Genomic DNA, 72,089 nt, shown 5'->3' on the forward strand with positions numbered 1-72,089 from the left:
CAACACCTTCAACTGAACATCCTGGCTGAAATTCATGGCCCTCAGCCAGCCTCACCAACAAAGGCAAACACTGTTGCCCATTTGACGGAATCCCGTGTCGGCAATGTCCGTGGCCACTGTAATGGCGTGGTCCGAAGCCACCTCGCCTTCCTGTAGAATCTCCAACTCCTCCGCCCGCTTGTCAGGAAGGAGTCCAGGAGGGGGGGCATCTTGAACCAAAGTTCCCTGTCATTAACGCATCACAATGGAGGGCGTTGGCGGCCTGGATGGTCGTTGCTGCCGACATCACTCTTTGCTACATGGCATCCAACTTCTTCCCCTCACCTTCCGGGGGGGAGGGCTGGGGAGGCCGCTAACTAGGATGAGCCCGAAGACTATTTCTTGGCCGCTGCCGAAACCACAGAGTCTGGAGACAGGTGGGACCGTAAACACTTGGCCGCAGAGTCCGACACTCTGTACATCTCGTAGCGATCCCTCTTCGCCGGAGCTGAAGGGTTCTTCATGAGGGACAAACCCTCGTCCCAAATGTCCTCCAATAACGGGATCGAAAGTACGGTCTTGCACTTAGCCTCCCGGCGCTGGTAAAGGAAACCATCTTAAACTCCGGGAGAAGCTGGAACAGCTCTGAGGCCCTGGAGATCACGGCGTGGAACGAGCCAATCTCGTTGGGTGGTGAAAATCTGGCCGGCAGAGACCGGAGATTTCCACCACCCCAACCCCAGGCTGCCATCATCTGTGCCAGTGCCTGTATTTCCCGTGTCCGGTTCCGTGTCATCCCTCGGTGGGGGAGAGGGAGGCGAGGGGTGGAAAGGCGGGGGGGGGGGAATGAACTTTCCTCCTCTTGGGTGGTGGTTCCTCCAGTGGCCTCGGGGCCACCGGCGCAAGAGGCATCCTCGTCTGGATTTCCAAGCACAGGGTATTCAGAGCTGCAAGAATGTCCACTGAGATATCCCCAGGTGGCTGCTGGGGTGGAGGCGACAGGGACCAGGCGTTTGTGGCTTATGCTGATCCACTCCATCGTCACCGCCCTGTTGCTTGTAGGTCTCATCGTTGTCGCCTTTGTCGGGATCTCCCCTGTAGGGCCTGCTCTTGACGCTTCTCCCCTCCTGGAAGACCAGGAAGCTGGTGAGCTCTTCATCTGAGGAACTCTCCGTGCCCTGGAGGACTACCCCTCCCTTCTTGGGACCAGGGGAGACTGTTTCAGTGAATGGGCATCACCTTCTCCGGGGTCTTCGATGGGCTGGAAAGAGGACTCCCTCCCAGCAGGCAGGGATACCCTCACGTTAGGGGCCGTACCCTGCGTATCCACCCCTGCAGCCTTCGCGAGGGAAGCCGCCACTACCTCAATAAAGTGTGGGTCTTTGTCTGATGCACCTGGGCCTTCGTGGTCTTGACTGCGCCGTGGCCTTCACCTTGGGGGTAGGGGGTCATGACCCTGCGACCCCTTGTCCTCAGTCGGTCCGGCTTGGGTCTGCTTCAAAAGCTTGCCCGACTTCCTCTTCTTTGAAGAACCTGAGCACTGGCTCGTGGTCAAAAGGTGCTGGAGATGCTGAACTCGCCCTGGCTGCCGCGGAGCCCGTCGCAACAGCACTCCCCGGAGGCAGTGGACTTGCAGTGATTAGCCTTATATTGGGCCCCCGCGGGAGGGGCACCCTCAAAGGTCTTAGAAGACCGCTCTGCTGCCTTCTTCTGGGAAGGGGAGGCATGCTGCTGGGACTCACCCAGAGCAGGGGACTTGGCCTGCACTGGTTGAGGTGCTTCCATCTCGAGACAAGCCATCCAGGCGTCCTCCACATGCGTCTGGTCCGAATGCAGGCAGTAGAGGCACAGGGAATGTCCATTGTCCAGACGTTCCATAGGTTGCAGCCGGGGCAAACCTTGGAGGCACCGAGTCCTTCTCCTCCGCTATATCGTCATGATGTAGGCCTCGAAGCTTCTGGAATCCTCTAAGAAAAAAAAACGACAAAAATCCGCCCTTGAGGGGCGCTAAAGAATCCGAAAACGGGTCCCCGTTAATCAGTGGAGCTTGAGGCTCGACTGACCGAAAAAGAATTGAGTAAAACTCTTAGAAAATTGCAAAACACGGTAAAAGCTTGAGAGCTATAGCACGAGGACTCCCAACACTTGAACGTGCAGTAAAAATCTGAAGATGGCTGCCAGAGGAGGGGCTTAGATAGAGGGCAGTCATTGGCTGGTGGCAGTATGACCCAGAGACCAGTGTTTGGTCATTAGGAGAAAGACAGTTCAGAAGTTAAACCGATTTTTTTTCTTAACCAAGGATTCCCAGCCTGACAACAGGGAATATTCATAATAAGCACGTGAATCCATGACAGACCCCATGCTGGAGAATGAGGAACATCTCTTGGCCGACAGCCCAGTGCCGCAAGTGCTGCACCTCACTGGAGAGCACCAGGGGTCTGGTACCCCCTTGCTTCCTGATGTAGAACATTGTGGTGGTATTGTCCGTGACAACCCTCACCACCTTGCCCTTGGAGGGACGAAGGAACAACTTGAGGGCCCAGAACACTGCCCGCAGTTCCAGGACATTGATGTAAAGATCCCTCTCCTCCGGTTGCCACAAGCCTCTGGCATGGAGATGTTCGGTGTGGGCTACCCAGCCCTCCCAGGAAGCGACTGTGGTGACCGTCTCCTGGTATGGGGCTCTGGAAATCCATGCCCCTGGCAATGTTGGGGCGCACGCCTCACCACCTTATTGCTCAACGGAACTCCTTGAGAACAATCTTGTCTGCAAAGCGTCCCGACACCTGGATCCACCGAGCGTCCAGAATTCCTGAAGGGGTCGCATCCTGCTGAGTCAGATCAGGTAAATGCACAACATGCAGAGCAGCACTGTGGTGGTCTTCAGTGCCAACAGCCATTGCATCTTGCGCAGCATGGCCACTATCCTCTCTTCCGAGGGGGCCGACAGATAAGAGACAGCATTGAGCTTGGCCCACAGGAATAGCGTGTTCTGTGACTGTATCCAGCGGGATTTTAGATAGTTGAAGGAGCACCTCAGATCCATCAGCAGCCAGACAGTCCTCTCTGTGACAGCTACTTCCCTGGACTTGGCGGAGATGAGCCAGTCGAGGTATGGTTACACATGTATTCCCTTGTAGACGAAGATGGGCCGCCACTGGCACCAGGCCCTTCGTGAACACCCTGGGCACCGACTTCAGTACAAAGGGAAGGGCCTTGAATTTGTACTGCCTTCCCTGTACCACGAAGCCCAGGAACTTCTGATGCTTCTCGTGAATGGGATGTGGAAGTATGCGTCCTCCAGATGCAGTGACAAGAAGTCTCCTTCCTCCAGTTAGCCTAGCACATGCTGCAATGTGACCATCTTGAAATTTTGGGGCTTGAGGTATTTGTTTAGGTGCTGAAGGCTGTATCTGGAGTAGACTTCAGCTCCATCGCCCCCTTTTTTTAGCATGGGATGTGCTGCTCCTGCCTAGCCACCGGTGGTATCCGTAGTGGGCGAGAGGGTCCAGCACCCATCGGTCGGTGGAGATCTTTCCCCACTCGGTGATGAAGCCTGCCAGCCGGCCTCCCACCGGGGTGCATGACGTCCTGGCCAGTTCAATCTTGCTTTGCGGCCTGCTTACTGCTTGGAAGCATTGACGTCGGCCACCAAAAGTTTTGAGGCGGCCCCTGTAGGCATTTTGGGTCGTGGACCGGAAGGGTAGACTGTACGAAGAGGACCCTGCGCTGAACCCCTTCGATTTGTCTGATTTTCCACCAGAGGCACGAAAGAATGGGCGATGCTTTAGAGTGCCCAGGGAACAGGCCGTCAGTCTGGCTTAATGGCCCACAAAGATTCGACCACTTTCCCAAAGAGGTTGTCTCACTGAAGGGCATATCCAGCACCCTCGTCTGGACCGCTTGACGGAAGTTGATGGCCTTAAACAAGCGACAACAGAGGCAGACACCATTCCCCATCGGTCACAACCCCATGTCCAGGGCCACAGTGATGGCATGGTCTGATGCCACCTCGCCTTCCTGGATGATCTCAAGCACCTCAACCCGCTGGTCAGGTAGAAATTCCAGCAGCTGGGCCATCCCATACCACAGCTCCATAGCCAGGCCGCCAAGCATATCACTTTCCTACCCGTGGCGTCCAACTTCATAGCTCGCAGTCCAAGGAACGGAGGCTGAAGATGAAGGATTAGAAGACTTTTTCCTCGCTGATGCCGAGATCACAGAGTCTAGGGAGGCTTGCGACCACTTGATGAGTCTCCGGCACCCAGTACTTCCCCCAGTCAATCCCTCTTCGGCAGGGCTTCTCATCAGCGCCAGGTCCTCATCCCAAACATCATCCAAGAGAGGCACTGCCAAAATTGTCTTCCTTTTGGCCTCAAGTCATTGGTAAAGGAACCTTCCTTCTTGGTCTCTTCTGGCGTCAGCTGGAAAACCTCGACGCTTGTGCGACCATGGAGTGAAGTGATCCCACTTCGTCCAGTAGAAAAGCTCTCCGCGGTGGGGAAACGCTGCGGTCAGTAGTCACTGTGCCTGTCCCCAAATCCCTGGGGATGTGGGGAGTATGTGAGGTGGCATGGGATGCAGTTTCTTCTTTGCCAGCAAGGCACCCAGCAGCACCAGACCCAGCGACGGGGGTGACGTCGGCATCCTCTGGATCTCAGACACCAGCATGTGGAGAGTGTACTGGATGTCCAGCAACACTTCTCTGGGAGGTGGCAGGGGTAGGCTTGCTGGGCCCCGCTCTAGTCATCTCCCCCACGATTCGCAAGTAGTCCTCTGCATTTCCACTGTAGTCGTTCAATACGTCCTCCTAGACGTGTGAACAGACACCATGTCCTCTTCGTCTGAAGAAATATCCGTGCCCTGGAGCACGGTATGGCTCCACTGCCCCCCTGCCCCACAACAAAAATGGACTGTCAGCGCTTGGCCTGGTCTTCGACCCCACGGAATGAGCGCCCACAAAGGACTTAGAATCTCATTCCTCGGACCTGCCAGTCCTGAGTGAGATATGCCCCCTGCTGGCCACACAGGGTAGAGGCCTTGGCGTTGAGCCACACCGCCACTCTACTGTGCTGATCCTTGACGGTGCACTTGGTGAAACAGGCAAATTTTGCAATCTGCTTCCTTGTGGTGCGGATGGAGAAAGTAGAGGCACTGTGAGTGTTTGTCCTCCACAAACATTTCGCAATCCGCAGCTGGAGCAGAGCTTGAAGAGAACCTCTGTTCTCTTCCGACATGGCCCAGCGTAGGCCCGGTGGCCTGGAATCTCTGATGAAACTTGAGGGGCGACGAAAGACACCAACGGATCCCCGTTTGCCGGTCAAAGGAACGAAAGGGCACAAAAACGTAGAAAAGCGCAGAGCAAAACACGAGGACTCACTTGGATGTGGGTGCTATCCATCACCCGCAGAGGGGCACAGACCTTTTCCCCAGCAGCCAGTCCAGTGGTTGCCAGACCAACACAGGTTATGCTGCCATCACCTGCGAGAATGATGAAGTGGGATCGCGAGGGAAGTGGAAGGGTAACTCTGCAATGGTTAGAGCTGCAGAGATGTGAGCTGCAGAGATGTAGCGAACGGAGTGGAAAGGGAACTCCCCCCCCACCCGCCTACTGTTAGCAGATTAAGGGTGGAGGACCAAGTGGGTAAGGCCAGCAGCTAGAAGCGTGGGTGAAGGATCGAGAACAAGTGAGGTGAGGCCATTTCCTGCTAGGATAGAGGATAGGTTGCAGGAAGTGGTAGACACAAGAAGGAAAAAAAATAAGCCCCAAGGCTAGCGGAAGAAGAGGTAGTGCTGCTACTGCAGCAAAGAGATGAAGAGTGGGAGGAAGCAAGAAGATGAGTAAGAGGTGTAGAAGGACTGGAGACATGGGCAGTTCTGGTTCGGTTAGACAAAATCACGGGTACAAGAGCGTTTGAGGTGGATATGAGAACAGGGATTCTGGCACAGGTACAGTGTTTGAGCTGGGATGACAGGAGACAGAGCCCTTTGGCAGTGCCGAATATGCTTCTGTGACTAGACGGGTCAGGGGTTTGTGCTAACTGGAACAGGAGATGAGGGATTTAAATCTCAAGCAGGGAGTGTCTTCCTACCTTCCGCTCCCATAGCAGCATAGAAAGTATGGCATGCAATTTTAAGATACGCCGGGCACTTGCACAGCTGTGGCGAGGAGAGCTGGGGGAACACCCAGTAAACTAGTGCAACTCAGTTTCCATTGCACCAGAAGAATCTGGAAAAGGCGTATTATGTCTTGTGGTCCCACATGGACCGGAATAACTTGAAGACACTCCCTTCGAATCACTGCAGGGGCGGGGAAGTGGTTTTATGCATTCATGAAGCACACCAACAGAGTCATGTTGGACATAGCTTATTCACAGCCCTAATGTGGGAGCGGTCAGAGGAGCTTTGGAGATATGGGAAGCCGGGAGTTTAGTTGGATTCAAATGCTCACGATGGAGCCGCTTTTAATAATTGCAGGGCACAGGTATGGGAGGCCTTGCGTATAATGTGTCCCGATACAGCCAATATAAAAGCCATTGATTCTGATACTCCCCATATAAAATCGATTTTAATGAAAACAATTAAATTAAAGGTTGATCCAGCCGCACACATCCAGCAATTCAGGAGATGTTGAGTGCAGGGACAGATGATGGGACCAAAGCATGACAATTCATGCTAAGGAAAGGACTTGAGGCCAAGAGGTGGCTGGAAATCGAAGCACATTGTGCATTTTTGTAGAAGGAGTGGGAGAGTATAGAGCAGGCACAAAAATGAGAGGCAGATTTGTTTGAATGGGGCAGTAATTACAAATTCTATTGAGGGACATCAGGGATAATCGGTACAACAGGTACATTTAGGATCATGTATGACAGGGGTTGATGGACTGTTCTGTTCCCAGTACAGACATACAAGAGGATTCTCAAGTGGCAGTGGAGGAGTTCCACAAGGAAGTGGGTCTTTTGGCAGGTTCGCAGTAACAGGTCCCGTTTAATGGGCCGGTGGAAAATAACTAAGGAGAATTCTATGGGGTCCAGTGTTGAGCATGTGGAAGGTTGGGATACGTGTTACGAGACTGTCATGAAACGCCACAGTATTTTACCATGGGAGCGCCGCAGATGCAATCCCCGGCCCTGCTATATGCCCTAGGCTGTGTGTAATCGCATCAACTGAGGCTGCAGACCTTTCGGATCCCTGCGGCCATGCCAGCACAAGCATCAGTGCAGACATGGGCGAAGAATCTTTACCCCAAGAACAGTTGCTCACTACACTGGAGCAAGTGTTTAAGGGAGTCTTTCGCTACCCTGTGCTAATATGTACCCACAGGGGTCTCTGATGTGTCCAGTCCTGTCCTCCACCACCAACACAGAAGAGGAACCCAAGATGCGTGTGCAGGTAGGTGACCAAACGTTCTGATTCAATGTCATATTTCTCCAATTCCTACACTAGGGGATACGAAATCTTGCATTGAGCAAGTTCCCCTGGTCTGGCACGAACACTGGGACTCTCTGGTTTTATACCGTGGGTTCCTTATACTGAAGATCTCTGTATTAAGGTAGGTACTCTTAACGCATTTGCCCCTTTGTTCAGTTTAGATTACCAAAAAATGGACTGTCCCGGTGCTTCAGATCATAGAAATGCAAGGAAAGCCTCGAGAGAAGAATAGGAGCTCTGGAATAGATGCGTCTCACCCGCAGGTTTGCAGTGTCGACATGGAGGGGTGGTTTTATTGCAGGGCAGCACTATTCATGGGAATGAGCGAGTGATGGGGTATTGGTGGACACATTTAATTATAAACATGAGGTTTAACATGTACCTTTTATAGTTGCACGTGATCCCACCTCTTAGTGGCATTATCACTTTGATTTATTTGTATTATGGGACTGCAATCAGTAAATAGAAGTAAACTGTGCCCATCTTCACACAAAGACAAAAATAGGACCACAAAGGCTTCACACACCCATCATGGACTCACTCTTGGCCAGCCAATACTTCATTAAAGCAATGCGAGTTGGGAAGCTATAAATAATGTACCAAAGGGCCGCATTTGGCCCACTTGCAGGTGTCAGGTTCTGGTTGTGTGAAGGGAGAAGTAGGAAGAGCTCTTGTGTTTCTATTTCAATTCATTAGAAAATTAATTCTGTAGTTCTCATTGGGTTTGGCCTGAACTACTCTGTTCTCTGAAGGAATGTTTCCCATGGCATTGAATGACCAGACTGTTGATTAGTGGGTTATGAACCTTGAATCAGAACTGCCATTCCAAACTGCCTTTCATTGTTCATCCTCCGACAGGAAGGTCCTGTTTAGTGAAGCGTCCATGTTTTGGGCCTCGTCAGGAGTAGAGCAACTGAGCCAGGGAAGTCCTTCACTCATCTCAAGCTACGAGGGAAAAGAAAACCTGAATCTTTGGTGGGAGCGCAGCGTATGAACAAGTTACTTACATGTAACTGTTGTTCTCCAGCATGGGTCTGGCATGGATTCATATACTCAGGAACATTCCCCGTCATCAGGCTGGGAAGAAAAAAATTCAGTTTCACTTCTGAACTGTCCTTCTCCCAACAACCAATCACTGGTCTCTGGGTCATACTGCCCTCAGTCAATGACTGCCCTCTACCTAAGCCCCTCCTTTGGCAGCCATTGTCAGATTTGGTAGCACGTAAAGTGGCAGTAGGACCAAGAGAACCACCACAGAGGGGTAGGCAGGAGGGTTCACATGTAAACCCATGCCCATGAATAAATACATAACAGTACACATGCACAACCACAGGTGGTGGCAAGGCTCAACATTAAGCATCTTACCTCCTCACCAAGCTCACCTTTAAGCGAACAGGTTGCACAGCACCGCTTTGCCGACTCTGGTTCCTGGAACCCCGGTCGACGCAGTAGAATTTCATGAAGGTGTACGTCGACCTCCACGTAGCAGCCCTGCAGATGTCTAGCAGGGGCACACCAGACAAGAACGCCTTAGTTGCAGCGATCACTCTGGTCCAATGGGCTCTCGGACCGCCAAGTAACGGTCAGTTTGCCAACCGGTGACAATGGGTGATGCAGCCAGACAGCCACCTGGAAATGGAAGCCTTGGAGAGGGCCTTCACTTGGTTCACAGGGCCAAAGTTCACAAACAGCTGTGATGTCTTCCGAAAACACTGCAGTGCACGAATAACTTCAGCAGTGCCGAATGCATAGGTTCGAACAGGGGACCTATGAGCCTCGTCAGCACCACGTTGAGCTCCCACGCCGGGGCCAGAGACTTCACCAGCAGGAACGAATGTAAAAGTCCTTTTATGAATTCCTCAATAGGTGGTGTGACCATAATGACGACCGAGTTCTGGTGTAGCAGGAGATAGCCGCCAGATGAACCTTGATGGAAGCATGAGCCAACCCTGCCTTGGCCAGCGACAGTAAGGCAGCACCTGCAGGAGCGGAATCGTAGAGGATCGAGTTTCTGTGCACAGCACCAGACTGCGAACCTCTTCCTATTATGCCTGTAGCATTTCAGTGTAGACGAAGCCCTGGCCTCGACAAGCACTTTCTTGCAGTCCGCCGGGATACTGTAACCTGCAAATTCTAGCGCTGCAGGAGCCAAGCCTGCAAGTTCAGCGACCCTGGGTAGTGGTGCAGAATCGCATCTTCTCTGAGGAGAAGATCTGCGTCCACCGGAAGCTTGACTTAAGCCGACGCTGACATGTCCAGAAGGTCCGGGTACCATACCTGCCTCGGCCATGCCGGTGCGACGAGGATCACCCTGCACCGGGTCCGTCAGTTAATTGATGAATCGCAGCAGCAACGGGGGTGAACTCAGAGGAATAGGCCGTCCCAGGGGAAGGAGAATGCACCCCCCCAACCCCCATGCTCCCCAGCTGAGGAAACCGGCTGTGAACCTCCGGCACTTGGTGTTCGTCGCAAACAGATCAATCTGGGGGTTGCCCTATCGTCGGAATAGAAGATCCACTTGGTCCTGCCAAAGCTCCCATTCGTGGCACGTGCGCTCCCTGCTGAGAGTCGGCAACAGTTCTACACTCCTGCCAGATGAAATGGGACGAGGAACATCTCTTGGGCGATGGCCCATCGCCATAGGTCCTGCGCCTCCCTGGAGAGCGCTGGGGATCTGGTGCCCCCCTGATTTCGGATGTAAAACAAAGGGCATGTCCAACACCCTCGACTGTACATCCTGGCGGAAGCTAGTGGCCCTCAACCAACCTCGCCGACAAAAGGCAAACACTATTGCCCATCTGGCAGAATCCAGCATCTGCTATGTCCATGGCCACCGTGATGGCATGGTAAGATGCCACCTTGGTTTCTTGTAGGATCTCCAGCGCTTCCGCTCTGTCGTCGGGAAGGAAATCCAGGAGGGGAGCAATCTTGAACCACAGCTCCCTGTCATAACGGGCCACGATGGCCAAAGGATTGGCCGCCTTGATCGCGATGACCCGTCGCCCCATTGTGTCCAGCTTCTTTCCCTCACCATCCGGGGGGTGGAGGGCAGAAGAGGACGTCAAAGATCCAGATGATGTTTTTGCTGGCACCGAGCCTACAGTGTCTGGCACTCTGTACTACTTCTTGTACCGGTCCCTCTTTGCAGAAGCCGGGTTCTTCAGCACAGCCCCTCGTCCTAAATTTCATCCAGGAGAGGGATAAAAACCACAGTCTTCCTCTTGGCCTCCCGGTGCAGGTGAAGGGAGCCTTCCTTCTCAGGGGTCAGCTGAAACATTGAGGCCCTAGCAATCATGGCATGGAAAGACCAAATCTTGTCGGGAAGCGAAGCCCTGGGCACTGGCGACGGAGGTCCCCTCTGTCGTCCATGCCCATCTTCACCGTATCTGGTTCCGTATCATCCCTCAGAGGGGATCGTTGAAGGATGGCAAGGAGGTGGAGGGTGGACAACTTCTCTCGATAGGGGGTTCCCCCGACGGCCCAGGTGTGGCAGCATCGCCTGCCAGCGGTGGCTGCAATGAGAGCGGTGGCAGTGGCGTGATGTCCTCTGGCTCCTCACCACCCTGCTGCTCCTCGTCGGTTTCCTCACTGCTCTCCACATCCACTTCACCGGGGTCCTTCCATAGGACCTGGCCTCGACGAACTTCTTATCCAGTACGGCCTTCAGACCAGAAAGCTGCTCTGAGATTTCCGACCCCTGCAGGACTACCGCCCTCCCCATGGATTGCCAAAGTTCTTTTGTTGTCAAAATTCACTTTTTAATATTTGTTCTCTCTGTAAAAGGGCTTCTAGAATCAGTTTACTAGAAAGGAATTCTGAATAGTGTTACTTTAAAAATCTTATGGCTCGAATGATGCTCCTTTCTTTTCCTCTATTGTATATTTCATTCTTTTCAAATCTTAAATTACTTCAGTTTTACTATTACTTGAATTCTTAACTTTATGAAAGAATCACCTGCAGTTCAGGCTTCCAGAACATGTTTATTTCTCTCATATAGCCGTGTGGTGCCTCGTGAAACGACAAGGTTTAAAAACAAATGAATTAATCCAAATACCAACTCTGCTGAATCACATGGAACTTTAGGTCTGTTCTGAACGGTGCTCCGAAGAAACAGCTGGTTGTCACTAGCGAGACCGGGACTCGCACACAGTAAATATAGTCTTCCTGTTGGCGCACAGCACACCGTAAGGTGCTTTACTCTTGAGTTTAGCTAAATATGTTTCCACACAAAGGAAAGGACTCGTTGCGTAGTCTTTTCAGAATACTTTAACTTCCGATTTCATCAGCTGTGAGGTACGCACGCCATCCTCAGTCACAATCTGGATCGTGTTGGCCACCATTTGACCGCTTCCGGATACAAAACTGGGGTGACTCTCCCTTGGACTCCAATCAAACTCCATCTGTAACACCCTGCTTAATTAGCCTGCAGACTTTATCATTTTAACATGTAATGCTGTAGTCTTTCTAGACTGCTTAAGTTACTCTCGTCTCCTCCAACATCCTTCCCAAAGATCCCAAAGAAAAATCTGCACCCGACATATCTGCTCAGGCAAGTTTTTAAACTTGTGGGCCTTTCATTCGATCAGGTACCCAACGATGTCTTCCTGTAGGAGTAGATGCCAATTCCTCCAGACACCCCCAAATTTGGTTTCAACAGTCATCAAAACTACAGAACTAACCAGGCTAGGGAGAGGGGTGGGGGGAATATACAGTTTCAAACTTGACTCCTTTAAGCAGTTAACCTGGTTAAAATCACACTGATCCACAAACTACTGCATTCATTTCATTACTGTAGTTATACCTTTTCAACTGCATCTTCCTTTGCTGGCACTTACCTTAACTCCTCTGCATAAACACTGGTCAGAGGATAGTGCAAATTCTTGGGCGCTCACTTTAGTACACCCCTTTTGGTTCAGGCCGTTTTGGCATGGCCAGTTCGGCACCCCCATTTTGGTCCAGAAGCCTTTGACATTGCTGCCACGTTTAAACACCCTCACGCCAAAGGTTAATGTGCATGCCTCGGGTGGAAATCAACATCACAGGTTAAGCATATATATTTTTTTTAATCAGCATTCCTGGTGCCAAAAGATCCGCCAAAATCGTCCTGCTCCACTTTAGTTATGTCCTCTCAGGTCTGACTTGAAAGGCAGTGGAAAACCCTTTCCAAGGTTCCAAACTACCTCACAGGACTTCCAAGTAATCACTGCGGTTCAGCTGCCACACCAATTTGGATTGGGACAGAATCAGATGTCTGCTATGATTTACTCACTTGACCAATCTAATAATCATGCCTCATATCTAATTTCTTGAAAACTGACAGCAAGTGGAACCAACGTAAATACAGAAAGTTTAAATTGAGTCTAGTTTTGTGGAATAAAAAAAAAAAGGAGTTCAAAGGTTTAGATAATGGGCTATGATTAACTAGATCCCATAAATGGTTTCGCAGATCACATATGGTATAGCCATAAGAAGATGGTGAGAGATGTATCATTGCTACATCTGCTCATCCTCCATGCTTCTGGCCTCCCTAGGGTAATTTATCCCACGTGAGGTAGCACATGTGCTGTCTAGTTCACCTAGCCTTGTGCAGTGTCTGATGGCAGTTAAAGGGCAGTCAATTACAGCAATGTAAGACTGTTCAGTTGCTGATTGTAAAGAGCAGAAAAACGTACATGTGTCCAAATAGCCCAATTGATCTTGGAAAGGGGCATTCTCAAAATCGATCAGAGCAAGGGCAGAAAAGTTGCAGAGCTGGAGGGGTGGCACAAATAAAGCAAGAATGCAGTAAAGTATGTAGAAGTTACTTGCAACATCTGACGAGGCTCAAAGAGCGTGAAAAAAGTCTTTAAGATACACATCCATTTGTTTGGCGATGGCACGGTGCCCATTGGCACAAATGGGAACTGCAGCCGTACACTTTGTATGGTTTATCTGGCTGAAGCACGGCTGCTTTTCTAGATAACTTCTGGACAAACGCATCTAGGCAGTTGAAAGCCTGGAGAGGTATGTGCAATTTCTCTACTCTTCACTTGCCAGTTCTCATCATGCCTAAGGAACATCTAGTTTCGGCCCATACAATGGCCACGTACATCTGTGCCCTGTCGCCTGGGCTGTGTGCGATGAAATGGAAGTTTAGATTAGAATGTTGAAATGGAACCAGTGATTTGGTGGAATGCGAGTTACAGCTAGCTCAACTTGTTAACCTTCATATCGCTTGTGATATTTATGTAAACCATGTGCAATAAATTAAGGTTAAAAGGGCTTAGGCCATTACTAGTAATGAATTGGGTCTCAATAAAAATCTATCAACTGGTTGATGTCATGGGCTACCATGGACAAATCCTGAAAGATGTGTTCAACACATGAGCTGAAGATAGTAAAGTTAGCAGCTACCAATGAGTGTAGGAATTGGAGAAATATGTGATTTCTTTGAAGAGGCTTTTGTCCAATCGCATGTAGGGAATCTAACTAGCTCCCCGGATGATTGTACAATACTTAGTTATGTACAAAACGTGCACTTGTTTCTTGGGCAGTGGGGCCCGCTTGGGTGGGGCCTGCACCCGAATGTCAAAGCATGAGGTGGGTCCAGCCTCAGATGGTCTTCTAGTTGGACTTGTGTGGCCAGTTGCTGTTTCCAGTCTGTGGCCTGCCACTTGGTAGGGGATGTCTGAGCTTTGAGGTTTATTAGGCCTCTTCAAGATGGTCAGTCGGTTTCCAGTTTAGCCAGAGTGATACACAATAGTAGTTTGTGTTTAACGTCACAGTAATTTGCCGAAATATGGGCCTAAACACAATACATATGGTGATTAATTCTTGCACGAAATGGATTAGTGATATTTTAACTATTTTTCTGTACCGAGGAACACTTACATGATACTGCTTCCCGTTTTGTCATGGGGTTTAAGGGTGTCATTACTTCCCATGAGGTCACTTGGGCTGGTGTCAAATCACTGATGTCAGAGAGCAAGTGTGATGCAACTTCTGCTACCCCTGCCATTTTGGTGCCTGCCACCACCAGAATAGCGTGCAGTTTTCTCATGCTACTTACTGTAAACCTAGCCCACGCTTTCCAGCCTCCTGGGGAATATTGAAAGCATGTGAATTTAGCAAAGTTAAAAATAGCAGTGTTCTCCAATACCAGTCACCTACAGGATGGCAAGCACATATGACAGATACAAAGGGTAAGCATTGTGGCAGTTTCCCTTCAAGAGTGGCCTACGATACCAGACACTTTCACATAACTAAAATATAATTCCCTACCCACTCTTCAGTGAGCAAGCTCTGCCGACAGGAACTGCGTGCAACAAAGGAATCTTAAAACCAATGGTTTTATTTAAACTGGATTAAATCTCAAGACCTTCCTCTTTGCATCTGCCTTTGCTCCCCCTCTGCCCTGCTGATCCGATCTCTTGGCACTGTGCACCTGGCCACCCTCTGTCCCCCGTGCCCAGGTACCAGCTCACCCTGCCACCCTTGTGCACTGCCTCCTGGCCACCCCTCACACTGGGGACTGTACCTGTAACCCCCATTTTTCTTCTTTTATGCACTCAGACTTGCCCAGTTCTGCTGCCGTAAACACAGCTCTTGGCACTTGCTGACCGCACAACCTCTGTATTGCTTCATCTATTCATTTGTATTTATTATTTATATGTTCTCCTCTGCACTGCACTTTCCATTCTCCCCCTTCCATGCACTTTTCCCCTTTCCCTCTCCCATGCACTTGCACGTTCTCAATGTCACTGGGCCTAGTAAGCTCGTTTTGTTTCTCCCGTTTCCCCTCCCTTGCCTTGTCACGCTCTGAACACTTGTGTACGAGCGCAATACAAATAAAATATATATATCAAGCAGCAATATTATGCCCATTCAAGAAAGGGAGTCTGGCAAACCATCCTAAAACAAAAGTTCTCGCACCAGAACTGTAGGATTATAGGAGAACTGGCAATAATGGGTGTGGGAATGGCAACGGGCAAAATGTAAACATGGCTCGAACAATGCACAAAATATTAACACAAACAGCAGTTTGTGAGTGGCCTCGGCTACCTACTGCAGTAGGAGTGAGCCGTCTAGGTTTTGCAACAATAAATAATGACAGCCACGAAAATGCTGCAATATAATAACTGAAGCCACCCCAACACTAGAAAGAAGGGGATTACTGTTCTGGAAACCACCCACTCCAAAATAACGATTTTGCATGGTCGTTATATTGTCCAAGGCCACCTAAAATATCTTAATCACAACATACTTGCGTGGTCTTCTCCTTAAGATAACCAATAAAGTGAGAATGAATAAAGCAAACTTGTCGAGTGAAGTGCAGATGTGGTAAGCTTCAAATTAAGTTAAAGCAACTAAGAATGTTAGCAGCAGGAAAAACAGTACAAAGGGTAGGAAAAAAGAGGAATGGAGGATAGTTTATTAGAAAGCCCAGAGCAGAATGGCCAATTTGCATTTGACAGTGAATACTGAACTGCTACAGAAAAGTAAGATTTTTTATAAAATAATTTTAATTTTCAATTCTCTGTTCATTACAAACACTCCTTGTTACAGGCACAATTGAATAGGTTTGTTCTCAATACCATCCTACTGCCCCACTCTTATTCACAATACTGAACCTGTATTTGCGGTTATCAAAATATACAATACATCTTTTTCCATAAAAAAAACTGGGTTTTGCTGCCCCTTATGTCTAACATGTATAAAAAACTTAAATATTTACACTCTGATTTGCACACTTACATACCTAACAGGGAACCAAAAAATAAGGCAATGCTGCATGAGATGCTTGTCAAGTGCCATCAGTTTGTCACGTTAGTGTAGACGGCATGACTCATCACCAGTCGAAGCAAAATGAACAGCCCTCTTTAAATACATCCAGCAAGTGTGGCTGTTCCTCAAGCATTCAAAATCACCCATTCATTTGCAACGAAACAGGCAGGTTTTATTGTAAGCCAGTGAGCTTTAAGACACCAAAAGCTGCTCGGGCAAAAATGGCAGACCTTTCAGGACTGCCAGTTTTCTGGCTTAGACCTGAAACCACTAGTGAAGTCATGTGCAAGTTCACCATAAAGGTTTAAAAGGTTGCTGTAAAAGATTAGAGCATATTGAATTTGTACTGGGTCTTTCCAACCCACTTCACGGCGAGAACGTTTGAGCAAAAACCCAAGTACACTGTACTGCCAGATGTTTCAAAAACTTTCTAGAACCACAAAAAAAGTCATGAAATTATCCACTATCAAACTACATCCAATAAAAAGCAGCTTTGGTCCAAAATCCAGATCGACTACCTGAAAAATAGTTTCTATTTCTGCCGCCAAACAGAACTTGGAACTCATACAATGTAAAATTACATGAGGGCACGTTAAATTGGAAGGCATTTAAGAGTTACCATCCAGTTTAACAGGGTTTTCAGCCCAAGGCACCCTAAACAGATGTACTTGAAATTGAAAGCCCAAGTTAAGCTAGGGCAAAAGAAATGCTTTAGGAATGTATTTCGAAACCATATCCGTACAATCCAGGAGTTGCAAAAAAATGATATAAATTATATTTATGCTTCTTTGCTTACATAGGCTCCGACTCTACATAACTTGCACCACTGTTTACAAAATCAGCTTCTCCGAGGCATGCTTTGCCATCACAGCTAACGATGTTACATTGGACCCTTCAGTTCAGATTTAATATACAAAACAATTAACAGAAAAAGAATCAAAACCCAGCCGGAAAAAGGAAAAACCCAGGAGTAATGCATGGGCTATAGTAAATAGTTATTTTTTGTATAAACATCTTAAAAGAATTTTCTTTTGCATATAAATGAAAAAACAGATTTGGTCAACGAGATATTACTAGGCACAGGAGAGCGCAACTGAAGTTTTACAATGAGGGCTGAAAACATTAAACAAAGACACCAAGATATAAGATTGTATAGCATTTCACATGAAAAAAGTGAATTGTCAATACAATGCAGATTGGAGAACAAAAATAACTCAGAAAACAAATATGGCTGGCTGAAAAACTAAAGCCGAAAGTACTACCCTTGGATTGAGGGTAACTTTCAAACTATGGCAAACTTTTTCTGTATGCTATGTTAAAACAAAAAAAAAAGCCACCACAAAAGGCACAGATCAGACTTTCCAAGAGAAACAGAAAAATGGAACCAACAGGAATCCGTTAGCGGATATGGAAAACTGGGAGACAATTGATAAGCCACAGAACAAACAAGGCCGTTACTTAACCAAAGACATGGTCTTTAACCACTTGCTACCCACCTCAAGTGGGACTTTCTACCAATTTTAAGTTGCTGGCTGAACTTTGGGTAGGTGAAGGGATTTAATGTTAAGGCACAGGTTTGACCAAGGATTCAGAGACATACATTTTAAATGGAGCTACATATAAGACTTGTGTGGCTGTTGCATTAAACTGGGATATCACAGTGGTAGAATCCTGCCCGCCCTCAATGCCCCCACCCCAAGGTCTGAATGGATTTAAAAAAAAAAAAAACAGTAAGGCATCGAGGTGAAACCTGAAGTGGGTTTGGAACTGGGATCAACAAAATTGGTCAGGTTTTTAGCCTGCCCCATACAGTGGAAACAAACATTCCACAATGGTATCTCACTGCCTTAAGATGGCAAAATTAGTTAATTAAAAAAAAAATTAACAGATTTCTTAAAAAAAAATAAAATCTCTGGTCTTTAAGGTCACTTCAGCTGCATTTTTAAAGTGGCATTTCTTGGTTTTCTGGAATGATGGAAGTTGTTTCCTTGGTTAAGCCCCTTATCGATTCAAGGCTTCAACCATGTGGAGATTTAAGTCCATTTCTTAAATTGTGTTCACTTATATGGTGGACTTTGAGAAGGACACACGCAGGTGGTGGTTGTCACCGAGATCATTATTGTGTAGCTCTATAAGAACTTGAATAGCCTCCTCCACAGAGCCCATCTGGATCAACGCCATCTTGCGGTCCTTCCTGTGAACGAAAGTAGTCAACACGGAGTCAGTATGTAATAGATAATTGGTTATCTTGCAGATGCGCTTTGTTTTGAGCTCCAAGACATAACTTCTGGTACTAAGGCCTTTAAGTAGACAACAGTTTCAAAAAGGCAGTACAACAGGATTCATAGTTTTAATGTTAATCTAGCTAGCAAGATGGGGAAATCCTGGTAAATGCTTACCTATCTGCCCCGAAATACTGACATGTGGGCTTGTATTGCCAAAACTGCATTGAATCATGTATAAACAAATATTTTAAAACAAACTCCAAACACTCGTGCATAATCAACTTCCGTTCAGTAGCTCTCCAAGCCGCACAGCCCATGGGATTTTACCGGTGGTGTGAATTACTACTGCTTTAAGCATTTCTGGCATTTTGGGCCAAGCAAATATATTTTTACTTCAGGGGAGGAGTATGGATGGGATTTGGAGTATGGAAACCACTTATTGTAGACTTACAGCATGGCTAGCTTTTGGTCTAGCCCCATATCTCGAGATCTTTATCTTTCTCTATAGTCCAATCTTCACTGCCACGGGGGACAGGGACCCACTAACCGTTCGATTATCTACAAAGATCGGATTTCCAAGAAAGCAAATCATTCTAAACAAGGGCACTGAAGTATAAGGGTAAAGGTAATTTTAGATGGAAAAAACGAATTCAGCCATGCCAATTTACCAGGGCAGAGCAGGTTTTAAAACTGGTAATTTCGCTGCACTGTGAAGACCATTATTTCGAACAGCAAAGTAGCAGTCAGATAAACTACACCAAAGTTAAAACGGAGCAATGGTTTTAGAAACTTTGCTAATAAAGGTTTATCCCATCCGCATTTTGGAATTTGAACATCCTATGAATTCAGCAAAGACATTTACCACAGGCTATGGTATTTGATAAAGCCAGAACTCGGTAGCTCCATACATTCCCAAAGACAAGTTCAAAGCATTCCACTGCAAAATTGAGAGAAAAAGAATTGATCAAACTTACTGGAAGAATTTGAAGGCCTTTACAATTCCACCAGTATTTGAAAACAGAATTTTGATATCTTCCTCAGAAATTGCAGGCCTAAAACACGAAAAATAAAAATCAGTTAAAATTAATGACCTTAGAAAATAATGCAAGCAAAACCACACAATGCAGCGGAAGCGCAATGCGAGCCAGACTCGAGCACAGCAGGAATACAGCTTGATCAGACTGCTTGCAAAAGTTAACTGGTATTATCAAGGGGTTTGCACATGTGTCCCAAGTAATGCTGGTAATTTTTTCTAATGAACACGCTTTTTGTCTAGGCTGCTTTCTACCTGGAGCGGTCCAGAATGAACTTTGTTCCTTTGAAAATCCCTAATCTCTTGTAGACAAGAGTGGTCAAGCAGGCACAGACGATTACATCTCCTACATCGTTTGATTACTTGGGACAGTCCATGGCCCAACAGCTGGCCGACAACCAACTACTTTATCGTATCCACAGTATGTAGGGACATTAGTGTAGTTGACCTGCCATACAAATAAAATCCACAGGCATTTGCAAAACTGCTAGCTGTAGATCAAAATACCGTCGGGTCACCTAAAGATGCCCATTTTTAGATCAGATTCATGAATAGTTAAGGGCCAGGGTTACTTGATAGCTGTGGTTACAACGCCCCTCTATTGCAGTGAATTTTAAGTACACATGTTCCTATCCAGTGAGACATAGCAGTTACGCACACAGAGCCGGCCTTAGGGCTCGACACCCTGCTTTTAGCCACCCGCCACGCTAGCTCGGGCAAGTTTTTCAAGGGCTCCCACGAGTGGGCACAGTGGAAGGAGGCACAGCAGGCGGCCTATTGAAATTAAATGAGTTCCCCTATGAGTGGAGCACATAGGGCGCCTGCCGCGCCTTTTGAAACATTTGGCACTCCCATGCCCTGCGGGGGGGGGGGGGGGGGGGCCGGGGTCCAACATTTTTGTTTTGATACCCAGAGCCTGCGGCTTGTTTCCTCCCAAACACTGGCTATTTTTTGTACCAAAGCCAGAGAAGGACACCAGGTTAGTCATGAGCCAAGTAAGGCATTTACTTTGTTGTGCATCATTGCTCCAGTTGGTAGAAGCCATTTAACAGACGAACGATTTGGAGGAAACAAGATTACCCAGTTGCTTTGTGACCATTTTTGGCCACTGGATGTATAGCAAGACTGGGGGCTGTGGTCGACCAGTTCCAAAACCATTTTTTTTTCACTAAATTGCTGACTAGACAGGTTGGTATAGTGTGATAGGGGGGGGCGACATGGGAACAAAGACCAAACAGATCGGGGTGATCCTACTAGGCCCTGTGAGCATTCACAAAGTGCAAGTGCAGGGAAAGGGGGACAGGAAGGGGGTAAATGCTAGGAGTATTGCAACATTAAAGGCCTGGCAGAGATTGCTAGGTGCAGTGTGATCATCTGTCATTAGGAAGTGCAGGCCTGTGGAACAAGCCAGTGGGTGCCAGAAGTGCTGGGATGGTGCGAAAGGCTGAAGACTATTGGGAGGGAAGGCCAGGACCCTGGAGGACAAGGCCCCAGCCCACCAATATCAGCACCTCTGGGGTATTCACATGGGAGTGAGTGGGGAAAGGAGGAGGTGAATAAGAGTCTTGATGAGCTTCCAGAATTTGAGGAGGTCCGGTTCAAGACGAAGACAGCCAAGGAGAGATCTGCCACCAGCTCGCTGCTTAGAAAAGCACCCGACATGCAGAGCTGGAGCTGGGGAAGTGGATGGGTCTTGTGAGAGCAAATGTCAGAGCGTTCCTCGGCATCATACAGCTCTATGGATGATGCAGAGGGATGCGTGAAGCAGCCCTCACCCCTTCCATGATGGCTTCCCCTTTTTTGTGAACTGCTCTGCCTTGACAGACCACCACCATTGGCTGCCTTCACTACTTTAACCAATTGGTGGGACCGGGAGGCAGGAACCAAAGGCCCACTTTTGGACACAGGACCTTCATTCCACATCTTGCTTTGTCGGACACAGCTGATCTCGCGCTCTCCGCGCGTATCTTTTCTTTGCCGGAGTCATGGAGCAGCTGATTGCAGGAAAACAGGCTAATCGCCTTCAAGGTAAGCCTGTAGTCCCTTTCATAGCCACAGACCCTAGCACGTAACCGAAGAGAGGAAAAGATATTTTACTTTCCATGTTTACCGCGTGTGAAACGCAGCAGCAATCTATGGAAGCACGTTTGTTGCAGCACGCGTTTCTTGCTGTAGATAGCTGTGCGTGCGCGGTCTAAATCCTTCTGACCTCAAGCCCATTGCTTGAAGCAGCCTTCACCCCCTTAAATGACGGCTTCCCCCTTTTGTTACCTGCTCTGCCTTCACCAACCACCACCATTGGCTGCCTCCACTAATTTAGCAAATTGATGAGACCGGGAGGTGCACACTGAACCACCAATGGCCCACTTCTACCCGTCTGCTCCCTGCCTGCTTCAGGTACGCTTCCCACCCCTCTCTGGTCCCCAGTTTTGTTCCTCTGTGCTTCCCACCTCCCTCGATTCCCCAGTTGGGTGCCTCTGAACCCCCCTCCCCCCAACCCACCTGTCCCCCGTATTGTTCCTCTGTACCCACGTTTTGTTCCTCTGCACCCCCACCTCCCTCTGGTCCCCGTGCTGTCCTCTTTACCTCAATCCCTCCTCTGCAGGAGCTGTGTTGATATGCTTTTACTCATGTTCCCTTTTATCAACTTAATGCTTGACTTCCACTGCACTCATGGGGCCCTTGGTGTCCATGTTACTACCCCTCACTCGCCCCCAATGCCCCTGCAAGCCTGTAATGTCTGCCTAGTTGATTCCCTCTTCTTGCTGTCATCTCCTTTCCCACCCCATCCCCATCCTTATTCAGATATGTCGCCTGACCTGTACGATCGCTTTTGTTTGCCGCCCCCCCCCCCCCCCATCTGAAATGCCGGCGGCCTAATACAATTGGCGCTTGTTTTGTTCTCCTTCCCCCTGTACCCCTACCCGCCCCACACTCCCTACCTCTTATTCATTTCCGGCACTACCTCAATTGCCACCAGGCATAGTAAGGTAGTCTCATTCTCCTGCCCACCACTCATCCCTGTCATTAGCTCTCTTTCACTAATGTCCTCCCTCATTTTTCTCCTACCTCTCCCCCTCCACTATCTGAAATGTCATCAGGCCTGGTACAATAGTAGCATGTTTTGTTCTTTCTCCCTCTACTCCAAGCCCGCTCCCCCCCCACCCCCCCCCCTCTATAGCACTTGCACCATCTGAAATGTCGCCAAGCTGATAGTTATTTTTCACATTCTGAATGTATCAAGGACCCCAGTGGATCTATTGTAGGGCTGGAGAGAGTCCCTGGGCTTGAGGCCAAGCAAGAATAAGTCTTGCAGCCCTATTCTGTAAAAGCTGGAGCGGAGTAAGAGGGTAGATTAGGGAAGAAGCTGTTGCAAGTCAAGCTTGGAGAGTACCGGAGCTCGAGACGTTGTGCTTTGGGGAAAAGTGAAAGGATGCGTCCGAGGCTGAGTTGAAAATGAGCCTTCAATCGAAAAATCACACCTACGCTCAGCAAACCATAAACCGAACTAAGCTGCCAACAGGACATCACAGCTACTTTTGTTCTTTTTCTCCACTCAGTCCTACCACCTTGCTTTTCAGTTCGACCAAAGCGGCAGGGGACCACTGAGGTGGCGATAGTGCGCGGTATAAATGTCCTTTAACATAAAGGGGAGAGACCATATCAGGCTTGGTCCCACCCTACGAGGCAGTTTAGCCTGAACCGATAAGTCACACCACTTCTGCACAAGGCCTCAAGCATCTCGGACCTGATATGGCGTGTCCCATTTTGCAATGGCTCAGATGAGCTCCTAAAGAGTGTGAAAGGTTGGCCAGAACAGTGCCAGTTCAGATGTTATTTTGCATTTATATAGCGCCTTATATACCATTGGCATTCAATGTTTTCAAAACCTTCCACCCAGCCCTTTTTGGTTATATTTATTTTACTTTAGATCACCTCTTCAGGTCCAACTGCTACAAAAACGGTCTTTAATGTTCTAATTGGTGGATAAACTTAAGGCAGGGTGTTTTGGGAGGTGTGCAAGTAGGAGTGTTCACAGTGAAGCACACTGGGTATTAACAACTCATGCTAGTGCCTTACTGAGAAGTTACAAGTGGGGGCCAATACATAGTACACTATGTTGGCGTATTGCAATTGTCTTCAGATATCACGCACAAATTGGCCATACGCCAACAGTGATGGAGGGGCACACCTGCATGACCAATCAAAGTCTCTCCCTGCCGCAATATATGCCATCGGACATGGCTAGCAATCCACGGCATCAAGATTTAGGCACCAAACAAGACTGAAATAAACAGGTTTTTTTGCAGATGGACAACAGGTCTGCACAGGACAGAGCAGAGGCCAGGTCTGCTCCACAGCCTCTGCAGTAGAGATTGAGGAGTCACCTCCCGAAGGTAATGCATTGCTGGCTGTTGGGCTTAATGTGCAGGAGCACTGCGTGAGCTGTGAAGGGGCTAGCTGCAGCAAGGTATCCAATAATGTGCAAATACTGCCTTCTTTACAATACAAGATAAGGGCACCTGGGCATGGACCGTGACCCAATTGCCCACTATCAGATGTATCGCGAATCAGTGCTCCACATACAAGCTAAGGCTACAAAGATCTTAGGGTTGTGAAAGGGTGGGACATTGCACCAAGCAGATGCGGATCAGCTAGACTTGTGCCACCTTGCCAACCCGAGTAGGGGAGCACCAAGCACAGACCTAAGCAAGCATAAGCAATCAGCAGACATGCACGCTGTCCATTAGGTCTAAATGTGGAGGCGGAATATAACTTGTTTCCTCCACACCATTCCTCCCATCCATACAAAGCATTTGCGTAGACGACAGGAATACACTGCAAACGTCACCTGCCATATGTTATTTACTCAATTTGCATGGCGTATCACAATAAGTACGCATGCTGCCATTTACGACCTCCCTGTGCCACTACCAGTCAAATGAGGAAAATTCGGCAGCACGGCTGCATTTCTCTAATCATACTACTTGCACATGAAGACGTGTGCTTGCTTTAGATCAGCGGTGCTCAACATCAATCCATGGGATGAATGCAGCACTTCTGGACTGGCCTAAACCAGTTTTCGAAATGTCAAGGCCCTGGTGCCCATATCCACTAATTCCCATGGACGGTACAACTGTGTACAATTGTGTGGAACATTCAGCCTACCAACTAAACTAGTGTGCACCCCTGCTTTAGATAGTGTAAGATTGCTGTAGATGTTTAGTCATTTTGTAGCTTGAAAGGCCTTTTATGCAATTGTTTGAAGCTGTATGGTTAGAACGAAGTTAAAACGTTGGATACTTCATTCCATGGATAGCTTATTGACTCAAATGTACTAACAAAATCAAAACTGTGCCAAAGAAACTTACGGAATGTTCGAAAGATGAAGAGTTGCAGATGGGGGAAATATGTTTTGGAAGTTTTTGGATCCCGGTTTTTTAAAGCGATGAAGGGGAGAGTTGCTGTAGTCCTTGGTCAATCCTTGGTCCTCCTGGCCCTCTCGGGGAAGCTGTACAGTCTGATGTTTGGACAAGGTTATACGGATTGGTTTCCCACCCAACTTCTGTCCATTCAGGTGACTCATGGCTACAAGGAAAACACCCCAAAAATTAAACACCCAGCTTTTGAACTTTGTGTTATTTTGCTAGTAAACGGGTAAAGCAATTGCGCAAATTAAGAGGCATTTGAACATAATTAAATGTCACGGCGGATCATGCTCTTTCATACACCATTCAACCGACGTAATTGACTCTCAGCCATCAAATAGTTTCATGAAAAGCGGGCAACAGAGACTTCTGCACAATATTTACACAAAAGAAATGAGCATGCACCCATAAATGCTTTTACAAACTAACCAAAGCATAGGCCAGGGGCAATAGTTTGTATGGTAAGGGAGGAAACAAAGGACATCCCAAGAGAAGGTTTAACCGTACAAACGGGACGTGCCGCCCATCTACCTCGCAGACTGATCTGCGGATTTAAGCATGAGCAAAAAACTGGCAAAGATTACTTTCACAAGCCTTTGGCCAAACGGCATCCGATTTAGAACTAAATGGGCTGCTAGGTGGTGCAATGCTGATTGTGCCATTCGATACTAGAAACATAGCGTGAGGGTTTGGTCAAGCTGTTAAATGCATTTAGTCGCACCAGAACTGCCCTCGTTTAATTGAAATTAGCATCATTTTACATAGGTTTATTAACCATGGCTGATCCTAAAATTAGTTTTCAAACTTTGAATAAGTCTAAATTAGTTGCTGCAGTTTGGCAGTCACGTGCACTTACCCAACTGAGCCTGGTTGCCGTCGGCCATCTGAATGAGTGCATTCTCCTTTTTGTTAAAGAGAATCTTCACCCTCTGCACATCGCCATAGACTCCTTAAAAAAGGGAATAAAATATTCAGACAAATACGAGACTACGGTAGCTGAACTCTGCAAATCAAGCCATATTTAACTTTTATTCTGCTCTGCCTACCAAAATATGAAGCTGGTAATAAGCATAGGAACAAGCTTAACTAAGCTTAACTAATTAGAACTCTAAAATCAAAACCTTTAAAATTCCTTTAATGGCATGCAAAGCAATAAATCATGCATAAAAGGAGATAAGTTCCAAATGGGCATGCACACAAAAAGGCGAGCACTGTATCTGAATAAGGTATTGTAACAGAAAAACAAACAGGTAATAAAAGTGTGAATAACATACCGAAGAGAATAAAGAGGCAGTGGGGTGTAACTCTCTAGAAACAGCAGAGCAAGGCAGCGAAGGGACAGGGAGAGTAAAAGGAACCGGAGAGGAGAGCAGAGCTTGCACAGATTGTCCACGAGGAAGGGCAGTCGCCGGAGGAGTGGCAAGATTGGTTGATGGATGATGATGTTTTCAAGATGGTTAATATTGAAGGACAGGTTGGTATCCGAAGAGCAGGGTTTAAAAAATTTGTGGAAAGGGTAAGATTGTTTTAAATGTTTGTTTCAAGCGGCACAGGTAGCGGAAGGGCCGTGCAGTCAGTTGGCAAAGAAATTCCGGATCAGGGAAGAAAATGGGGTAGGGGGAAGGGAAGAAAAGAGTAGCAAAAACACAGGTCAGTATATAACATCAGGAAATATGAAGCGCTCCAGACAAGAATTAGCCTTCTACATTCAATAAGATCAAAGAAAGTTAAAAGGTCTTATCTAGTGAGACAGAAGAGCATTAAATAAGAAACATACAGGAAAAACAGAATGCTGCAAGTTGGTGTTTTAATCCTACTCTTGATTTAAATGAAATGTGGCAACGCACGTGTGCTTAACAGGCAAGTTTAGCTACTTAGCCCTGTGTATGACCAATGTATGATTGACTGCTTAAAAGGAGTACTTGATTCTGGTTTTCAGGCACAAAACTCAACACACTTTAGGATAAGGCCCTTTAAATATGGATAACATAAGATCCAGAGGCCACACAACCTCCTCGTGGGATGTGATCCTCAAGACCTTTAATGTAAAACAATTGAGAATAAGGCGCCCATTCTAATGGCATAAACCATCGCTGCAAATACATTTTAGTGGTCAAACGTAATTTAGGTTGATGTTGTGCAGACTGAAACACTGAGTTACTGACAGAAACAGTAAACTCTAGGCCTTTGTGACAGATGTTCAGGCCTCCAATGACCATTTCATGTTCAAGAACTGATCTTTCACATAGAACCAGTCACCCGAGTAGCATTGTCTCTTAACCTGGGTGCACACAAAATGTAAAACAAAGCAAATTACTTATGCAGCACCCCTAGTAAAAAAAAAAAAAAGCTGGATGTATCACAGCTACACTTGATTGGAATCCAAGTCACTACATCAGTTTGCTTAGTAACCAAAAACGATCAGTTCATTTAAATGTCCTTAGTTCCCACTTTAGTACAGGAATAACCTGCAACTAGGCACTCCAGAAAGCTCTTGAAATCATGCAGACCTCAAGAGAACGATATTTTAAGGAAGCAGCAGTCGTCCTGACCAGGGGAATAAACCAAATTCCACTATTCCTGAACAGTTTGCGATTGGACTGCCTACGCACCTCTGCATTTTACTTTTTGAAACTGCAAACAGGAGCAGAAAAATGCACCAGCGCACAATTTGTATATAGCGCTTTACATTTGGACATTTACATACATTATTACCCAATCCTGTCGACCTTGGAAGGATTGGCCATAGCAGGATTTGAACCTGCAGATCAAACCGATGACATCAACGAGCGTTTAACTCGCTGGGCCATCTTAAAATGGATTTAAGAAAGTAGCAACAGACAGATATGGTTATAAGCAGCCTTGTATTAGGAAGTTGAAATACTTGTGCCTTCCACCTGCCTGAACAGCTCCATGGATATGTTTGGTCAAGGACAATTGTTAAAAATGCAGCTTTAATTTGTATTGCTAGATAGTTAAACTAGTATACACCCCTCGCCCCCCAATTAACAGGGATTGGATTTAGGATTTGTAGGACAGGAGCAAAAAGCAACTCCTGGGTACCAGGCCCCACCCAGTAGGCAGGAACTACCTTTGGAGACCCAGGCGCTAGTGCACAGTGTGCAATAATTCTTGTGCGCAAGGTGCCCTTTTTCATATTATCGATTATCCAATATGCTTTAATGTTCCTTAGTGGGTCTATTCTTCGTTATACATCACATAGGTATGTTTTTATAGCACCACTTGCATGGGTAGTCTAGTAGCTCGAGGTAGCTGTTTGAAGCTAACCAGACTGGCCATGGCTATAACTAGGAGCTCCCAGGTCGTGGGTGTTGCGAAGCCTGCTTTTATTCTCATAAAAGTAATTTTACTTTTAACTTCATAAACAGGCAGCAATATCGCCCTCCTCGTGACCCACCCAGTGTTAACCAATGATGCCCTAATGAGGCAGACTGGATAATTGCAGTTTTACAGGAACAAAGTTAAGAAAAACGCATATAGGCTGTAATGCACATAATGGCCATATCGTCAAGCAACAGAAGTAAAAATGAGTTAAAGAGGAGCCAACAGAAATGTACAGTATTAAAAAAGCAAACAAAAAGTTGATGGAAAAGTAAAATGCAAGTTGGGGCAGGATTGGTTAATTGTTACAATGAAAAGTTGAAAAACCATGATCTCTCCTTTGAGGCACAGGCAACTCAGCTGATAAGCTCACTTCAACAGGGGGATGGCAAAGCGAGATATTTACTAACCTCTGGATTTAGATTGCTAACAAGCAAAACACAGTTGCCAGGACCACCCAGACCATGCATTCCCATCCGGCTTGCAGCAGCTGCAGCCGCTGCCGAAGGTATGCCCAAATGCGCAAGTCCTCCATGAACACCTTGAACAGAAAGTCCTGAAAAAGAAAAAGGATACACTTGAAAAAACGCCTGCACACCACAGCACTGCCAAATTCGCTAGAACGCCTGCCATACATAGTTACATGAATAGAGAAAGCACATTAATTCTGTCGAACTATTACAATCATTGATTCAAGATAAAAGGCATTCTACCTGACCGCAACCAATTTTAAAAACGTAAACATTGTAACAAAAAAGGGGTGGTTCCAGCGTTCCCAACTGTGCCTTCTGATGACTGGCATTTGTGTTCCGCAAATGTTCATGTACAAAAAGTCTCAGTACCAAAGTGAACTTGGATTCAGGACAAAATTACAATTGAAAAATACCTCCTCCCTGTTGAATCGCAAAGGCAGGAGGGAATCCAGCTCCAGCATACGGATTGGTAGAAATTAAGCCCGGGGCACCTGAGAAAAAAGGCAAACCTCATTTAACATTAAGCATATAAAAATATCAAACACGAGCAAACAGAACCCACAACCCGCTTTATTTACTCGTTCACGTAATGACAACCATACCACATTACAGTAGGTCCAGAATCAAGAGTATACTCACTATGTAGATCAATACAAAAATCACACGTGTGGCACTGCACATTGCAAATACACATGACTAGTGCATTGTGCAATGTTGGTGAGATTTGTCACAGAACAAGTTACTAAACTAAAGGGTTCCATTTTGTAGGACATGCAGATCACATGCATTTATAACACCCCACGATCCTTCAACCCTTAAAACATGCTTTGTTCTCCAGTGCAGCACCAAATGTATTTGATCACAGCAATTTCCCACTCAAACTAAGGGGTATAACTAGGCCGAACTTCTGAAAACTCTTGGTCCCTAATCTGGCCGACAATTAATTATCTGAGGAAAAGGGAGGAGAAAAGCACACGTGCACCAGAGGGCACATTTATCAATTACTGTTGGTGTAATACTTACAGGTACCGAAAAACAGTCCTTCAGGTAGCAGGACAGTTTCATTCTGAAAAGGTGTACCTGTAATTACACCAACAGTAAGAATTTTATTTTTCATATACTTTTCACGAACAAATGACCCCACTACAGATTCCAGCAGTTGATTCAATTTTCTATTGGTGTTCTAGTAGGCCTTTGTAGCTACACCAGATGAGAAAAAGGGGAAGGGATGTTTCCTTACCAAAAGCGGCCATTGTCTGATCTAGCGAGGGCTGCCCATCGCCGGAAGGTAAGTCCGGTCGTGTATAGTCTCTGCTCTTGTCATTATTATACTTCACGTTGAGGCTTGTGAGTTTTGAGAAATCTATCCGTAGCGTACAACAAGCATTGTAAATATTCTGCCCATCTAGAGACTGTAAAAGAAATTTAAAAAATGCAAATACTCGTGTTAATAACACCCATCACTGAACACTTAAACCACAGGGTGCCAAATACGTTCGTCCACGTCAGATTGACAAATCGTGGTTACGTTAAGGCATTTAATTTGATCATTACATTAAAGCTCATACTCACAAGCTTTGCATGTTGTGCGCTCACTGGGTCAGCATACTGTAGTAGGGCTTGAAATTGATTGTTCTTGGTGAAAGTAATAACTCTCAGTACAGAACCAAACTTCGAGAAAATCTAGGGGAAAACACGACACCATTAGATAGAAATGTTTGGTTCCTCTACGCAGCCTAGAAGATCCCGTAAGTTGACCCAACAGGAGACCCCTGATCAAACTGACATTAACTGTTAGGGACTGTAACAGAATGGCAAAAAAGTTAGACCCACGCGGACCTATGCATTCTCGACCCTACCAACTCTCCCACCAGACAGCCTTTGTTTACAAAGTGATGACTGATGCCAATAATTTTCACTTAACGCGTTCATATCACCCATCACATTAGCAGAAGCACACGTTCTATTTTGCATTTGTAAGGTGGTTATACAATAAGTAAATTGTGTTTCATAGCGCCCACAGGGCAAAAGGGAGGTGACATGGGAATGAATGATGTGAGCACTCGGAACATTCAAGTGCAGAAGGAGATGGGGGAAGTGCTTAGGGGTGACAAGCTGTAAGTACATAGGTGGAGTGTTCAGCCGCCAAATAAGTGCAGGCCTGAAGTGACATAGGCCAGAGGGGGCCCAAAGTGCTGAGAGGGGTGGAGGCTTTTGGCGATTGGGTGTGGACAGGCAGGACCCAGGAGGACACAAGGGCCCCGTCACCACCAATCTCATTAACTGTGGGTTTTAACAGAGGAGTGTGGAAGGGGAGGAGGTGAAAAGCAAAGCCTTAAAGATGACTGAGGTTTTAGTCTCACAGGTGGGCGCATGAAGAGGGCCACGAGAGGCCGGCCACGAGTGACAGGAAAGGGAGTGCCGACGAGGAGAAGCTCTGTCTTACTGGCATTAAAGCAGAGATCATTGCAGCATGCCACTCTTGGGATAGCGGACAGTCAGATGGGAGAGGGAGAAGAGCTAGTTGAGGATAGCCTGAAAATGTGCAGCAGTCATCCGCATAGCACTGTAAGCTGGGGCAGGACACAGCGCTGAGGTGGACAAGGAGTGCCAGGTATTGGTTAAACAACCAGGGAAAGAGGTTAGACCCCAGGGGTACACTGCAGATAGAGGAAGGACCCAAATTGAACCTGGGAGGGTCGATCAGATCTGAAGAAGTCAGCCACGCCAGGGTCTGACCAGTGATACCCAGGTTATCCCAGAGACGATAACAGGATAGCATGGTTGACTATCGAAGACAGAATAGGGATCCAGTAAGAGTGGGTCTTCATGTCTTCAGGATAGCAGTTTCCCTGCTACTGACAGCTCTGATGCCAGACTGATGGTCATGGAGGCAACCAACATATTCAGTGTGAAGATTAAGCTGGGAGATGGCCAGCTTTTCCAGGAGTTCGCCAAGGAAAGGAGTGATGAGATTGGGCGCATGCTGGCCGGACAAGACGTTGTCAGCAGAGGTCTCCTAAGAAGAGTGTGCACAAGGGAGTGCTTCAAGGGGGAAGGGAATACTCCAGTGGCAAAGGAGTGGTTGCAGAAGTTGGCCAGGGCGTTTGTCGTCCCTGATGGTTTTGGAGGAGCAGGGGTGAACCGATTTTGAAGAGACTTTCATAGATCAGACTTGTCTAGAAACCTCGCCTGGGGAGAACAGGGGAAAGTCAGGAGAGAGAAGTACAAGTTCTGGATCTCCAAAAAACCACGAATAAAACATGCATTGGCAGTAAATAGTTTTGGCATTTGTGTATAAGCGATAGGCATCTGTTAGCCACTACTGTAACAGTGCTACCTGGCCATAAAATGCCAAGTGCAGGGAAATAGCTTGAGCACATGTTACAATCTAATACCCATATACACAAGCCAGAACAGATTTCTTTGACAACGCTCATTTCTAACTTCAGTTAACTGAAAAGATGCGAGGATACATAGCTTCTAAATTAAGTGGCTAAAGGTGTGGATTTTCTACATCAGCATTTACAAACGCAGGTAAGGTTAGAAAAACCAATAGCAGACCAGACCCTATGAAGCACAAGGGGTTAAAGATCCAAGGATCCCATGATGGTTTTGCCCAAAGGCAGGGATCGTGGTGGGTGGGAATGGGCATAGATTAAAGGGGCCAATGTGTGGGTAACATCTAAAAATTCACCATCTGTGTGCACCGCCTCACAGCACATTTCTCTGTTCACCAATGCAAGTTTCTTGTGTCTTCTAGGTGGCGCTTGGCCAAAACTCATGGAACAAAAAGTACACGTTGAAGTTCAATTAAAGTAAACAATTAATGAGAAAAAGTATTTTTTAATGCTACAAAGGGCATCCACCTGTTGGGGAAGGCAGAAACCTGAAAAATATTACCCACATTTTTCCAAGAGAGCATCTCCCGAAATCAATACGGTTATCAGTAACTAGTCAAACTACACTTCACCTAATTAAAGATGCTGTAGCCCGGTATAGATCTATTGACTACAATGAATGTACAATGTTCCTCACCTGATTCAGGACGTCCAGAGTGACAGGGTAGAAGAGATTTTCAACAATTATTCTTAGAACTGGGCTCTGACCAGACATTGCCATTCCAACATCCGCAGAGGCAGACAGTGCAATATTTCCAGACTGGACTGAATTTACTGCGTGAAGAGCAGCAAGAGCACGCTGCAAAACAGAAGAACATGTTTCAGATGTTTTAGTTCTACACTGTACTGACATTTCCCCCGAGGAGTTAATGTTGAGCAAAAACAATCCCAAGTACAGATCACCAAATTAAACCCTTTCAAAGTCTGGCCACTACACAGCTTGGGGAGGTTGAATACAAATTATTGGTGTAAATAGTCGGGATCTGTTTGTAGGTTTCTTTATTAATTCTGAAGAAATTAAGAAATACAAAAATGAACAGGACAGAAATCAATGATGGATAAATTACAACACAGTGAACAAATATCACTTATATAGGGTACAACGTATTCGCAGCCAATTAGCCGTCTCTAGAAAAATATCAATTAGTCGATGGTGAAAAGGGAAAAACGTACTGCTTGGTTAGGAGAGTTGTCAGTTTTCAGCTCCTTGTGATTGGAAAACTGGATGAAGATGGGCTGGCTTCGGAGGACCGCAGTGACTGAGGCGTAGTAATTCACCAGGGCATTTGCTGCTTCTTCACTGTGCAGCTCTAGAAAAGCCTGTGTAATAAATGTTCATTAAGACAACTTTGAGCACTCGTGCAAAGTTTATACACGAGACCAGTTTGTAGCCAGCCCATAAGGAAACTTGGTACACTGCACCCCCAAATGTAATTTACCTGATTTTTCCCTTTCAGCATCAGGAGGTTGGTGACTTTACCAAAAGGCAATCCCAAGGAAATTACTTCTGCTTCAGTGACGTCACTCGGGAGTTTGCGGACATGGATCACTCTAGAGGCAACTGCCACGTTCCTGCTGTCACCTTTGAATTTTTTACTGTCATTCCCATTAGCTAGGAAGAACGAAATTAAGTGATGAGGTTAACAGGACTATCAGAACAAGTCCACATTAACGGTTTCAAATAAGGAGAAAGGAAAGCTTCTAACAATTATATTTTATATGTACATTGTAAAATGGTAATTAAAACTGACGCTTGTTAATGAGGTCCGAGTGATGGTGCCACCAGGTGGACCTAAGATGCGTGAGCTACATCACCTCACCCAAAGTAGAGTTCCCAATATTAAGGACCCCGTGTCAAAGAACGAACATATTAACACCATCCATGGTAAACTAGTCATATTCAACTAAAGGGAAAACCAGCACGCAAACAAAATCTAGTGTGCTCCGGTTCACATTTGAGGAAACGTTTTCTATATTCATAACATTTTCTCATTTGAGTTGGTCCCACCACTCATGCAATCCTTTCTAGAGTAAAAGACAACCAGATTTCCGTTAAACGTAATCTCAAGCTGTTATAGGAATCCCATCGTCGATTGTCTAGGTCTGCAATAGTGCAATCCTGCCACAAAGTTATCAGTTCATGCTCCCATTTAAATTCAGGACACAAACTACTGCCCACACAAAGTGAATCCCAACTAACAGTGGATTTAACCTTCTCAAAGAATTTAGAGTTGGAGGGTTCCCAGGGAGCCTGGAAAGTCTGCACGACTTCCCGACCGCAGACTGGTTGTGCTCGCCACTCCCGAAATGCTTAACCAGGGCCCCACCTGTGAAGAACTGATACATGCGTACACCAACTCCTCGGTGGAGAGCTGTGATTTTAGAGTGAAAATAGAAACCCAATGTGAAAAAGTGTCCATCGATTTAAAATCCAGGCCTCTACAGTTTGAGGGATTAGTGGGCATTAGGGACCTTGGAATGCAACCACTGACATGTTGGAAATCAGTGGTGCTGGAGTACAAATTGCTTTGTAATGGTGTTTGACAATGAACCATATGATTACAGCTCCAAAACAGAAGCACAACTCAACCTCAAGTCCCTCTCAAAGATCTACTTGACACTTCTTTGCAGTATAAATTCCTTACTACGGTATAGCTGTATCAAGCAGAAAATATCAAGTTGGCACGCTGGTTTACTGGCTCAATATCACCCAAACTATATAATACAGCTTTACAAACCAACAAGCATAACTAACATGATTAGGTAACTAAACAGGATAGCATTTACCTGCACTCATGGTTAAGGGTCCGTTAGTAACAGAAGAGAAAAGCTCATCCGATCCACGCTGAAAGGGGAAAGAATCATAGGTTACGAACTGAACATACAATCGGACATTTACATGTTACTTGGTGGCCAATAGGGATCATAACCTTTATACACAATCCGCTTAAGACATTAGTTAAAACTCCTCCTACACCCAGGCCCTCCAGATAAGTTTTTACAATAAACTCATTTGGCAGCATTATTTCCTGCATATTTACCGGTTTAGGATGCAATTGCAAGCCATGGAGAAAGGCCTCAAACAATGTTTCTCTGAAGCATTCCAAAAATGAAACCACACACCGATAAAGGAATTATTTCTTTCCATTCAGCTTCAACTGTGTGCAGTCAACAGAAGCTATGTGCATATTTATTTTCCTAGCATTTTAAGATTGTATAATTAAGGAAAATGAATTACAATTGAGAATTCATCTTTTGTAACAAATTATGCTTTCACACCTCCTCGTGAATGCAAACCAGTATTAAACAATTTAATTTTTCAGAGTTCCTGTGCATAACCATCAATCGTGGAGGTGTTCCACAAATGTAATACATTGTTTTAAACCAGACCACTTTGCTGAACAACTATTTTGTCTCTAATGGGGCCTATTCATTTTCAAGTTCGCATGTTATGACTGGCTGTAGCTCACTGGCTGTTGCATACTTTCTACACTCCTGCAGAGGCATATCATTGTTTACACTCCTAATTTAATGTATACTTTAATGTATTATAAAAACTGGAGTCCTTGCTCAAGAGTGATTGACATTACACCAATCGCAGGTTTTACAGCCTCTCAAATCTTCAACCCTACAATAAACAGTGAATACCTGACTTCAGGGAGAGCAAGCGTTCAAAAACAAATGAGTTACATTTGTAAGTTAAATAGAAACTCAATGTCCTTGTGATAATCCAGATAGATATTTGATATTTAACTTTTATGTAGTACTCCATGCATGCTTCGCTCATCTAGGCACTGATTATTATACCTCAGCTAATACTGCTGAAGGAGGTTAGCCAACAAGATAACCCCCTGCAAGGGCAACTCAGCCTTTCATCCTTCAGAGGTCAATAAAGGAGTAACATCGGTTTGAGGATAGTGAACACGTTCTATGCAATCGCTTACCAAGAGCCATATATAAAACAATTGGACCATGAGATTATATACGGAATTTAGCATTGAGTACTTCCCATCAGCACTGTTGAATCATAACTGCATACCATTTGGTACTAGCTCCAGGAAATTAGGGCGTTCGTTAAACATCAAACGACAATACTACTTTAGAACCTCCTCATGTTTGCATGGATATACTCTTTGCCAAGGCTCTTGTACATGCGTGGTCCATGTCAAGTAGCATTATTGGGGCGGTGCCTCAAGAAAGGGGTGAGTGCAATGAACGTGGACTTGCAAAATGCAAATTGTTTGGCGGAAAAGGGACAAGATATATGCATATGTGACATGGCGAAAGTGGGCACCAGAGGCTGAAAACACAACACGTGCAGCACTTAGTATTTAGCTATATGGTTTGTTTTAGACTATTTTAACTGGCAGCAGGATCACAGGAGGTAGAGGTGTTGCCCACACCACGTGTATTTGCAGGAAAGTGTTGGACCCTGTAAAGCTTGCGCCGATATAGGCAGGCCGACTTGTGTTTTGACACATTAGGGTATTTCTCAAGACTAAATTGAATCTTGGCTGCCCATGGTTGATTGGCTTGCTGGACAATCCTGCCGGTAAAGTGGAGGAGGTTACCATGGCTTTGGTGTGGGTATTGTGGCGAGCCAGATATCTGGCTTGGCAATTCTATAGAAATCGGCCCAAGATGGGCCCCTTTGCCATGTACTAGAATTGATATGTAATACAATCACAAACGTGTGTGCCATTTGAAAAGAATGCATAGTGTGCTATTAGGGCGAAATCCCACCACAGAACAGACTGAGGCAACAATTTAACTTCCCGCAAAAAAAAAAAAATGCACTTCCACAGCTATCAGATCCTAGTGAGACGGAACAAAGGTCATAGCTGTAGTTTACTCACCAAGCTGAAGTTAATGGCCATGGCCAAAGTGATTCACCATTGATAAATTTAGCTAGTGTACCTCTCAAACGCATGCGCGTGACATACAATACAGGTATTTAATGCTTCAATTTCCACATTCTGATAGAGCTGAAATCGTGAGTTTTTTTAAAGTAACATTAGGGTCCAGCGGGATAAGAAAGGTAGAGTTTGCCATTACAACGAACCACTAAATTACCAAGCGTGAACAAGTGGAAAAGAAAAACATCCACACAAAGCATTACTTATTGTATTCAGATACCAGGTTCCCTAGAAACGATTGTCTAACACTAAGTAGCTTGGTGTCAGCCGAAATGCATCTACCACCTAGTGCTCAGATCCTTGTATATCAGTTTAAAAAGTGGAGCCTCCTGGTTGTTTCTTTTTGTCCTCCGACCTTTTTCTCGGGTGGAGGCCTGCTTATAGGTATGCCCGAACACCCGTGGCAATTAGATCAGCTAGGCTGGGCCTGCATAAGGTGGTTCCAGTTAAGCGTGTCTCCAATAGCAGCCTCTGTATTTTTCCGGAGAGCAACAGAGTGGATCAATATTTCGTTATGTAGCCTGCTTATGCCCCCGGTAGTAATGGCTTGGGGTTCTGGTGTTGGCCGCGGCCTGTGTATATTTAACATCTTGGGAAAGATGTCATCTACCCCCACTGAATATCATTGGAGGACCCCAAGTGAAATGCAGCAATGACTTTGCCCTCGAGCTAAGATTCTTAAGGCTTGGGAACGGATGCACATCTACCTGGCCTATCGAGTTCCTCTGTGCATCCCAAACCACTCGTAAATCTGGCACAGGTGATGCAGGCCCTTATCTGACAGTCATTGGGGTTTCTCGGACAAATACAAATTTGAGGAGTGTCAATCTTGAGGCTGAGCCCATCATAATTGTTACAGTGGACAGCAATTAAGGCAATCTGAAAACCTGAGTCGAGCAGGAGCAAGTACGAGAAAAGACGGCCCTGACTGCCAGGTTTAGCGGCCATCGTCACAAGCCCCACAACACCCTAGCTGCAACAGTACAGTCTTCTGCACCTCTACCAGGTGGATTAATCCTGCGTACTACAAAAAGGCCACATAACCCCACCGACAGACATGTCTAGGCTCCAAGACTTTGAAACCAGGCATGGTCAGACTTAAGCTCTTTCTTTTCTGAACTGTTGAAGTGATGTGGCAAGACCTTCCTCTTCAGGGGAGGGCCCCTCCCTCAACACCTAGGTCCACATACATGGCACTCCTCAACCCACCCCGCTTCCCTATGTTCGCCACCCTATGATTGTAAAGTACAGATCATTCCCAAAGCTATACCCGCGCTCACTGACAATTAGCATCGAGTAACATTACCAGCAATTAAAGTGATCACTATTTCATGATTTATATCTGGGCAGCCCACTTTCCACACTTAACACTCAGTTTAAGCGACATGCAGGCCTGACTCCCACAGCAAGCAAGATAACCACGCCCTGTGACTGGAAGCGCACACGCCCAGAAAACGTGGTGGCTAGAAGGTGGCCTAACCATTACGCCACCAAACAAAATCTAGAGCAATTGAAAATATAAATGGGTGGCGAAATCCACTTAATAGAACCATGCTTATAAAAAACCAATACAATGAAATAAGAGGCAAATTATACAGCCCTCGAGGGCAATAAAGTACAATTCAAACAATCCAACTGATGAACTACAATACACAGTTCACACTGAAAGCCAAACAATAAGACTAATGCTGACGCAGAATAGGTAATCACGAGTTGGGGATTGAAGGAGGGCAAGTGGCAAACCTGGAAAGTAACTGGAGATGTAATGCCTAGCCCCCGGAACACCCACTTCAAAAACTTGAAAATCAAATAGGCATTCTGCAAGAAACGTCGGGCACAATTAAATAGCTGCAAAGTAAACAAAATATACCCAATAAAAAACTGATCGCTCGAATTTTAGGAAAATCACACTTCCATGGAGCTTTGCAAACCACTAGTTCTAGCCCCGATGTATCGTTAGTGAAGGTGTAGTGCATAATGCTAGCAACTAGCCCAGATTGAACACCACTGCAGTCAGTACTAAACTTAATGCCCAAAGGATGATAAAAGACGCCGAAGAGATGCAAATACCCACCTTTGATCCAACTGTTATATCTTGGTCAATGCTAAAAAACAAAACAAAAACAAATTAATTTTACTTCGTTAGTTTTACCTGGCAAACGTTTCGCGTATATGCGTTTAGCGAATGCGATGAAATGATAGCAACAGTTAACTGACCACCACGTTTGGTAGTTCAGGAACCATTTTTTAATCCACCGAGCCCATCCCTCTATCGCGTGTTAACCACTGCACACCTATGCATGCAACTGATGAAGTACATCGGTAAAGTAGAATGTTGCCACACTGCACGCTAACCGAGCGGGTAAACGTTTCAATTTGTAAAGAGGAATTGTGTTACGATAGGCTCTTACCAACGCCCATGCACACTTAAAAACTGTTCAGCGGAACGCTTATAAACCGCCAGGGACTATTGGCCAGTGTAGCGGGCTACAGGGAAACAAAGGCCGGAAGACGCCGATTGCGAAACTTTAGAAAGTTGAGCAATGGAAGGCGGTAGTTCTGTACCAGTATGCAGATGGGTCACCCACAAGAAAATCAGTATTATGACGTGATTTTAACGATCAGTACGTGTCTGCAACTACACGCCAGCGGATAGGCAAAACGCACTCAATCCCCATACAATTTATGGTGACATTAATTTTAGCCCAGGGGTACACTGACGAGGCTGCCCTGTTCAGCGGCATGCGTTCGGTACTTGCAGCGTTTTTTTAAAGTGAGCATGACCACTTGCTTGGAGACGGTAAAATGCTGGCAACACAATTGAAAGCTAGAGAAACTAATGCCACTGCGAGCGTCGTCGGGCCGAGCACATTATCTCTCCTTCACTAGCCCCACCTCCGCACCAGATTCTTTAGCCTGTAGTGGGTCGGACCAAATTGCCTGGGATCCGTCGACTGCTCCTCCCCTTAATCCTCGCTCTTCCGCCTCCGTGCACGGTCCTCGACCATGCCTAAATGTTACCCGCCTTTCACAAGGTGAACACTCGACAAGCATTAACTACCCACAAAAGACCCCACAATTTAATATTGCCAGTAATGCGGGGAAAAACAAATCAAACACGTCTCCTAGGTGACCACGTCTACGCGGCAGTTTTCGCCACTCGGGGCGAGAACCAATGGCCTTAAGCCCCCCCCCCTCTACACACCAAAACGAGGGTCGTAGTTGGTGTTAAAGTCAGGCCAGGACGCGGAACGGAAAAAAACAAGCTGGACGATGATACGAAGGCAAGAGTGAACCTCCGCAGGGAGTGGGCCTCCCTCAACAGGGCGAAACCCCACAAACAAGTAGAAGTCCCCGACTAACGTAGACTAGTTTGTGTGGCCTCCTGCGATGTTCGCGCCAAACCCACTTACGTTAGTCGTTACAGACAAACCGCCAAGACGGGGCGACTCTGAAAATGTCGCCAAACACAGAGGGCTGTGGCACGTCCTCTCACGACCCGCAAAAGCTTAAATCCCTACTCACCCGTCCATTGCACACTGAGGTCCGCCGAGGATGGAGAGCAGGAGCTAGAATAGCGGGAAACGCCGACTGCCGGGGTATATTATAGACTCACAAAATGGCCGCCGCTCAGACAGGGCCAGACCTGCCTAACGCCCGCCGCGTCCTGCGATTGGGTAAGCCAACCAGGCCGCTTAGTTCCATAGGTCGAGGCAAAACGGTTCTGTTTCCTATTGGCAGTTGTTGGTCTACGTAGTGTACCCGTTTTCCGCCCTCTTGGCAAAAAGGGTGGAGCTTCGAGTAAAGTTTCCGTACTTAGACAAAATGGCGGACGCCTTTATGAGGTGCTAGGGGTGGAGCGTGCGACGTGTCGTACTGAGAAGAATATAATGCAAATCTTCCAGACAGAAAAAAAATAAAATGCTGGATTTAAATTCAACGAAAAAACGGACGCTTTAAGTTGATGATGCCATTACCGACAGTGGAAGAAAAGCAACTCCGTGCACTTTCTAGGCCGGGCCATTTGGCGAAAAACGTTTGAAAGTTTAGTTACCTTGATGGACATAAAGAAAATACTGTAAAACACACCCAGCGCGCAAATAGCCATTTTGGAGTTGCTGGGGATAACGAGCAACCGGAAGAGACGGACATAAAACCTCAATCCCAGACCTAAGCTCGATGGCAACTTTTAACAGTTGTGCGTGCTTCAGACTCCATGACTGCTCCGATATACTTTGCGTATATGTGCAAGTGTTCTTTCAAAATGATGGGAGTCCTGGTAATGAATTGAGTCGGGGAGGCAGTTCCATTAAACAACCGAACCATAGTTCGCTACAATTTACCACATTGCTTTAATAGTGTGGGTAATTGTTTAAGCAGAGTTACTTAGTCTACATTCAATTAACATAACGTTTCACAGTCTTTCTCTAATCATATTTGTAACACTGTTACATCATGCTCGGTAGTTACATTTTTCGTTTGGTATTATGACATATAATACATGAGTGTTGCACTCAACAGCTACTCGCTCCCAAGAACTTCCCTCCTGAAACATCCAGCACTCCCTCACCCCCCCTCACTTGCACGTCCTAAATGCTCACAAAGTTCACTACACTGCAACAACAAAACAAACCATACATAGACTCACACAACGACTACCTACTGCAAAAACCCCAAGCCCAACCAACAGACCCATCGGGTTGAGGCTGCCAACAGCACATCACTGCTCCCTTGCATTTTTCCAGCTTATCCCCACCAACTCACCCCAGCCCCTTTCCCCATTTTTTTTCAGAGCGCCAGGGGACCACTCCCGTGGTGATAGTGCGCGGTACAAATATCCTTTGACTTTAAGAAGGCCCAGTCCGTCGCCTCTATCTTTTGTATTTGTTCTTCATTCCCATGCCCCCTTCACCCCTTGCCTTGTGGCACTTTGAAACACAATTTACTTGATGTATAAGCGCACAATACATTAACTGAGGTAGAGGAAAGCAATCAAGTGGGAGAGATATTGCGGTGTTGCCTGGCTAGTGGTGGCTCTCCAGGAATCCTTACGGGATACATAGGGGAAAATGGTGAGAGGCACCTATAATTGGAAATAGCAACAACACAACAGGGCATACCTATACCTGTCAACACACCTGATTTTGGTGTGTGAGACCCACCATTGAGTCAGTTCACTCATCTGCCAATCCCCGTGGCAGTCTATAGGTTTCAATGAAGAGTTCACCCACAAAAGTGCAATCTTAATTTTTCACTACCTTTTCGTTTAAAAAGCTTTGCTAGATATGGATATGAACATGAGTTATGCATACATCATGAAAGCAAATAAAGTGTATGCAATATAATTTTTATAGGCTATAAATGGACTGGCAATAGCAACCTGCTGGGGAACCGCTTGCAATGGCAGTGTGTTTAGGTGAAAACTGTTATATGATACATGTAGAGCAACATGACATTGTGACACTGGGCAGACTATGAGGCTAGCAAAAATGAGAAACCGATGGCCAGTTCAAGACTGGCACAGGGAAACTGCAGAGCACTGACTGCTATGTAAATTGTTAAGATTTAATACAAATCAAATAATAATGCTGATTATATAAACGCATTCCGTTGCAATTTGGTCACATTTTGGGCAATCTGTAAAGGTTGTTTTAAACAACCCATGTTTCCTGCTCTTAATATTTTTTTATATTTCTTCAAAGCAGTTAAAAAAAAGCTTTCTGGGTGGACAGCAAGCACCTCAATGTGCTATCTTTGTAGCGCCAAAGGCTGTCTCAAGCCTTTTCATAATTATGTTAATACTAATGGCAGAGCAGCAGATTGATAGTGGTGCATTTCGAGTAGCCATGGGTGGATGAAGGTGAGCCAGTGCCCATTTCAAAATTATGTCTGAGGGCCCAGTGCCTAAACCTGTGATGTCCAGTAAAGATGCATGCTTTTCTTTGTACACACTCCCAGCATAATTCATACTGGTACATACTTTTGGTGCTGGTTATTCGCTTATGCCTTTCCTTTATATTAGAAGTGAATTTTCATGACTATAACTAGTTTATGTTACGCTCTCTTTACTAACAGCCTTCTATTTCTGCAGACTCACTCTTGGATACTTTGCACTGTTTTAAGTATTTGGTTTGACAATGTGTGTTTACATTTAGATCGTGCATGTACTGGACCACAAAAGCTGCTGTTGGCACTTTGGTTTGTGCCAAAGACTTTTGTGAACACATGACGGAATAAAGTAGTAAAAACCATATGGCACACATGGGCTGTTTGAGGGAATACATGGATGTATCCACAGAGGTAGGGTTGGTAAGCCCCTTCAGCAGGAGTGTACAGAGGAACTTGTCACGTGATATTTTAAGAGGTCTCTGTGAAGAAACGGGAGGCACTTGAAGAGTAAGTATTATGAGTTTATTACAACAGGGCCCGCCTTGCCCATCCACACAACATCGCACCCAACGGCTCTCTCATAGTCACGCAAACCAAACTCCAAAGGAATACAAAGAGAATGGTTTGCGTGCCTAACATTCCGAATATGTCACAGGATACATCTCTACATATCTTGCTCCTAAAACATGCATATTTTTCTCCAACCCCAAATTTGAAATTTGAAATAACATTACTAAAATATCTATACATTAAGTGTAGCATACAAATAACGAGCCATAAAATTGAACACTAATAACTCTAGCATTAAATGAATAAAACAAAACATGCATGCATGAGATAATATAGGAAAACAACATCTCCTACACTAAATGGCACGCTGAGGTAAATATGTGGAAATTAAAACAAGAATTTTAACACTTATGACACATAGTCCTTCATCCAGACCGGCATGGACCTGAATCTCCGAACACTGCAAGAACTATTATGAGCATTTTGAACACTTCCATCCTCTTGAGGATTTCGAACACTCGCATTTTAAACTTTTACATCCCCTTGAGGATTGTGAACACATTTTCCTCCCCCCATTTTCATCATGCTCACCAGTGGCCACTCTGTTATCCATACCATATGCTTTAGCAATCTTGCCTTTAGACCAGACCTCCCCTCCATCTTATATGACCACACTCTTCTTAACCGCAGCAATTCTCCTCGGACCCATGAATTTGCTGTCCAAACACTTATTCACCATTCTAGGATTCTTCACATACACCATCTCACCCACCTTCCATTGCCGATCCTTCACTTTTTCACGAACATCAAATTCTACTTTATTCTTCTCTTGGCTCTCTTTGATAGATTTCATTATTTGTTCTCTATCAACTTGGACCACTCCAGAAATTCCCAACCACCCTGGACACAATTTCGTCCCTGGTTCTCTTCCCTTGAGAGATACAAAGGGTGATACTTTTGTCACTGAATGTGGTGTAGTGAGATAATTCCACGTCATAATCCTCAACATCTCCCTCCATGGCTGCTTTACTCTCAAAGCTAACTGCTGACCTTCCTTCAAAAAACGGTTGACTCTCTCCACTAGGCCATTTGCTCTAGGGTGATACAACGCTGTCCTGACATGCTTAATGCCATAACCACTGAGAAATCTTTTCATTGCCATTGTTACAAATTGAACCCCATTATCCGATACAAGCTCAGTGGGTACTCTTTCTTTAAAGAACACTTTCTCTAGAAATGTAATGAGCTCTCTAGCTGTGACTTCTCTTACCGCCTTCCATTCAATCCATTTCGTATGAAAGTCAACCACCACAAACAAAAACCTCAACCCATTTCCCAGACTCATAATGGGTCCCATAATGTCTACAGCGACTTTGGTCCATGGTTGCTCCGATACCTCATTTGGAACTAAAGGAACTTTCCTTACCACTTTAGGTTTGTCACTCCTTTGACACTCCATACACTCCTTCACCCACCTTTCAGCCATCTTATCAATGTGCGGCCACCAATAATTGTGACAAAGTTTCCTCTTCATTGCCCCTTCCCCTGGATGCCCCTCATGAGCCAACTCCAAAAGACTCTCTCTGATAGCTTCTGGAGGAACCACACATCGCCCTCTCCTTAGTCTGTCTTCCCGCAAATTCAGCTCTTCTTTGACTTCCCACCATATATCAAATCTTTTATCCAAACTCTTTTTATTAGGCCATCCCTTTACAGTCCACTCTTTGATCAGCTTATAATCTTCATCAGAACTTTCAGCCTGTAACCACTTCTCCTGAGCTACTGCCTCACCGACTTCAGCCACCACTGACTCCTCCATTGCCTCATCCTCACGGTTTTCTGTGACAAGTAAAGGCATCCTAGAAAGACAATCTGCCACTACGTTTTTCTTTCCTGGTAAGAAACTTAGGTCAAAATGAAACCCCTGAAGACCCAAACCCCACCTGCTTATCCTGGGTGACCCTAACACCCATCTTCCATTCTCAAATAACTGGACTAATGGCTTATGATCAGATCGAATCACAAAACGTCTACCCCACAAATAATACTTGAAATGCAAAACAGCCCAGAACATCACCAAAGTCTCTCTCTCAATAACTGAATATCTGGTTTCCGCCCCTCTCAGACCTCTTGATGCAAAGGCAATGACTCTCTCTTTATTGTCTTTGTCGAATTGTACTAACGTTGCCAGGGCTTTAAGTGGGGTAAGAAATCGAGGGGGGGCCCTCATTTGGGGGCGTGGCTTGTGGGAGGGGCGTGGCCTAAAAAGTACGCAAATCGTAGGGTATACTCACAAATATATATAAATGTTATATATTTGTGGGCGTACCTTACTATGGCGTGTGTACTGTGCAATAGGACAAAAAAAAACCCGAAGGGGAAGAGTTCACATGGAGGAGTACTATATTAATTTAAGTACCCAATTATAGGAATAGAGGTGGAATTTCAATTTTCTTCCGCTGTCGTGAACTATCGAAACTGCCTCGTCATGACCATTTCGACCTTGTCTCCTCAAACGGTCACTCTTCTCTCCTACACCAAGGCCTCTTGGTAAATGAAGTTTCGAGCAGAGTACTTATTTTAAAAGTTCAAAGATATCTCTCATATCTAGGTTTCCCTCTGCCGCCATTAAACCTAATAGTTCAAAGACATCTCTCACATCCAAGTTTCTCTCTGCCAGGATCAAACCTATCAATAGTACAAATATTGCATCTGAGTTTCTTTCTCTATATGCTTCCCTCCATCAAGCTCAATCCTCTTTTCACTTTCCTGCTGCTTATACGGCATCAGAAATTTCACAGAGAATTTTGATTGGGCAATCTTCATTCGCTGGACCACTCTGTTACTTTGTATCTTTAATTCACAGTTCTTTACAATGCTTTGCTTTCTCTCGCGTCTTATCGGCACACGTGCAACCTTAATTCGTCGGATACTGTTGACATCAAGTTTAATTTAACAAAGACCAGACTTTCATTGCTTAATGAACTCACTGGCTGTGTTAATTCATTTTCTTCTTTCGCGGCTTTGATTCTGAAGTCAAAGCTGACACCACTACTGCCGCTGCACTTCTGTCATGTCCAATCACTCACCTGCTACTGTTCCCCGTTCCCACACACACGTCCAACAGCAACGACAGCGGCAGCGGCACATCCGGAGGGGTTTCCCGGCTGGTGGACCGGTGTCTTGCGCCCCTTTCCACGGTGGTGGTTTCCATGGTGACTCCTCCACGCTCCACGGCGTGACAAGGGCGTATGGAAACCCGGGCGTCACATGACCATAAGACTCCCTCAACACCAATCCCTGTCTGCATTGCGTTCCACGTGACACACAGCCACGGTCACGTGATCACATCACATGACCACGCTCGCATTTGAAATGGGCCGAGCAGACGCGGAAACATTGCTTCACAGCTTCTTCACGGAGACCTGTTTTGCCGTGTTGTTACTCTTGCTATTCTTGTACTACCTCGATCACGGAACGTTTACTTGGACTGCCCTTGGATTATTCTTGGATTTTGGCACGCTGTCTGTTTACCTGGATTTGTCGACCTCTGGCTTGGAAACTGGACTTGCATTTGGATTTCCCTGGCTCCAGTTTTGATTATTGGCTCCCGACCTCGGATTGTGTTTAGGACTGATCACAGATTACGTTCTTGTTCCCTACCTGACTCAAGTGTATTCCCGGAGTGCTATCAGAACATCCCAGCCTGTTGCCGCTGCCAGCTGTATTACCTGCCTACACCTACAGATTCCCCACCTGTTCCCAATAGGTAAGCTGCTGGTGTTACCCTGTTACTACAGTCCCTCTCACGGTTGCTACTATTGTCACTGTTTAATATAACCTTTCCTTGCCTTACAGTGGTCAGGGGGTTCTTCCGGCGTTCCCGGTTCCAGGCTGACGACACTCTACACCTGTGGACTCAAAGATTGCTTGAGTAGTGTTTTTGCTCTTACTCGTGTGGTACTTGGGGACGGAGGTGTTTACTATCTACACGACCATCAAGTTAGAACAACTTCCCCAACTCTGCTGTTCACCTGTAAGGATGGCTAGTATCCTTGAAACACAAAAGAGGTTACTTGCGAAATCTTCAAGGACCTTCGGAGGTAACAAACTCTCGCCGGGGTGTCCAAGGTTTCTCCGTACCTCGGTTCCGCCCTTCGCCCTGTCGCCCTGCCTGCCTGGTTCATCGTCGTCCTGGACGAACTGCTCCTTCTCATGCACCAACTTGTCCAAAGTGTGTCTCGGTGTTCCACCTTTTAACCATGTGGGGAGAGCTAATATGTATCACGTGTATGTAATTACGATCAAGTGCCTGACCCTGCTTGATCTTATTAGTGGGGCATGTCCAATGTATTTTATGGGTGGTACTACTTTCAGTCTCCGACCTCCTCTTCTTTGGTTCAGTGTTTGTGTAGGTAGGAAGGAGGGGGATGTGGGAGGTAAGAATATCCTATAAAATAGGATGGGACAGGGGTATTTGTAAAGAGGGGATACCATGTCCCACCATCAGGTGTTCCTCCCCCACTCCCTGAAGACTCCTCACCCAGATGATCCTCCTGCACTTGTCCACCTCTAGGGTCTGAATCCAAAGGGGATGGCCGTGCTCTGGCAACCTGAGTAAGGGATCCCCGGGGGTTAGGCAGTGAAACACTCTCTGGTTTTTCCCAGGACCCTATGGCGATTTTCCAACATGAAGTGTAAGGTGCTGGAAAGGTTGTCAAGGAAATGCTTGGAACTCGGAGACACGCCCCCTGCTTGCGCTTTCCATGATATAAGTGTTGCATAATTCGGCACGTGCAATGGCTGTCAGTGGTACATGGACTCCATTTTGGCAAATGAGGTCAAATGTGTCATGTAGAATAAGGGAACAAGATTGATCAGTTGACTGAAGTACTATGTGCGTAATTTTAGTGCGGCATGGGAGGTATGTGTATTTGATAACAGCTGAGCATTTAGCTGCGCAGGGTAATTGAAGCGTCCCAGTGCTACGCTGATCCGGCATGTGTGTACGCCTCATGTGAAGCGATTGCATCTGTCTTGTCAATTGTCATAAAATATGTCATGCAGGATAGAAAGTTAAAAGAAAAGTATCCTGTATGATACAATGAAGCTGATGTATGATGACATGGTGTAGACAATGTTGAGGATAGCTATAACTTTGCAGTATGTTTCAACAGTGGTAGCATACAGTTTTTGAGGATTTGCAGGTTACAGCTGCTAAGAGCAGCATAGACATTTAGGTAAAAGGTGTCATGCAAAGCTTAAAATGCAGTAGTGTTGAGAACCTGAAAATGTGGGCAGGTCTTTAAGAAGAGTTAATTTGTTTGAGGATTTGCAGGTGGAAAGCTGCAAATCAGCTATGAACTTTTAGGGCTATGTCAAGAAGTTAATTGTCATAGTGTGAGTATTGTGGAGAATATTGAATAGTGTGTGATGAATATTGCAAACATTGAAGAAACGTCCAGAGATGTGTACTAGTTCTGGCATGTTTTGCATGACTTTGTCTGACTGCACCAGACATCTGTGTGTGGTATTGGTCGAGCGACACTTTGCTCTTTCAACACCACATGTGTGTATGTGGTGCAAGGATGGGTCTACTTCTTCCAGTATCTGGGGTAGTCATAGGTACAGAGCGATACCGTGCTCTCCTAATGCCATATGTGTGTACATGTTGTAGTAGGTTTAAGGGACTATGGGGTCATTTCAAGGTTGCCGGTCCGGAAACTTGCCGGTACCATTGTTTCCGGACCGGTAAACTACGAGCTCTGGGAGCGGGTGCCTTTTAGCCCATCCATCCTCCCCATTCCCATTGAGTCCAATGGGACTCAAATGGGAATGAGGAGTCTTATTTTCCGGAGCCTGGCAATGGGCAATTACCAGGACAGCCGGGGCCGTAAGTCCCCATTGCGGGGTCCCGGAAAATTCATAACTCCCGCAGCTACCGCCAACCTCGTAATGACCCCCATGTAGTCGTTGGAGAAAGGTGTGACTGTACGTATATAGTCACCATGGATCAACACCCCTCATTAAAAAGGAGTGCAAGTTTGTGCTAACGGGCTACATTCTCTTGCGTGATAGTCGGAGCAGAAGGGGTTCTCGCTTGTCATGAGTCAGAGTTACATCTCTCTTTAAAAGGGTGTCGGTGTGATACAGGAGTGGAGTGTGAGTGTAGCATCTAGTTTTACCTGGTGAGTGCCTGGGAAGAATGTTAGTTGTTTGGGAGATACTTTCATTTCTCTGTGTGTGGGTAAGGGCATATAATAATAATAATAATAATAATAATAATAATAATAATAATAATAATAATAATAATAATAATAATAATATGCTTCCACTTGTCCTTGGTTGCTACAGAGGGGTTAGGACTGCCCATCTCTATTACACAAATTCCATGGTTCAGTCAACGTGAGACTGTTAGCTCCTTTGTGTGATCATGAATGATGTGGGGATGCTTGTAAAGGAAGGGAGATGTGTTGTATAGTGCCTGCTGATGATGGATGGTAACAGCTGGAAAAAAGGGAGATATGTTGTTATGTGCTTGGAGGGATGCAAGGAACTTCTGATGTAAGAGAGAATGCTGTGACAGTTTTGTGGTATGAGTGAGGGAATGTTATGTGCAAAGGTTATACACGTAGGCAGTTGAAGAGAGCTTACCTGGGTGATGGGTGCCAGTGGGCACCTAAGATACAGCCTGAAGTTATCCACTCTATCTCCTGTATTGAACACTGCTGTCATGCAGTATTTGGGCTCATGGTTATCACCTGTTTGTACTTGTGCATCCTTCACATCATGAGGCATCTTTGTTGGATTGTCCACTGTCACCATCATCATTGCACTACTAGGCATAGATTTTGCACAGCATCGAAACCCTACCTGGCACACACAAAAAATTAGTAGCAGGAAAACGATGAAGCGGACCATCAGTTTCATTGTAGTCCCGAACCATGATGGAACCCAGTCAAAAACTATATCGAGCCAGTCACTAGGCTTTATGCCGCCTTCTTTTTTCATCCTTTCTCCGAGGTCGTGTACCGCAGCAATTACATGTGATAGTGTCCCATTATCAGCGTCTGCAGAAGGTTTAAATGTGCATTTTTCGGCAAACACTGCCTTCCATTGCTGTGAGCAGGTCCAAGACGCAGCGGTTCTGCATGGTCATCAACCGCAGGGCTCTGAGTTCTACTTTGAGTTCTACTTTGATGACGTTGAACTCCTCTTCTAGTGGCGTTGTCCAACTGAATCAGCTCCCACCTCACAATCTGCAACCGCTTACCGTTTGCTTGGGTCTGGATGCTTGGCATGAGTGACGCAAAAAATGTCTCTGCTGTGACTTAAACTGGTCCGATATCTGTGCTATGAGTGTGGAAGAGTCTTTGGAAATGTAGTTTGATGCTTTTATTACGCGACACTCTATCATGCAGCTTGTTCTCCAACAGTACATCATACATGGGGGGTTCTTCGGTTGTTGACTGGGGTGACGAGGATCGTCTGATGTGCACCCTCTCCCCCTGGACATGGCTCTCCGGAATTACTATTAGGGCCGAATGCCGCATAGCCAGAGCACAAGTACCTCTCCATGAATGCGGGAGGGGCAAGTATGCCTGTTTGCCACATACCCAATAAGTGTCCATCAATGCAACTGTTCCTTTTTGAATGCCGGGGAGGACAAGTGTTTGGTTGCAGTTTTTGTTTGAACCCATGGGCACCTTCCCTTCTCCGTGAAAACAAAGTTTGCATTCTACTTCGCGTTGGATCTTGATTGGCTTCTCAAGAGCTGTTACCCATGTTAGCTTAGTAATGTGCTGAGACCACATTTGAGTGCAGGTTCTTTCTACCCATTGAAGTTTTTCTCCTGTCAGCCCTTGTAGCGTTTCTGCTTTGCACATCGCTGTTGCTTCTTGCCATTTGTTTTCTGCAGACATTGTCCCGTTGTTGATGAAAAATGGTTCTTTGATGCAAATTACCCCTTGAGGCTTACTGTTGCAGGTTCTTTCGTTCTGTCGTAGTTGTAACATCACTGTGTGTTCCTGGAAGGTATTTCACATTCTACAAAGTGCAAGATGAACGAGACACTGGGCATCCTCTATGGGGATTTCTTGTGGTACTAAAACCTTAGGTGTCCCAGATGCATGAGATATCAGGGAATACACAGAACAACTCTCATTTGTTGCCTGCTTGCCCATGGTGCTCATGTCGGAGTATCATTTATTAGACTGATCTGGGTGGCGGGGATCTTCTACTGCCCTAGGCTAAGGTATGCATCATATCTGTTTCGTTTTGTTTCCCTTTTCCTTCTGTTAGTACCCCCCAAGGCCATAGCGTGCTGTATAATTCTTTGATAAAGGATAGGAAAAATACCTACTTTCAATTTTTCGTTCTGTTCATAATTCTATTGCCAATACTGTGCGTTTGGAGGAGTATTTGGCGTGATTGCCTGGGACATAATGTGCATGAGCTCAACATTCGAGGTATGATCAACGGTCTGAGGGTTAGTATGTGGCAGAAGTGAAACATTGGAGGTTGTTGGATATTCATTGTGTACATAAATCATATTTTCACTAACATTCATTGGTGTGGATCCTAGCTGGGATTCTTTGGTTTTTAGGGGTAAGATTTGCAGGGGCGTTGTGGGCCCATCCCAAATTAGCTGTGTTCCATCTTGCATCAGTTGTCCCCAATCCCCCCTTATTTTATATCACGCGTGAGTCGTGAGAGAGTCCAGTCTTCTCCAGTCCTCGTGTGTTTTTCTTGGAAGAGGAGCTGCAGCGATGTGCTCTTGTGAAAACAGTCTGTCCCTTTAATTCTGAAGCCTGCCTACTTATCCTGAATCCTGGCACGTAGCGCCGCGCTTGAGTCGTGAGAGAGTCCAGTCTTCTCCAGTCCTCTCCTGGACGTGACTGGACCATAGGAGGTACGCAACAGTGTGACCACTCGTCCTGGTATGGTTGGGCAAACGTGCCCTTTGACCCGCCAAAAATTAATGCAATCCCGTCGGTGGGGAGATGACTCGCGACAGGACGCCCAGACCCAGGGCCATGCAGAGGTGAGTGTTTCTAAGGACTTGCTAGACGACTAGAGTAATGCTGCTTATTCTTCCTCGGCAGTGTGCTTGCTAACAGTGCTCTCAGCAGATTGTCTCCGTAAAACAAGCTCTGCCATTCCGGATATAAACTATTCTCCAGTTACCATCATTAATAGACTTCCATTAATGAACGATGTAAAGCTTTCACTTGCAAATGGAATTACGAAAGGAAAGGACCTATCATGTTTTCAAACAGCAGACATTAACCTTAATCTCGCCGTGAATCAGTCAGTGAATCAGTGTCACATAAATGACTCTGAGTTAATGGAAATACGTTTTCCAAATTTGTGAACATCACAAAATAACAACGATAAAGCAACATTAGGAGAAAAAGTAGATATCCGTTTACACTCTGTAACAACTTTGAGCAGAGGGGAAATTGCCATTTCTACTGATATTTCTACTCTACCTGAAAACATGCAAAGTATGCAAATTACGGCAACTCCATAAGAGACGATTCTCCAAAATGAAATACTAACGGTGCCCCTACGCATCTTAGACGTGCAGCAAAAAAGCTAGTTTGTCGCTCGGATGAACTTGACAACAACTAAAGTAGCTACCAGTGCATCAAGTTGTTTGCAAACATCAAGAATTGAACCACCTTTAAAAACCCGGAACAGCACCAAGTTTTGCGTGCGACCAGGAGCCGCTATCAAACTTGGTGATCTGGCTCTAGTACATCAATTAGCTCTGTCAGGCTCTGCTTCTGATCGAGTAACGCAAACAATGGATAAAGGTAGTATACCAACTTACCTTTCGTGTTACAATCCAGCGGCTCGGGAAGCACGGCTAACTGAGCGACTAAAATCAGACTTTCTGACATTAGGAGACCGACTCAACGAAAGTAGCACTGACTCTTACAGAAATACGTCAGTAAAATCCAAAGGTTTAAACAAGGTCAATCTTGCACTGAAATATCGGCGAAGATCTGAATTAGATTCTAATTTCACCAATTTCACCAGTATGCCGCAATTGAGACCATCGTCTACAAAGTCAAAGCCGCTTCAAAAGAGTCCAGATAGTGGCATTCTGACACCTTCAAATAATGTTGCTGTCATAGGTTGTGTACGGCCTGCTGCATCAAATGTACAAACAATGACAGATGAACACTCTAACTGCTCCTTGCCTACAACCTGAGTTCCAGATGCAGATACAGAAACAATAGACAAAAGTAATCGCTCCATAGTAGCGGGGATTCAAATTCATAACAATGTCTTGGCGGCGACATCAATCGCACTAATCCCATTTGTAAAACTTTATGAGACGATGAATGAAGTGATAAGAGATCAAGGGACTCTTTTGGCTACCCTAATTGCTAAAACAGAAGTTATGGAAAACTTCACAGTGCAAATACAACACTGCCTAAATAGTGAAGCCGAATCCTCACGGAAATGGCAGGATCAATTAAGCGACCTAGCAACCAGTGAATTAGTTGCAAAAGCAGATCTCATTGAGGCAGTGTTAGAGTGCACAAAATGGATGCGCCATAACACCAACAGACCCCTTAGAGATGGAAATCCTTTGACGTGTTTGTGTAATTCCAAACACATGTCGATGACATCTGAAATAACTACGATTCCTCAATCGAGCAATGGTTCAATCACAGTGAGGCAATCTCTCCAAAGACTCATATTGGAGTGGCCAAGACAACAGAACACTTACCCAGACCAAGATCACCTTTGTATAGAACTGAAGACACTCCAATGGTCTCACACAACATTCCTTTAAAAACACCCATGGCATGCTCATCGGACTTGCTCCCAAATCTTCCAAATGACAGTTCTGGCTTGTTAACGGGTGGACAACTCTTGTTTGTTAAAGCAGCAGCAACAGAAAAGCGAGCTTGTGATACCAATCAACTGCAAGCGCAGCCACCTACTACATTTGGAAATAAACTCATTTGGGATTTTTTCAGGAGTGCAACATCAAACTGTGCCCAGTTAGTAACAAAAAGAAAAAAAGAAACCAAATTGTGCAAAAACAGCTCCAAGAAACTCGAGGAAGGAGAAAGTGCAACCAGCACCAAAGAACAGAACAAATAGTTTAACATTTTTTATTAGAAACCTATCAACTCTGCCACGATCTGGGCTGTTTGAACGAACAACACGAGACGCTCAATAGGAGAGAGCAAAAATTCAGCAAGGTACTATATTACCAACTCAAACTGACCTTAAAGATCCAACTAATCCGAATAAAAGGCCTACAGTCTATTTAGAAGAAACAGCAAAATCGGACGCCTCATTGTCAACTGATTTATGTGACTTATTAAAATATTCCCTGGAAGACGATGAAACAGAAGTTTAGGAGAACAAAGCAATCTATGAGTCAAATAAATCTAACAAACTTTTAGTCTCGTGTCCACAACAAAATAGACACTCAAAGATATGCCCGATATCTAACCAAAGAGAACAAGCTGAAACTCAATCTACTCGACAACAACAAAAAAACATATAACAAGGCTTCCTCTCCAGAAAAAAGGAGAAAAGCCTCACAAAATCAGAATGAGCCTAAGGAAATTATACCTGTTTCAAAACTGAATCAAAGACTCACCTCAGCTCAACTTCACCAACAAGAGGTCGGCTTGTCTGACTGAAGCCGCTTTGTCAAGTTTTCAAACTCCAATCCATATTGGATTCGACAACTGGAAAACATATTGTGCGAAAAAAGAACGAGATAAACCTGAACAGACGCAACATTCTAAAACTTCTCCATTGTATTCCTGCATTGAGAACAATTACAACTGATGACATTGCAATCGTGGAATACACTTCCGAAAAGCATTCTGATTGGGTATTTTTGCACGTTCAATCCCAGTTTATTGAAAAAATATTAAGAGAAGCCAAAGATGAACTCCTCTTCTTTGGTTTTGAGCTATCTCAACTCACACAAATTGAAGGAAGATTTCTCAAAGATGTAAACGACTCCTTAGATGATCAGTCAATGAATGAGCAACAAAGACAACAATTACGTGAACATATGAATTTCACAAATTCCGCCTCGGAAGATGTACGACAGCAAGCATAATGAAAGTCTAAAAAGACCTGATTCGTCATCCAAGTGGCAATCCAGTAAACGATAGCTCAATAATGACATAAGCCACAGCCAGCATTCCCTGACCTCTTGGAACACTTGAGGGTTCATGTACCTCTTCCAGGACTCCACTTTCATAGCAGAAGACAATTTCCTGATCTGTCTGCATGAATCTTGGATGCAAAAGATTCCAACACGTGACGGATACTCTATCCTGTTCAATGCTGTGGCTAAAAATGAAACTAGTCGTCCATTCTCTGGCTTGATTACCATTGTAAAGAAAAATATAAATTGGAATATAGTAAAATCTGAGAACCCAAATGTATTCGTTCAAGGAACATTAATGCAAAGAACATGCTCCATACCTAATACAATCAATAACATCTCTATTGTTTCTTTTATCCCTTCATCTGCTTCCCTTGACAGGGGGTATTGTTTTACCCGGGGCAGCATGGCGCTGGGCTTCAGTTTAATTTTCACTGGGTTTACTTCTCGCAATAACCCACATCATGGGGATTGGTTGTCTATAGGTTAGTGGGTACCTGCTGCATGTCTTTGTTAAAAAATGATGGCAGTGCACTGACGATGGCCATGATGGGGTTGATAAGTCGTCTTTTTTGTACCATTTTGTCACTTGGCATACATATTTCCATTATTATCTCCCATTCACTGTCATCGTCAGCGAACAGTTCCTCATCTGTCAGTTCATGCAGCGCTGTGTTTGGGTCTATGCACAGTACTGTTCGCCACTCGCATCCATGCGTGTCCAGCCCTATTGCCACAATACATTTAGCTGAAACTTGTACCCCTTGTAGATCTAATGAGAGGATTGTTCCTGGCAATATTTAAGGGGCAGCTACTGGGCAGAAAACAAAATCACAGGGTACTCTCCATTATTTTCGCGTTAATTCAGGTACAGCTTTTGTCAAAACTTGTATCCCATACACAAACATGTCTGCATTAATGGGCACCCCCTGCACTGCTACTTCCTTTGTTATTGTGTTGATCAACAGCATTGCCCGGAGGGGGCGTATCCCAGTGGTGGCGCACTCTATAGCCCATTCTGTAAAAGAGATTGTCATGTTGAGCTTACTGAGGAGATCCCTTCCCAGATGATTGACTGGTGAGTTTTCATGATACAGTACGGGGGCTTGCACTGTCTTTCCCCCCACTTTTATGTCCAAATCGTTAGTGTATGGAACCGGGACTAAAGACCCAGAGAATCCCTGCGTTTCCAAATTTTTATTGCCTTCACATAGGTACGAATGAAGATGAACTGTTTGTCACCTATCTCTGCTCCCCACCAGTGGTTCCTCGTCTGGATGTAAGGTAGTTGATAGGACTGGACACGCAAGTGCTCTCTGTGGGCTGTCCTAGTCTGGATGTGTGTCGGTCCCCAGGAAGGAAAATATGCTCTCTCTGACAAGAGCTGTTCCTTGGAATGGCGCGGGCACGCCATTTGCTGTAGTGGCGAAAGGATTACCTTGTATCTCTCCCATTGGATTTTGGCGTGTTAATCGTGTTTTTGCCCCTTGTGGTGGCCCTCTGGGCACTTGTGTGTCACGACCCTCGCCCAGAAACCCCTCTGGCAAACCCATTGGCCAGGTGGAGTCAGGACTCGGGCCTCTAGAGCCTGGCATCCTCTTCAAAAGCCCTCATGGGGCCAGTCCTGGTGCCTATGGCGCCAGGCTCATACACCATGAACAACAATGTGCTTGGGAACTACTTTATTGTATTGTCAGCCAACATGGAGGCATCCACATAGCTTGGTTCCTAAGAACCAAGCTATGCAGTCTAGTGTTTTGGGTGTGGCAGGCCTGGAACTACTTTCCCTGGTACTACTTTACCTGGGCTATATAAACCACACCCTGACTGCAGAACATGCTTTGTGTACTTTGCAGCTGGCAACGTGACGCTCACCGTGTCCAGCTATTCCCTTGAACCTCAGAGAAGCAGAACCTGCAAGGAGACAAAAGGAACATCATTAGCAGCAGCATCTTACCTGCAGTCTTCATCTTTAAACACTCGCAGCTACTGAGAACAGCTTCCTCGAATCTGCACACCTCCCGGACAGAACGACCTGAAAGAGGAAGATAGAGGCAACATTAAAGAAAGCTGTAGAGACATTTACAAATTACGAACTGCTTAAAAGGCTTACCTGGCTGGTCGCCTCTCGGCTGGCACCACTCCGGACATTCCACTCACGCTGAAGAACACTGCGACCTACAAGGAAGGAAAACACAGGTTAGCAAAGGCAAGACTTCGCAGCGCTGCGCATAGCGCTTACTTACCGCATCATAGCGCTCTTAATGCGCCATCATTTACCAGCGGGGCTCAACCAAGCCAGTTCGCCGCGCTGAAGCTCCGCATACCTAAGGGAGAAAAAAGAGACATTTTAAACAAAGAAAGGCATGCAGGATAGCAACAAAACTAAAGAACAGCAATAATATCTACCTGAACAATATCAAACGGGCTGGCGTCAGTGAAGTAACTGGACCGCACTCGCCCATGAAAGACAACGCGCCCCTGCAAAGAAGGCAGGACGGAGAGCACACCTACTTCTACCACAAGGCAGAAACTTCCCCACAGACCACATCAGGGCAAAGCTGAGAAGCATACTAGCGAGTAACCCAGCTGGGTGGCATCCCTGTGGATACCAGGTGACCGTAACATTGTGTGAATCTGTTGCCATGCTGCCCTTCCTGTCCATAACCTCCCATGGGTAACCCATAGGGACTGCCTGGGTGGGGATGGCCATATTGCAGTCCATTGTCATATCTTTGTTTGTTCTGATAATAAGCCACGGGACAGATACAACATTCCCTAACAAAATGACCCCACCTCCCACAAGACCAAAACGCTCCTTGTCCTCCTCCTCTAGATCCTTGTCCTCCGTAACCTCCTCTTTGCCCCCGGGACCCACCTCTTCCTCTCCCAGGCCTTCCTTGCCACTGGGGCCCTCCATCCTGTTCTTCTCCATCCCATTTTTCTTGCCCTTTGGCTGTCCATGTGGCTGCCGTGCTGGCCTTTAGTGTTATCTTCCCCTCCTCTCATTCTCCCTGTCATTCCGAGGGCAGTGCAGCTGTTACAGCCGCAACCTTCACTAACTTGCTCTGTACAAGTTTGGCCTCGTCTGCCAATCTTTTTTGTGCAATGTCTTTTTCCCTCTCTTTGATCCTCCTGCAATGGTATACTATGATGCTTTATATTTCGGGCCAACCTTTGGCTTCTATCCCAGCAATTTTATCAAGGGCCTTCTGACCTCCTTCGGGAGCCCTCTCTTGATAATGAAGTAGAATAGGGAGGTGGACTGATCCCAGGCCGTGCCCGTCTCCACCCTCCACATATCCTGCACCCAAAGAATGAATTGCGCAGGATCTTCCCCTTCCCCTGTGGTGCATTGCATTACAGAGTGTAGAGCAGGGCAGTCGGGGAAAGTTCTCCGCAGTGCATCCCACACCTGTGCTCTTACATTATTGAACAATGATCCATCATGCCTATCATTGCCCATGGTTACTCCTGGAAACCCCGCCTTCACCCACACTCCGTCAGCTTGGTCACCCACCGCAGAGACGAGAAGGCTTTTGATGTCCCCTATGGCCAGCTGGACCCCCGCTGTGTTTTTCTCAAAAGCATATATCCATTTTCCCGCCCCCTCAGAGAGCGGGAGGAGCGCCTTCAACAAATTGTTTTTATCCATCAACACCCAGGGTACATAATGAGGTCTTCCTGTGCCCTTGTGAGTGAGGGGCTTTTTCAAAGTTGGTCTTCCCACTGCTTTTACTTACCTTCACTCCTTTTTTCTTTGCTACCGCCATTCTTCCTACCCGATTTCAGAGCCTTCCCTGCCACACTTCCTCCTCTCCTCCCAGCTGTGGTGTTTGCTACTTCACTTGCAGGCCCCCTCCTACGGCCCATTCCTCATACTCATCAATTTCACTCCAACATTCCTCTTCCCTATCAGATGCCACGCTGTCATACCCTGTACTTACCGGGTCACCTTCACGTTCTACTCGTACTGTTTTAATCAGAGTACTGTCTATACAGAAGAGGATGTCCCTGGACTTCCATTCATCCTCGGGTATCACAGAGGCGTTTCTTAATGGGGACTGCAATTGTGATTGTGCCCCCCTGTCAAACGATAGTGTATTTTCACACAGTGTCCTTACTTGGGATAATTCTGCTTGAGTACTGGTCACTAACACTCCTAAATCCTGTTTTGGTGGTCTTTCATGGGTTGGGGGCATGCTTGTAGGACCATATAGGCCCTTGGGATCATAGGGGGGAGAGGGAGCTGCAGAAACAATGGATTACAATATCCTTCAGCAGGCTTTGTCAGTAATGGATATAACCTTTTTGGTTCTCCTCCCTCCTTGCTCTTTTCTTCCCCCTCCACCTTTGTTGCTGTCATATTGTTCCCTTCCTTCTTCTTACCTGCTGTGGTGGGTGTTTCCTCAAACATCCTCCACAAATCCAGCACCTCTCTTCTATTTTGGAGTTGTTTCGCCTTATATTTAGCCATTGAATATGTTGCTACAAGATCTAACACTGTATTATCAAAAGACCCTTCTTCTGGCCAGATCTGAGATGCCTCTGGGTGTGTGTGTACTACCACTGTTAACCCTTCAACCTTCCGGTAGCTCAACAAAAAATCTTTTCGAATTAAACTTCAACACATTCTGCTTATTACTTGCATTGTCTTAATTATTGCACAAAAGAACGATCACTTTGAGACATAAACCAATTGACAATTTAACCCGACAGACCGATACGCTTTACTGACAGCATAAAACATGTATTTAGGATAACCCTTCACCCCGTCAGCCCTGCGGCAGAGTATAATATTTCCCATTCACTCACACTACTCATTCACCTCACTCTGGCCCCTTCTGGGCTGTCCTTCAAAAAGATATAGGGCCTCATTACAAGATTGGTGGCAGTCATGGTGCTATTTGCACCATGACTGCCACCAATAACGGGGCCGAGTCCGGTGAGTGCAATGGGGATTTACCGGTCTAGTCCGAACCTGGCGGGACCGGTAAATTCCCATTGCACCAACCATTCCCCATTCCCACTTGAGCCCCCATTTGGCTCAATGGGAATGGGGAAGGCGCTATTTATGGGCCTGCTAATGGCAGGCCCGTAATTAGCGGCCTGGCCCCCTAACAGGACCTGTAATGGACGTGTGGTCCGACCACAAGTCCCTAGCGGATCCCGTTAGGGGACCTCAGAATCGGGCGGTAGGGGATTACCGGCACCAGTCTCCTTACCGGTGCCCGGTATCCCCTACCGCCCGACCCGTAATGAGGCCCATAGAATACTAAAGAGAAGTCAACACTACTATTTTCCTGAGCCCACTAAATATATATGGCTCCTACTTTTTCCTCTTCCTCTTATTACCTGCACTGGTCGAGACAGTACTATGCAGCGCTGCCTTCCACCCCCTTTCAGAGCTAGGTTCCTGTATTTCCTCTCATTTCATTACCTTAACTCGTCAAGATAACAACCTAATCGCCATGGAAAAAGAAGCACTTTGTTTTGAACATTCACTCCATTCATACTCATTTCGTCCGTCCGGTTTCCACTTATTAAGTTTACTCCATACCTATCCCACTTTAATTATTCTGGCAATCAATACTCACGTGTCTGCGGTGTTCCGAGATCCTCCGTTCACAGTCTACCCACAATCGTGGTGCCTCCCCCAACCAAGTCATGCCTGGCTGCAGCGAGCAGTTGGGTATTCGCAAAGCCGGGACCCGCGGAAACTGCTCAGGAGCGTACGCGTTGTAAATACTGGTCAGCCGTAGGTCCAGGTGGTCTTGATGGGAGTGCCCCAGATCCCACCGAAGTACTGGGGCGTCTTGGAGCAATCAAATCACATCAGGGTCCCCAAATGAATGGACTCCTCCCCCAAAATAAATCCCACATTTGGAATAAATGGACAAACTCCAGTAGGGAATGAGACCAGGAGATAAATTGCAAGTTGAACAAAGTTTTATATCAGATAAAAGATGCACGCAGAGACCTCTGCTACCCTGAGAGTGCTCTGCCAAACATTACATGGGCAGCACATTATAAGATTGAAACGCGTCATTGATGACGTTTTGATATAGGTACAAAATACTTGAATGTCATAGGCTAGGCATATAGATACATTATGGAAACATAGGAGACAGTTGCACCAGATTGGTTCGAGGCTTGGGTGTCCTTTGGGCAGCACGTGGGTCAGCTGGGCTCATCTCCATGGGGTGTAGGTCAGATACACACAATGAAACATAGCTAACTAATCTATCTTAGTAAAACAGAAACTGAGAGCTTGAATAAAGTGGATGGTTGTGGGGGGTGTGGAGTTAATTTTGTTAGATATCTGTTCGATTTGCTTAGGGACTGTAAACCTGGTTGCTCGAGCCCAGGTGTCCACCTTGAGGGTTTTGATCTTTTTGATGCCTCATGATATATGCCGACATGTGTTCGGTTTACCCATGAAATTTAATGGTATGGGATAAGATCAGGACTGAGCATTTGCCCTTTCATAAAATGGGGGTCTGATGTGTATCTGCATCAAGAGAGGTAGGGGGGACTGTGGCTATTCAAAGTGGGGGTCGAGGGGCTATAGACAGGTTTGTGGAGACAGATGGGCATGCAGGCGATGGTTCTGCTCCGGTCACACACATGGCAGTGAGGTCAGAGGAAAAGAAAGAATACTGTATCTGTTTGCAACAATTCACGCCTTGGCCTTTGTGAGGAAAGGACTTGTGCACTGTAGACAGAGGAGGTGGTGGGGGCAGTTGGGCTGGCTGTGCGCGGTGCTGTACAGTGGGAGGGATGGCTTTTAGGAATCATTGTGCGGCCTAGTGAAAAGATGGAGTTTGGGGTAGTATAAAATGGAGTCTCTGTGTGTCATCCAATGGCTTCTGTCCTCTGTCTTCAGGGGACTGAACGTGGGGACGTCTCCTGCGATTGGATGAGCATAAGATTCATTCTATTCAGAATGTACAAGGGGGTCAAAAGGACCCTTCCTTCCTTACAACTACAAAAACAGAATTGAGGGATGGCAAGTTTTTCCAAGAGAAAAGTGTGAACACTGTCCTTAGAAGCTCACAGTAAAACCTTATTACTCTGCTTGAAACCTGGTTCACAGAGACATGCCTAGGTTATAAAAACAAAGGCTGCCCTTTTAAAAATTTCCATTTGCCACAAGGTCTCTGCTAAAGACCTTAAATATACAAGAAAATGTCCCTCTGCAGACGTCCCCTCTCAAGAAATGAAATCTACCATCTCTCAGGAGGACGAAACTTCACACTTTTAGAGACTGTTGTTCTGACAAAAGGGCCAGCCAGATCCTGGGATAGAGATGCCATGCAATGTTTTGGAAATAAGAAACAAAATACTTTCTGAATTTTACATTTGGAATCACTTTATCGCTTGTAACTATTGAATGGAAGGTCCTAGAGAGTTAATTTAAAAAAATGATTCTGGGTGAATTGCTCTATTAGCTGGAAGTTAAATGATATTTTTGTGATATTATGTTCATTTTCTAAATAAGACAATGTGAATATCTTCGTACAAATATGGTGCACGCCAGTGATTTATATATCCTAGTGTCTCTGCCAGGGACCCTATTATTCTTAGATGAAAATGGAATTTATGTAAAAATATTAGTGAGTAAAAAGCCAAAATGTGCAGCACACCCACTACAGGTCATCCCGAGATGAAAATAACTTTATTTGATTCGTCTAAATGAGGGCAATCCGATTAACACATGTGAGGAATATGATGTTTAAAAAAGTTACAGTTGTTTAATGTATATCGAATATAAGTTGTGAAAACCTAAATTGACTTGTGCCAAGAACTGTTGTATAGTTATTTGAGCGGATCTAAATTTTGTGAGAGAAAGTAATCGGCTCTTTTGATACTTGACAACCTGTAATTTTGCTTCTCGACACCCTGCCAGATGTAATTGAGAGAATGCGATTTGAAAATGAGAACTAGAGTGCCATGTCTCGCAAAACGAACTAATCCTTTGATACAAGAAGTCTTTCACGCATTAGGTTCAAGTGCAAATTCAATTTTATATGTAGAATGCCTATTTTTGTAAATGTCTTCTTATCATTAATACAATGTCCGCAGGAAGTAAGATAAATACAGACATTAAAAGTACATACACTTTTGTAAAGATGCTGTTGTTGAACTGCTAACTGCAGACGTGCTTACTTTCTAGTAATGTGTGCACAAACAAATTAATACAAAGAACATTTAGAATATACAATGTGGTGGCAATCCCATCTGTCCTGAAAGCCCACAGAGGTCACCATTTGTGCAGTCAAAGAATTCTCTCTTACGCCTGTTGTCAGCAACGACTATTTTCTGGCAGCAATTACATCAGCTCACAGAGTGTGTGAATTGGTGGCTTTAGCTATTTAAGTTCTAGAATTCAAGATAAATTAGTCTTACAACTAAGCCCATGATTTAACCCCAATGTGTTTTCATCTTTCCATTTCAATGAAGATGTTCTACTACTATTGCTTCTAGATCCGCCTGCACTGGAAGAACATTGACTACATTGCCTGGATGTAAACAGAGCGATCACTGTTAATGAATTCAGACCAAGAACAATGGGTGTCTGTCTTTGTTTGTATACCTTGTATCTGGGCTGAAGGGTTGTAAAGACAGTATTGAGCTGTGGGTGAAGATTGGCCATCAACACATTGTACAAGAGAGTCGGTGCTCCAGTGACTTCCAGCATCCAGCCTAAACCCAACATGCAGCCTGTCGACAGCATGGGCCAGATGCAAGCGTGCCCTTCTTGAACATTTGTAAAGCAGAGACATGCTCTACCTCTCGCATGTTTTTAAACCATCATAGGTTGCAACTGGAACAGACATAATCCAGTGAATTTTCAACAAAGGTTTTTCAGAAGTCAGTAGACTATGTTAATTTATAACTGTATAAATCAACTGACTTAAACCAGTTAAGCAGCATTTTAATTGTCAGTCTCATTATTCGGTTCTCATTATTCGGTTTATTTACGGTAATCATTCAATATGGCACTGCTTGCTAGGACCTCGTCTAATTAGGGCTGGGATTGTAAGGCTAGACGTGATGGCAATGCCTTGATTACTACGGTAATCACCATGACACTTATTATAAGCTTCCTTACCACAGTCCTCACAGTTTCACCTCTAGAAACTATCAATTGTGCTGAATGACTGTTCCATTAAGTTGCTGAAAGAAACATATCTAGTTCAACCCACTGGTTCATATATGCCTGCTGCAGCATTCCAGTTGTTTTTTGTTAACAGGGTGTGCCGCCCTCCTCGTAACCCTTACATCCCTCCACCATCTGTTGCCCGACTTTACCGCCCCTTGTCTTCACCGCTGACACAAATGTATTTGCATAAAGGCCCGGAAACAAAAGATACAGGAAGGGAAGGGAGTTGGCCTGGGCTTCATGGTTCAGGTGGGCAAGGGTGTGAAACAAATATTTGGCTACTGGCATGCATGTCTGCCAGGTGACGTAGAGGCGTAGCCAGGATTGTCTAACAAATGGGACCCGAAGCTAATGTATTTGGGCCCAACGCATTGACATTAACATCTGTAAATGCCCACACAGAACTGCTGAGTGGGCATTTACAGATTTTGGGTGGGCCTTTCCCGCTCATGCCCTACCCTGTCTACGCCTCTGCAGGTGGGACTTCCTCATCTAATCAGAACTAGCACAGAGAGGCTTAGACTCAGTGTACAGTGGTTATCTTTGTAAAATGTATTGCAAGTCAAACTCCTGGGTTCGTTGGGAGTATGAGTCTGAATCGCTTTTAACAAGAGTTTTCCTTGGTTCTTCACAGTCACTTTGTTTCTTACCTCAAAATGCAAAGAACTACAAAAAACCTTAAAGAAAAATTAAGAATAAACCAAACTCACATGACAATGGTTTATAGTGATTGAATCGAATGCCAAAGCATCGAATGCCTTAGCATCTAAGAAAAAGCAACGAAAAAAAAGCATCAAATGCATTTTTATTTCCATTTTTTCCTAATGGGCCCCTTTGCCCCAACCCCTGCTTATTTACCCCTTAAAACCCATTTCAATTAAAATAACACCTTTATCCTTGAAAAAATGCATTCAATGTTTTTTTTCAGATTAATTTTTTTTCGATGCTTTTGGCATCCAATGCTTTGTATTCTATGCCTTGACTGGATACCCATGAACAATTATTGTAGTAACATTTAAATACTTGACAGGACATATCAAACAGAATACCATAATCTCACAGAACTGAATATACTCACAAAAATCTAAGTCGCATGGACCAATATCGATTGTTGTAAACTCACTTGGCCGTACACACCCATGATGACACCTATGACTCGGATGTGCAACCACCTCTCTCCCTTCCCTGGCCCAAACACTCCTTGTCAACTTGCACGTCCATGCATCCCACCACTCCAATACTGCCCCCTCCAAAGCGAACCCGCACATTGAGTGATATTTATGTAATACTGGTTTTGGATAACTGTATGCAGGTCCAGTAGCCTCCTATATCACTTTTCACAGCAGACTAAGCCATCAACAACCCCCCCACCACCCCCCCCCCCAGCTCCTCCCGCATTGCTTTCACCATATTTCTGAACAAACAACAGGTTACAAGAAGAAATACCAAGGGAGTGGGGGCTTATGTGCCTCTATAGCCACTAACGTATAGAACACAATGCCCGGTCGCTTTGATACAAAGTACCTTCCAAAGTCCTAAAAACGTTTCTATTTACTAACACACACGAAGGAAAGCGTTGCTAATATTATTACCACATTTGGGACTAAAATACAGACTTCATGCCTCAGACACTCTTGATCAGTTTTAATAGGCATCCGTCGTGACACAGGGACTCTTCAGCAGGACACAAGCTAGCTTTACCACTGCGATCCAAGCAGTGGCGCCTCCAGAAATTTTTCATAGGGGTGGCCCGATGAGGCCACAGGAAATCTTGGGGTGGCACACAGGGTGCCAAACAGGGGCGGATCCAGCCTCAACATTTTGGCGGGGCTGGATGGCAGTTTTGAAAACTGTTAGTGAGCCCGGACATTAAACCTATTGGGCTACTGAACCACCCTCGTCCTAACATCCGCTTTGCAAGCCCAGTAGGCTGAGTAGATATCACGCCTTCCTTTGGCCCATTAGATCCATCTTTCACCCCAACTCACCAGAGGCGTAGCCGTTATTCTGTAACAAGTGGGGCCTGTAGCTAATGTAGTAGGGCCCACATTAAGAAGAGCCTGCAGAAGGAAGGTCACTTGTTCTGCCCCCAGCCAAATACATAGGAGTGACAGAGTATTGAGGGAGGGCGAACCAATCAAAGGGGGTGTGTCCCCTTGAGAAAAGGTTTTAAATAATGTGTTAAAATATAGTGCATTTTACAGTACACTTTGTGATAAATTAGGTAAAAAGCACCCAGTTTACAATCGATTTTGTAGGGTAAGACATGAAAAGTATGTTAGATTTCAAGCCACCAACAATGCACCGGAGCATTTTCAAACACATTTTCATAATGCCTTTGTCCGCTATATGCCAGTACTCTGCAAGTGTAAAAAAGCATTTTCATATTGATTGTGCTCACACATGTCCTTTCTGGTGCACCTATATATGCCAATATTTCCATATATGACAATAATCATGTTTGCTTTGTCCATAATGCCAGTAACGATACTATAACAAAGCATGTTTATGCTAGCTCTCCCAATACGCGCCAGAATCCCCATGTAAGAACATACTCCTGTTGGCTTTGCCGTAATGCCAGTGAAAAAAGAGCCATGCCACATTAAGAAAATATATCCTTGCTGGCTACAAAAATCCCCCACTCCACATATAATAACACTCATCATGTTGTATTTGCTCCCTAACGGCAATAAAAAATGTCATGCCACAGTAAAAAAACATAGCCTTGCAGGCAGCACGAATGCCCCCACCCCAATGTTAGAATACGTATGTTGCCTTTGGCCTTAACACCAGTAATACACTGCAATGCCACAGAAAGAAAACATGCTCTTGCTGGCAAGCCGGTAAAATAGCTCACCGGGCTGAGCGCATGCTTTTGTAATCCGAGTGTGATTCGCAGGTTCAAATCCGGGCAAGGCCAACTCTGTCTTTCATACTTCAATGTGATCTCTGTGATCTCTACCCTCCTATATGGACCTCGTACTATTATGTTGCTTTTGCAACTTGTTACCTCTCTTACTCTGTACTGTACTGTTTTCCCTGCTCACCAAGTTGTACCACCGCCGTGATACGTATGGGTTTGCGCAATGTCAATAAATGCAATAAATAACTGTAAATAAATACAATTTATAGCAATAAATGCTATAAATAAAGCTCATTAAATGAGTGCAAACTTCGGCTGGGTGATACATTTGATGTAAATATGTTCTCTGAAAATCGCTTTGGTGAAAGCGCTATATAAATAGCATGTCATCACACAAATCCCCCCATATAAGAACATTTATGTTGCACACATCATGTTATATTCCCCCATGTAACAATATGTATGTTGCCTTTGACCTTAAACACCAGTAAAATAATAAAGACCCAAGTCAAGATAAGGAAGCATGTGCTCCCAATGTAAGAACACTCATGTTGCCTTTGACCTTAATGCGAGTACAACATTCCATGCCACAGTAAGACCCTGCCAGGCCAGCCCCACTGTAGTATTCTCCCCCACCCATTCCCACTCCAACCCCACCATCACATACAAACACTCAAGTAGGCTTTCCATTGCCCAAAAATGGCAGTAAAACATGCCATGCACTTAGAGTGTGAGTCTCCCGACTAGACCCTTCTGCAAAAGGTGCACCTGCAGCTTTTGTCATTTATGGCACTATTTATTTAGTGGCTATTACTTCAACTCACTGCTTAGGGAAATTGGGGGGCCCTTCTTTCCTCTGAGCCTCATCTGAAATGACTTCTACTCTGGGTTTGTTCGTAAGTAAATGCCCTTTCATATATCACTGAAGCATATTCTCCCTACTTTCAGTCTGTAAAACTGCCCTGATGGGCTGCCTCATATGTTTTACCTAGGGAGGGCCATCTATTTACACAGGGTTGCTCCTTTTCGCTCTGTTGGCACACTGTTAGTAGCTTTTGTTCCAGGGAAATGGAGCTGGAAACATGCAACTACTATCAAAGGCAGATGGGCAAAGCAAATGATTGTGTTGGACTAAGGACACCAGAAAGTTCTACTACTTAATGTGATCCAATTTCATTACTCGGGTGGCATTGCAGCTTTATGGGCAGATAGGAGGTGTGTATCAGTGCCCAAAATCTGCAGGACCACAATGTAAGCATGTGTCCCTTAACATTCATTAAGCATTACATATTTCATGTTGTAGACTTTGTTGGACTTCATTTTAGCTCAGAAAGCATTGCTCATTAAGGATCTGGTCTTCAGCAAATGTGTTGCAGCATTTCCAGTGTGTGTGTTTAATGGTGCTTGCTATAGCCTCATATATCTATAACTGGGGCGAGGAAGGTGCTATAGTGTCCACAGGGGATTCGCGTTATTCCAAATCCTACTCTTTCTTGTCACTCTCAATCCTCCTGCTACCTTGCCAAGTAATGCTGCCAGCCTGTGCACATGCTTAGGAGCTTTCTAGCCAAAGAGAGCATTCTGGGAGTGGGAGGAGTGCTATTTGGAGTCCGCATTTGAATTAAACTAAAGTATTATTTGAAAGCTATTTGCTTACATAAGGTGACTCGAGAGGTGAAAGTGCCGCAAGTTGTAAGGACTATGTCAAGGAAGGGAAGGACTTGGTGTAATGAAGCATATTGGCAAGTAATATGGACACTGTCATCCTCTGAAGCATTAGAGAGGGGTGCTCGTTTCTATTTTAATGCAGCATTCTGAAGTGCACACAAGAATGAGGGGAGTCACATCTGTTAGTGGGAAAGTTGATAGTTATTTAATTTAAATGTTTCTAGAAGTCCTATATAGAGGGACCAAATCTAGCTGTGCACAACAGGCCTAGGAGCTGTTCTGGGTGGGGACAGAATGGTAGGGATTGCGTAAGGAGGTGTAAGTATAAAGAAATTGCGTGTGTGAGGAGAGCAGAATTGTGTAGGGAGATCAGGGCAGTGCAGTGCTGGCCTCGGTCAAGGGTGGGGTGAAGGTGGGCAGCAATCATGTGTCTTGTGTGGAGAGTAGGGCAGTGAAATGCCTCCCACCTGTCGAATGGGCAGGTAGAAGGGCAAAGGTATTTGGGGGTAGAAAGTAAAGGTCACCGAACATGGGCCTCTAGTCCAGGGGACGGCTGTGACAGGAGGGGCCCTGTTTTTGGATAGGCAGCAATGATGGCAGCACTGCTCTTTGCCGATTGGCAAATGACGACGTGGCAGGGTTCGCATACGACATGGTCTGGCCACGTAGGCCAAATACGATTTAAAGAGCTGCTCTTTCAATTGGCAGGCACCGCAGCAACACGTTTTTGACAAAGGGTGTACTCTTCACGATGGGTACAAGGAGAATGGCCTCACTGAAAGAGACACCGATTATCCTGCTAAGCTGGCCAGCATGCATCTTGCAGCCAGCAGGTACTCTCTTCTTCCAGGGGCGTCTCACCTCCACAATTGTTCTATTTAATAATAATGGTCTTGTTACATTTTAACGCCTCCTCCCTCCCCCACAATCAGTTTTGTGAGGAGAAAATAAAGCGGTGTGGAGAGCGCCGGCTTGAGGTCAAGCGAGCAGGCCTGTGCATGGCAAATAGGCAGCTGCAGAAGGGGGGGACTTTAGCCCTCCCACGCCCATGCCTGGCACCACCCCTGGTGCCACATACCTCAACTCTGAAGTGCTTGCCTAGGACAACCACTCGATACCTCAGCGCCGCAGCCCAGGTCTCCTTTTCAGTGCCTGGAAGTGAACAAAGCCTGCAAGTGCAAGCCAAAACAGAAATGTGTGCACTCAGGCTGTGTTTATTGTGCGATCAATGGGGGTGGGGCCACCATCATATGTGGCTTGATCCAGTCCATCGCGGGTGGTGAGCTGTGGCAACAAACAAAAACAATGTGTTCACACTGAACTGCACATGTGATTATTGTCCATGCACAGTTCAGAGGGGAAGAAATAAAAGTGTATTTTTTTGCTTTTTCATGGGGTGGCCGATGGGGGGGGCCAGCATTTTTATAAGGGTGGCCATGGCCCCCCCTGGCCACCCCTTGGAGGCGCCCCTGGATCCAAGGGCAAACCAGCCTCAAATGACAGGAATCCAAATCATTAATAAAACGCACACTCAGTATTCCTCATTCATTTTTTTTTTTTTTTTTGAAAAATCTTTATTGGTTTTTCAAGACATATAACAAACAGCGCTTCGGCTTGGCGGTGTAATATATGTAATAACAAAAGAAGAGGAAAAAACAACAACAACCTTAACAATCCCTCCCCACCCATCCCACCCCCCTCCCCTCGAGACCGCAGGTTAGGCCTCAGTTTTCAATAGGCTCGTGTGCCGAGCAGGGACCGCCAGGACTGTTTGGTGTGCTGTCCGTTGTTGCTGAGCGGAGTAGCGGTTCTGTTAGCTCTACCCAGCGGAGAAGATCTGCACTGGAGTCAAGTTTTTGTACCTGGATGGCCATTTCCCAAGCCGCCGTCTCCGCGGCGGCCCATCTCTTGAGGTCGTACCACCAAAGGGCCTCACTAGGTCCCCTTGTGCTCTTCCAACCCATGGCTATGCGCCTTTTTGCTGTTATGTAAATCAAGTCCAGAAGTCTATTTAGGGGCTTGTTCTTAGTGCTTCGCCTGTATGTCCCCAGTATGCAAGCTGCAGGTTCGTGAATTTCAACTTCAATCCCGGCCAGCGCCACCCTATCTCGCACCCGGGTCCAAAACCTCAGGACCGCGGGGCAGCTCCAGAACATATGAGTCATTCCTGCTTGTGGCGCATGGCATTTGGGGCATGTTTGTGGCGTGGCCCCCTTGAACTTAGATATGGCATCAGGCGTAAGGTAGGCTCGGTTCGTGATGTATAGCTGTATTAATTGGAGGCGAGCGTTCCTGGAGGTCTTTTTATGGTAGTGGGTGATCTTTTCCCATGTGTTGTCCTCGAACACGAGGCCCATTTCGCTCTCCCATCTCTTTTTGCATTTTAGTTCATTCGTTGTCGTTGCCTGTAATAGGGCCTCGTATATTCTGGAGGTTTCGTGGCCTCCTTCGGCAGTGTCCAGCAATGTTTCGATGGTTTCGTTCTCAGTAAATTGATTGTCTGCCTCAGGCCATCTCTTCCTTAAGGCCCGAGTTACTGCCCCGTGGAGCAAGAACTGCCCGGTGGGCAGGCCCGTCAGCTCGCAGAGGTCGGGGAATGAAGAAAGTTCGTGTTCGTGCACGAGGTCGCCCAGTGTCGCCACCCCGTAAGGCTCCCATACTGATCGAGCCTCGGTGTGCCCCCAAGAGGGTGTCGCCATTACTGCAGCGATGGGGATCTGTGGGGAGTAAGGGTCTCGCAGCCCCACAGCCTTACAGGCCCTCTTCCAGAGCTGAGTTCCCAACTTGGCCAGGTATGGGTGACGCTGTGGGGCCCCTTTCTCGACCCACAACAAGTCTCGAAGT

At 45.7% G+C, this 72,089-nt stretch overlaps 1 protein-coding gene across 5 annotated transcripts; it reads right to left on the minus strand.

The window, feature by feature from the left end:
* Positions 1–15,792: 15,792 nt before the first annotated feature.
* Positions 15,793–40,718, minus strand: PTBP1 (polypyrimidine tract binding protein 1). 5 transcript variants are annotated; one of them, XM_069647710.1, is made up of 16 exons: positions 40,518–40,585; positions 39,067–39,097; positions 34,864–34,921; positions 33,516–33,688; positions 33,250–33,396; positions 32,714–32,875; positions 30,248–30,358; positions 29,916–30,087; positions 29,699–29,755; positions 29,089–29,166; positions 28,613–28,758; positions 26,135–26,168; positions 25,717–25,809; positions 24,804–25,020; positions 19,373–19,450; positions 15,793–18,367 (listed from the first exon to the last, which is right to left on the minus strand). In XM_069647710.1, exons 1-16 carry the CDS (start codon positions 40,523–40,525, stop codon positions 18,235–18,237), a joined length of 1,698 nt encoding a protein of 565 aa, XP_069503811.1. In that variant the 5' UTR covers positions 40,526–40,585; the 3' UTR covers positions 15,793–18,234. The 5 variants fall into 5 exon arrangements, with proteins under 5 accessions (XP_069503811.1, XP_069503830.1, XP_069503803.1 ...); XM_069647702.1 differs by lacking the exon at positions 40,518–40,585 and adding an exon at positions 39,714–39,751 and having other exon boundaries at positions 16,926–18,367; XM_069647729.1 differs by lacking the exon at positions 29,699–29,755 and having other exon boundaries at positions 40,518–40,718.
* Positions 40,719–72,089: the final 31,371 nt, after the last annotated feature.

Source organism: Ambystoma mexicanum, chromosome 1p (genome assembly GCF_040938575.1).
Source record: "Ambystoma mexicanum isolate Mex_15411 chromosome 1p, UKY_AmexF1_1, whole genome shotgun sequence".
Lineage (NCBI taxonomy): Eukaryota > Metazoa > Chordata > Amphibia > Caudata > Ambystomatidae > Ambystoma > Ambystoma mexicanum.

What these genes read in the sequence shown, in the direction of transcription:
- PTBP1 (XM_069647702.1), bottom strand. Translation starts at nt 39,736, where the DNA reads ATGCCGCTGAACAGGGCAGCCTC. An exon ending in ATATAACAGTTGGATCAAAG is followed by an intron (nt 34,922 to 39,066) that starts GTGGGTATTTGC and finishes TTCCCCTTTCAG; the next exon opens with CGTGGATCGGATGAGCTTTT. An exon ending in CGGCAACCAGGCTCAGTTGG is followed by an intron (nt 25,021 to 25,716) that starts GTAAGTGCACGT and finishes TTTTCCTTGTAG; the next exon opens with CCATGAGTCACCTGAATGGA.